We start from the raw sequence: 72,089 nt of genomic DNA on the forward strand, positions 1-72,089 counted from the left end.
TTCAGCAGGGTGGGGAAAGATAAACTTCAGAATCAGAAACTCTGTTCTTGTCAAATACCAATTTAGGAGAATTTACTAGATTTTTTTTTAATCCAAAAATATAGTTAGGTAACACTGTATATAAATTTAGAATAAGTATTTTGTTCTAAATATTTTGGTGCTGTCCAGATTCTATATGATCAGGGTGATAGAAAAGCTTCAAGATGTGCCTCTTTGAACCACAAACCAAATCCCTTGTTTGAAAATCAGTAAGGCTCATAGATTTTGAAACAAGAAGATGAAAGCACCCAGAACTTAAATTTGCGATACTGCTTGAAGTATGTCACAGACTCATAGAATGTTTTGGGTTGGAAGGGACCATAAAGATCATCTAGTTCCAACCCCCTGCCATGGGCAGGGACACCTTCCACTAGACCAGGCTGCTCAAAGCCCCATGAGCCTGGCCTTGAGCACTTCCAGGGATGGGGGAGCCACAGCTTCTCTGGGCAAACTGTTCCAGTGCCTCATAACCCTCATAGTGAACAATTTCTTCCTTACAGCTAATCTAAATCTACCCTTTTGCAGTTTAAAGCCATTACTTCTTGTCCTATCACTACATGCCCTTGCAAAAAGCCCCTCTCCAGCTTTCTTGTAGGCTTCCTTTAGGTACTGGAAGGCTGGCTGCAATAAGGTCCCCACAGAGCCTTCTCTTCTCCAGGCTGAACAACCCAAATACTGTCAAGCTGTATTCATAGGAGAGGTGTTCCATCCCTCTGATCATTTTGTGACCCACTGCTGGACTCTCTTCAACAGGTCCATGTCTTTTTTTATGTTGGGTGCTCCAGAACTCAATGCACTGCTGCAGCTGGGGTCTCATGAGAGCAGAGTACAGGGGGAGAATCAGCTCCCTTGACCTGCAGGTCACAAGTGTTTTGATGCAGCCCAGGATTCTGTTGGCTTTCTGGGCTGCAAGCACACGTTGCTGGGCCATGTTGAGCTTTTTGTACTCCGTAACCCCTAAGTCCTTCTCCTCAGGGCTGCTCTCAATCCATTCTCCACTCAGCCTGTATTGACACTGAGGGTTGCCCCATTCCAGGTGCAGGACCTTGCACTTGGCCTTGTAGTAATAAAATGTAGAAATTAATGTAGAAAGATTATCTTAATGTTGGGGGGGTTGTAGTTGGAAAATGAAAAGAAAGAAGTTGGGGGAAAAAAGATAATTCCTTACTCTTTGTAATATTTTCCCCCTTAAGGGAAAAACTGCAGTCAATTTGGGCAGAGTTGGGATTTCTACCTCTTCCAGATGCCCAGACACCCTGGTCCGGTGCAGCCACCAGAAGCCTCAAAGCACAAGGAGACCCATCCCAGGGTGCCAGATGCATACTGTACACTTATGAAGATTCACTTCACTAATAAATGTTCCAAAAATGAGAATTGCCATATAAAAAGTAGTGGGCTGTGATCAATACCTTCAGTATATGAGTCAATTTCCCCAGATTGCACTATTAGGTATTTTAGTACATGTGATAAGACAATTTGGTTGATACGTGCTAGCACAAATAAACGTTCTGTATCAAAATGCTGGCCACAGTAACTGCTCAGCACCAGAGAACTGTGTAGTCTGACTTTCAGTCTAATGCAGATGGGGCCAAGGAGTCATTTGAGAATTAGTTTAAATGAACTGAGCAATTTTGTGGCACTTCAAAAATAAAGCGCAGAAAACAAAACATGATTTATATTTCAAAGAGAAAGCACATGCAACCCTCCCACTGCCCCATGTTGCTTTAGGTATTGATCACAGACCACTACTTTTTGTATAGCAATTCTAATTTTTGAAACATTTATTAGTGAAGTGAATCTTCATAAGTAGACAGTATTCCTCTTTGGTGATGTTTAGATTTTCCATTAAAAGCAATTAGTTCATTGCAAATAGGTAAACAAGTACCCTCCAGTGACTACCTAACAAAACTGAAACTACTCTAAGATATTGTATTAGAAAAAAACTTCTGGTACAGAAGGTACATTTGCAGTCCGAAATGAAAATGGATGGGGTTGGATTAGATGTATTAAAAAAAGAAAGCTTCAAGGATAACTTTATGAATATTGATGCTCCTCCCACACTGAGCAATGCATCCCTACCTCTTTTAAATAAGCATGTCTACACGGAGCAAGCCACCAGATGACGCAACTGGTGGCTTCACGCGTCACAAGAACTGACTGATATAAGCACCAGATAAGGATTCAAATAGTCATATCTTTGTGTTCTTTATATATGTGTTGCTTCAGAGAGAAATCACCTGCAAACTTCTTGAATGGTAAGCGTAATATAGTTTTCCTGTAGCTCAGATTCTGTCGCTGAAATTTTTGTTGGGCCTATTTTTCTTTTGCTTTTAGGGAGATTTCTGTGTTAAAAATACAAGGTAGAATATTTGGAATTCATATCTAAATGTAAATTTGGCATTATTTCAGCTAATTGAATAACTGTATGATACATATCTTAGTGAATTTTAATAAAATCTACTTTTTTCAAGCAGGAAAATAGAAAGCAATATACAAATAATATGTCAACCTTCCATGTTCAGTATGACTTTACATTTCTTACAAACTAGTTTTTCTTTTGGCCACCAGACAACATTTATTTTCCCCAGCAGATCTATATATAAAAACATTTGAAGTATTGCACCTACCTTATTGGTAGATGTTAACTATATTTCTAAGTAATGTTTATAAAAATGAAATATTTGGTTATAAATGCTTAGACTAAAATGGACTGTTATTACTGAGGGTCTCATTCACAATTTTTTATCTCCTAAATATAAAATATAAAATATACTTCAAACAAATAACCTGTATCTGTGCCATTTAATAAGCATACAAAACTTAACCTTAGTCCATGAAACACAGTGTCTGAATGACTTTTATATGACCACCATCCTTCAGTTAGGACAGGAATGTCCAGGACTTGGGGAAATCAAGTCAAGAGTCAGTAAAAGACTAGCTAAAACATACTATACTGTGCTTAAAGTAATTCCATCACGATATTTTGGCCTTTTTCTTCTTTCCTGAATTATCTGTGTTTAAACTGACTAATTTAAAAATAAACTATATATTTCTGTATTTTATGAATTCAGGTATGTAGACACCATTTTTACTCAATTATATATGTAACCATTTCAACATAACGTTTTCTTTCATTTTAAATAAAATATATCTAGTTCATTTGCACTATAGAACATACATTTTAATAATTCTAATTTTGAATGTCTTTTTTTTTTTTTCCTAACCTGATAGAAACAGTTCAATATACTGAAATTTCTGCTTCACAATTCCAGTGCAATTGCATGGGCAATTCATTGAGAAGAAATAAAACTGATATAGACATCTTGCAAAATAAATTATTGATATTTGAAAGAAGTGTAAACCTGAGTTGTAATCTGACATAGACAAGAGGAACTGCATTCTATTTTGAAAAATTGACATTTTGTTGCAGTTATACCAGTCTGTGATGATCCATAGAAAGCATTTAATGAAGACTTCTGGTGTTGACCACTTCTGCAATATAGATTCAATTATTTATTCCCAGTTACTTATACAAGAGATTCAGGTTAACCTGAAAGGTAGGATCCATGTCTCTCTCTAGATGTCAGAAATTAAGGAAATGCTTGTACGTAGAAGAATTAGACGGTTAAGTGAATCCTCTGAGTTCAAGAAATGAAAGTATAGTCTGCATAAGCTAAAGAGAAGACAAATGTTGGCTGGATAATAAGTACAATAAGGAAATAACGTCAGGGAAAGAGAAGAAAGATAATTAAGCTGCCTTGAAATATAAACAGAGAAGCTAAGGGAGAAAAACAGGCATGAGAGGGGATAGTAGAAAGGCTAGAGATACAGTCATAAAAATAAGTTTGAAATGACGCTGTGAAGACAGTTGGAAATAATGCACACTATTATCTCCTCCACCCTTCATTTTCTGTGCTTGCAAACTGGTGACAGGGGAAACATCCATGTTCTTTTCCATCAGTGGTTCCCCAAAACAACTATGACAATGAAAAAGTTTGAGCACTGCTTTAGCAGTGAGATGCACATAGCACTCTGAGGAAAACAGTATCAGGTCCCCTCATGAAAATGCTGACATGCATTTTTTCACTATTTTACCTATTTTTGTGATATTAACATCTATTTCATTTTCCTCTGTTGATTTGGGTTCCCTGCACCACTCCCCCTCCAAGCCGAGACTTTTCTATTTCATTCTTATTTCAAGCACTTTCTGGCCCAAATCATCTTAGATATAAGAGTTATTTTCTGCAATCATGACTAAGTATGGGAAGATTCACACTCAGCTAGTAATTTGTAACATATCTCCATTGCTATCTTAATCCCTTAATGATGACATTTCTTTTGGGAAACATCTTTATATCTAGAAAAAGTATATCAGACATCCTACACAATAGGAAAACTCCAAGACAGTAAGCTCAAAATTTACTGTGTGTTTTCATTAGGAAATAATGGACGCATGGAAACATTCAACAGAATGATAAAGCAAGCAGTTAATGCAGTTGTAATAAGGAAGTATTCCTACTTATTTTGCTTTTCTGTTAACTGTATATGGTCAAGGCAATTATATTCCTAGAGTGTTATGAATTACTAGGACACATTCTGACATTTTCCTTCCTATGGTAATTTTTAAGACCTTCCACCTATAAAGACGTTTGCCAGTAACAGGTCAATATCAATAATCACCAGTGAGACAAGACTGTAACTCCAAAAGAACAAAAGCCATCAAAGGCTCTTTCCAGCTTTTCCGAGAAGAGAGTGTAGGAGTTGTGTGTCCAAGATGTCTTTACAGAGGACAAATTTTGCTGGATAGAATGTCCGGAAGAGAGAAGGGTTTCTAAGCAGGCAGACCAATGAATAAAAATTACTGTTGCAGTGAGGGTGCTGTTCCCTGACAGGCATGGCAGCATATAGACTGTGTAGGAGAAATCTGTGGATCCATGTTAGGACAGCAATGGCAATGTAGAATACACAGCTGATGAGGAAAGACCCAGTAGCGCTAAGAAATAATGCCTTCTGAACATATTACCAGTCAGCAAGAAAGTGCCTGAATTAGACTGCAGGTAGGATCTAGGAGTGTCTTGCTTAAAGCAAAATCTTGCCTAATTCTTACATGTATAAATATCCCAAGGCGCCTGTATCTTCAGCCTGGTCTAGCTGATTGCAAGGGGATTAGACTAAATGTCCTTTAAAGGTCCCTTCCAACCCAAACCATGCAATGGTTCTATGTATTTCATTACTAAGATTGTCCAGATTTTTAGAGTTGGTACAGCTGGAGGTATAACTTCACAATATCCAGAACTGAAATAAACTTGTCCATAATAAGCAGTGTAATGCATATATACTATGCCTCAGTCTGATTGGACTTTATGGACCAGAAAGTCTCTGAAGCCTGATAATTCAGCTTTTCCTAAATTCCGTAGTTACGGGAAGCCCAGGATTGAGGTGAGGTCCCTGCTTCACAGATGGTTGCTGGGTTTGGTCAGTGGTAGCTGATTGTAAAACCACAAAACCAGTCCTGGAGGCAGACACAAGAAGGTAAGTTTTCCAGTGTGGAAGGGAACCAGACTTCAGAACTTTGATCCTGACAGTCTCTGGCTGTACATTGGCACAGCTTCAACAGAAGGAGAGAGCATCACTACCAGAAAGCAAGCTGCCATTTGGTGGCCATGATTGCTTTTATTAAGAAGTAGACAGAGTATGTTTTAGCCTCTTTAATTTGAAGGCGGCATATAATGCCTGGCATGTAAGAGGCCCTCTGCTTGTTTAAAAGATAGTTGGCAAGACATGGTTTTGCTCCCAGATTCACAGAAGCACTACTGTCTGGAATGGGTACCTAAGTCACCCCTTCCCTGTACACACTCCACTCTGAAGCATCCAACTCTCACAGGGACAGGGATTGCATTCAGTTTTGCTACCATACACTTAAACCTTTTCTAGATCCAGTTTGTATACTTAAAACCTTTTGTTGGAGTTAACTTGAAGCCAATAGTCATTGCTGATAATTGCTGAGATGTACTGAGAACCTTGGGAAGTATCCTTACAAAGAGTGTTCTCATGGAGTGTCATCTCCCTGACTTATTACAATTGATATTAACCATAACATCAATTTAAAGTACTTTCAAAGCATAGCTTGTACTCTATGGGCATCTATTTAAATTTCTTCTTGTACAAAGCATTAAAAGTAGGACTCAAAATCTGTAAGATATTTCATATCTGATAATCATTAGAAAAAAACAGACTGCAGTGTAGTGGACTGAATTATTGTTAAGTACTCTTTTGTTTGGGTTTTTTTTAAATAAGGCATGTAATAAATCTGTCAATAACTTCAATCCTTCTGTTGAGCATAGCAGCATGTTCCTCGCTACAGCAAAATCTCAAGAAGAAAAAAAGCAATGAAAAATCCATTAGACATAAGGGTAAAATGCAAGTTAAATTCACTCTGCTGGTTTAAAAAGACAGTAGCATTTTTCTCCATGGCAAGTACAACATGTTTCTGAAAACTTGTAGGAGACACTACATGCTTGCTTGTTTAGGCAGCAGCTTGGATTAATTTTTGGATGACTGTAATCAATATCTGAAATAGTATGATGAATTCATTTGGCTTACTGTATTAAGCTGACAATACAAAATCCTCAGTATAACTTTACACATCATAATTTGTATAATACTTCCTAAATAAATCACTTCCAAACCAAAAAACACACAGTCCATCCTTTTCATTACTGGTATTTGCTTGAATTTACAGTTCCTAGGCCTTCAAAATTAACAAAATTGCAGTACTGTGTTACTAAGGCTGCAAGACAGGAATGGTGCATATTTATGGTATATACAATTTAATTATTAAACAAACATATTTTTAATGAAATGCTGCTTTATGATTACCTTTAGTGAATTTTGCTTGTACTAATGGATTCACTATTCTACCATTAGCAGGATCATGTTTGAAATAAAATGGTATAAACGTGTTTTAATCTACTCTTGGGGAAAACAGCTGCAAGAAAGGTTACACTCTGATTACTTATGTGAATTAGTTCCTTATGTCAAATCATTATGCAGAAATAAAAGCTGTGGTCAGCCCACTTAAAATTCCATTTGATTCCTCCTGGGAATGGAAAACCTTTGTATTATTTGTCATGTTCTGAACATTCTTCTGAACATTTAATAGAAGACTGAAAACTAAGAGTAATTTTAAAAGAAGGGGGCAGTATTATCTGATTGAAGAAAATAAGTAAAACCATGGCTGTTTGAGGATCATGACTTCTGTTGTTTCATAGCATTACTCTGACTGCAATTTAGGGGATGTTAAGAAAAAAATGGATGATAGATTTACTAGTGCTTACTAATGATTCAGCAATACCTCTATTTCCCAGTAATGATTCTTGCAGAAAATAACATTTATTTTCTTTATATGATATCTAGACTGTTATTTGTTGAGCTTAATTTCTCACAATGAATACTATGAGCAACAGAAAAGTTAAGGTCAGACAGAGAATTCAAAGGGACCTCACCATGGGAAGGTGAACAATCTCATTGAGGCTGCTCCTAGTCGAAGTACAAGGTAAAGGCTTTAGAAATACAGAGGGCTCCTCCTGTGACTTAATCCCAAATCACATAAATAGAATCTCTGCAGGCACTAATGACTATCTTGAGTGTAGCTTTCTTGCTATAGCATAAATGACCGTGTTTCTTTTGGTCACAATTAATGATGACATAACACTAAAATGTGCCTTAATGTACTGCTGTTGAATGTATGCAATATCTATGGGCTATGGCAGAATGTGGGCTGAAGAAACATTTTTTGTTCCATTTGTTAATGTTGCCTTATAAATAATAGGACCAAAGCTCTACATCACAAGCACTTAAAACCACCCAGTTAGTCTTAGGACTATTTAGTCTTATGATCTTAAGACTACTTAATTAAGGTTGTGTACCTTAAGCAACTTACTATAAATGATTCTGGAGTTAAAAGCTCCACGATCAAAACAACAAACACACCATTTGTAGAGAGAAGTCTGGTGTTACACATGCCAGTGAAACTCTGAAGGAATCGGCAAGTGTAAAGGTACAAATACCAGTGGTAAGTGCATTTAGGAAAGTTCTTCAACAAGGTCCTTCCTCAGTCTCTTAATGAAAATAAACTGTCTTAAGACAGGCGGGAAGGTTTTTCTGAATCTGGGTTAAGGGTTTAAAAAAAAAAATGGAATAGAAATAAACTTTCTCAGGGCAAGGACCCCTTAAAGCCAGTGTTGGGATCAACGGTGCAAAGACATTCTGGTGATATGGAAGGCATTATTGAATTTTTCAGAATGACCAAAAATGTAGATGGTTGTGGGAGATCCCACAAGGTTTGGTGATACAGTAATGAAATGTCAGATGAAATTAAATGCTGATAAATGCTAGGTGGGTACACGGAGGAAATATAACCCTAATTATCCTCATACCAGTGAGTATAGCACAAGTGCTATTTTTTTATACTATCTCCACTTAGAAAAGGGATTGTGGTGTTTCTCAGGGAACTTAGCTCTGTGGCATTCAAAAAAATCGAATGCCTTTGTGAGCACTTAGGTGAGGAATGAAGAAAAAATTGAATAAACAGTTGGTACTATTGCTCGAATATACCTTGACTTCAGCCTGTAGGTCTTGCCATCCCATTTCAAAAGGAACATGGAAATGATGCAGAGTAGCAGGATGAGGTTGTTCAGAGATACAAAATGGCATCCCTAAGAAGAAAAACCATACGAATGAAGCCTGATTAGTGAGCAAATAGCTGGAAGAAATTTGCGAAATCATGAGCATTAACAGGGATTTTAAAAAAATAGAGAACAACTCTCCATTTCTCAAAATAAAAACACTAGGGAGCACCAAGGGAAGCTAGTGGTAAAAGAAAGCATTTTTCACAAACACATAATGAAATTACGGCACTTAGTGCACAGAATGTTGTGGCACGGACAGCATAAAAGAGTTCAAAACGAATCCGTGGAGAGTTGCCGATGACGGCTGTGAACAGGCTGCGCTGGCCGGACACCTGGCTGCGGCACCCCCGAAGCTGCCGCTGCCATAAACCGTGGGGGCGCAGGCAGCCGCCACCCGTGAGCCCCCGCCGCTCCGCCCGAGCCCTGCCCGACCGCCGGTAGGGCTCGTCCTATCGCCTTAAGTAAACCGTTAGTTCTCCGAGATACACCTGTGGAATTCCGTTTGAGAAGAATGACTCAGTTAAAGTCGCTTTCGCAATTAACCCATCGAAACGCTTCGAGCTGCTCCCTTTCTGTACTCTTCCCATCGCTTTCCTGCGCTGCTCCAAACTCGCTGGTAAAAAAATCGTACAAGAAAATGTTGTGACTACAAAGGAAATACCGAAAAGCGAAGCGTAGGAAACTCGACTAACCGTGTTAAAGCCGGGAGGCGGGTGCAGGCCGTCCGCTCGGCCCCGCAGACGGCGGCAGCGGCGCTGCCCGGCCGCCCCGGCCCCTCTCCGCGCGGGCTGCGCCGAGAGCCCGGCTTCGCTCCTCCGGCTGCGCTCTGCGTTTATTTACTTTCATATTTGCACACTGTGCTCTCCGCCCTGCAGCTCTGCACGTACAGATGCGCGCACCTCCAGGGACCTCTGTCACTGCCACATACCCCCTAAAACCCAGCGGTAGCCGTTAACTCCGTCAGCGGTGGCCGCCGCGGCTCCCCACCCGGCTGCGGGGGCGGCCGCCCAGCGCCCACGCAGCGCGGGTCCAGGCGGCGGCCCCTGCGGGGGACCGCCCGGACCTGCCCGTCGGCGCGGCGGAGGGCAGCTCTGCCTGCCGGGGTCCGCGGCGGGAGCGCCCCCGCCCGCTTTCCCCGCCTCCTGCCGCCGCTTCGCGGGGTGGCCGGGCGCGGCCTCGGCACGGGCCGTCACTCTGTCTCTCGCCTCGCAGGTCTCCGGAGCGGGCGGGGCGGGCGCTGCTCGGAGCCGGGCGGGTGGGCGCCATGAAGCGCTCGCTGCTGCGGCTCTGCCAGGCGCGGGAGAAGGCGGCGGCCTCCAGCTCCTACCAGGGCGTCGTCTGCGAGGCGGATGCCGCCTCCGTCGCCTCGCAGGATGTCTTCAAGGTGCGTGCGGCGGGGCGCGGAGCGAGTGGCGGTCCCGGGAGCGGGGTGGCGGGTGTGAGTGAGGGGGCAGCCCAGCTGCCCGAAACACCGAGGCCGGCGTGGGACGAGACGTTGCCCAAGGCTGGGAGGGCGCTGGGACGCGGAGGGTGAAGGTGGAGGGTGCGGAGGGTGAAGGTGGAGGGTGCGGTGGGTGGGGGCGAAGTCAGGATTGGAGGCAGCTGTGCGGGCTTGGCACTGTTTGTGTCCCGGACACCCTTTGCTCCAGGAGACCCTTTCCCCTCACTCGTCAAGGGAGCCGTGAGGGAAGAGCCGAGGGGTGAGAGAGGGGCTGGGAGCCTCCCTGGCCATGGGGTGTGAAGGCACAGGACACTGCGGCGTTGTGTGGCCAAGTCCGAGCCGGGGCGAGTGGGGATGCGGGAGGGGAGCTGGCGAAGGAGGACGCAGGGTCGCAGGGGTGGGTGGCAGGCAGCTGCCGTGGGCTCACATCCCCCCCGGGCATGGCTCCCCAGAAAAGGTCCCACTCTTAGAGGGCGGTCCAGAAGTTACGATGGGAATCAGCAGACCGTCTAGCAAAAACGTCTGGAAGGTTTAGAAGCGCTGGGACTGTAATGAAGGCAAAGGGAACCAGCAGCACCAACCTACAAATGCGAAATTGCTGCCAGGAAGGATCTAACACCTTCTCTTTTGCACAGAGAACAGAACAAGAAGTTGTGCATGTATATTGCAGCTAGGGAGACCCAGACCAAGTGTCAGGGAAGCCTTTTCTAAGAGTTAAGACATATCAAGCAAAGGAAGAGGTTGCTTATAGGATGAATGACTTGGGTAACTTAGGAGATTTGTAAGAGCAGGCTAAAAGAATTTGACAAAGTATGTGAATGAGTTTAAAGACCTCTTGAGGTCATTTCCAGCCTTGTTTTCTGTGTGCTAGCTATAGTCCTGAGCAGCACCTCTTCAGCATAATACAGCTTGTCACTGTGGTGGGTGATCTGCCACCGGAGCTGTTCAGGTGAAGGGCAAAGCAGCTGCTGTTGTTTAAAATAACTTGCTTTGCTGTTTTGAACCAACCAACCAAAGTACTGAGAAGACCCAACTGATTTCTTCCTTTCCCATTTTATTAATGAAACACTGCATTATTGGCTGAAAAATCTTATTTTTGTTGACAGAAATTATCATCATGCCACATTTGGTCTTACTGATGAAAAATTCCAATGTAATGAGTGGTAAAATGTGGTCTAAATCAATAGAAAGATTTTAAATTCATTAAAATTAAAATAAGTTAGAATATTAGAAGGAATAGAAGATACTGGGCTTTGTAATAAGGTTTTCTTAAATAGCTTTTTGATGTGTATAAAATGTATAGATATTTGTGTATGTAATTGACCTCTTATTTTTGTGACAGTTGAAAGTTAAGTACCCTTTCCACAATGGAAATTATCTTTTTGTGATTGCACTTTTGAAGCAGATGTTACTCCTGTACTGGCCCCAGTCTTCTAAACCTTTAAACGCATTTGCAACGTTGTTGACAGAAGTAACCTCTTTGAGGTCAGTGTGGCTAAGCTGAAGTTAAGTTAAACACGTGCTTAAGAGTATGAATGGGCTGCCGGTAATGTGTATTTCCTTCTTGACAGCAACAATAGTTGAGTCGTTGTGGCTCAGGCGATCCTGGAGAGCAAAGTTTTCCTTTTCTTTTGCAGCTGAGAAGGAACAGTGATTTTAGAGGATTTGCATTTTTTTTACCCTTTGCTTGCTTACACATCATTGGGAAACTTTGCATTATTTTTGATATGCATTTTTCTTTCCTTTTTTTTTTTTTTAATGTTGTGGAATTGTTCTTATTCCCTGTTAACTTTTTAATAACTTGGTTTTAAATTATTGCCCCTTCTACTGCAATCATTTTTTTCTATCACTTTTCTTCGTATACAACTATGGATTTTGAAACACTCTTTAACAAAAATATTTGGAGAACATCATAAAGTATCAGCAATGTTGCCATAGTGGGCTTCAGTTGCAAAGCACAGTACCAGGAAGGTATCAAGGTATAAGTGGGCTGAGCTGTCAGAGGGGGTTTTATTGTACTGTGCTATGAAGATGCTGGGTTGTTTCAGGCTGAGATAGTAGCCTATGGGATGCTTTTAGGATACTGATGAAATTAAAGAATTTATCGGTTGCTCTGACATAACATCACAGAAACCCAACAGCTGAACTTGAGAGCATAGGGCATAATATCATTCTCTGTAGAAAGATCTAGAAAAGGCATTTGTCTAGATTATTATTTTTTCCTCTCTGTTGAATGTATCTGGCATGGCCAAAGCTGTAGAGAGTATAAAACAGTAAGTGATGAATTTGCTTTTTTGAGATTTTCCATGGTGGAGGGAGGATCTTGGATGTACAACAGAAGACAAAATAATGTATTCAAGATAATTTCCATTTTTGTTAATTCTGCACTGTTTCTCATCTGGGTCTGATTTTACAACCAATTAAATCGATCTGAGTTTGACTGTTAACTCAATTTGATCAGGATTTGTGTACTTCTGTATGCAACGAAACAGTTGGGGGAGAATTATTGAGTGGTAACATGCCCACAGTAACACATTATAGCATTGCTAACATTTTGCCTATTAAAAGAATGAGAAAATAAGAAAATTTGTGTCCAAAATAGGTGATTTCAGATGGAAGCGCCTGTAGGCTAAGGAGCTTCATTAAGAAGAATCGTTCTGGGCTTACCAAAGTGGATGAATTAAATGCCACCCCACTGCATCACGCTGCGGAAGGAGGTCAAATAGAATTAATGCAGCTGATCATAGACGATTCTTCCTGTGAAGGTAAGACACATTTTATGAAATATCTTATTTTATAGAATAAAAATGTTCAATAATCTAAATGTTTGTTACTCAACTGAAGCAGAACTGGTATTTGTTATCTACATTTACAGTTTTAAATAGAATTCAGACTGTCTGCCACAGTTTGCAGTGTCTCAGGTGTGGTTTGGGTTGCCCTTTTTGTTAGGACTGTTTTCTCTCTAATGCAGTGAATCAATATATCTTATTTTGTTGGGACTCAGGTTTACAGTCCTCAGAAATAAAAAAGAAAACTTCAGTGAAGTACAAGTAGGCTGACTTTTTGTCTTCCTTATTTATGTTATGTGTCTTTTGTTACATTTCTAATACAGGAAATTTAAAAGAGAATTAATTTGGCTTCTTATGCTTGTCATTGAAGTTGTCATTGTAACAATGTATAACTTAATTAGTAGCGGGGAAGAGTAAACATTTGATGAGATAGGCCATCTAAAAAAGTTTAGGGAAGAAGTGGTACATAGGAGAATATGGGGGCCTTCAATGATGGAAAAACTTTCTGTGTAAAAAGTGTCGTTTAGTAGCTATTAGTAAGCGTTGTGAACTACATAGTACTCCACTGACAGACTGTGAGCTACTGAGCAAACATGCAATAGCCCTGAAAAGCTCATTTTTTCACCCAGTGATGGCCAATCTAATTTTAGACTACTCTGGCTGAAATTTATTTTTCTTTTCAGTATATAACTTTTGTCTTGATTTTTTAGAATATTTGTTTAAGTTTATTTGAAATTTTGAATCTCAGAATATATGTGTACAATAGACCATTTTTATCACTGGGCATGAATGGATTGACTTCTGTGTTCTCAAGTGAATCAGAATAGATAGGGTCTTTGATCTTACAATTTACAAGCACTTATTCAGTATCTCTTATTTTAGTTATTCACATACACTTGTTTTGTGCATCCTCTAAAGCAATAGCTGCAAAGTTGAGTAAGATAGGAAAGAGAAGAGACAAGGAAAGAGAAATCAAGTAACCCTTGGTGGGAGAAAAATAATGTGCAAGAAACAGATGTTTCACTCCTCCCATCTCTCTAACTAATACTGCGTATTCAGCACAATATTTAATCAAGATAACACAATGCACTGTGTGACATGGAATCTTTCCTTTTTTTTCTTCAAAGAAATGCAGTAGCACAGACCTAAACCTCCATTGAGGACACTTTTTTTTTTTTTTTTTTCCAGTACAATCAGAACATGTGATGATTTTGCTTTGGTTTTGTTTTTGTTTTCTCTCTTTTGGCCTAGTACTAAATGTGATGGATTCTTCTGGAAATACCCCACTGCACTGGGCCACAAAGAAAAACCAGGTTGAAAGTGTTAGTTTGCTTCTTAGCAGGGGAGCCAATCCAAACATTCTGAACTCCAATATGATGGCACCTTTGCACATGGCAGTGCAGTCCCTGCATAATGAAATTGTTAAGGTAAGTCTAAAGTCCTCATAAATCTACAGACTTAATAAGTAGCTCAACAGCAGCTGCGTGCAGAATGCCAAGACCTTGTTTATACATGCTGTATCTCCCCTGTGTGCTTTGTTTAGAGAGTAGGTTGTGTAACATAGGATGCTTATAGAAATGTTTGTGTCTTCTTAGCACAGCAAGTCAAAAATAACCTACTGATTTATATAAATACTGATATTTATGTAATGATAGTAGTTGTTACATTTCATGGAGAATTCTTTTAGTTTCTGAATTTTAAAAGTTCAGAAAGTTCTTTTTCAAAAGAAAAAAAGGTTCTTTTTAACACTAAAATTTCATGTAGGCACGTGTCATTTCAAATGTTTATGTTCTGATTTTATTTTTTTTTAAATTGTATAGGGAGTCATAGAAGTATCAACATTTTCTAGTTTCATATTGCATTTTTTTAATGAAAACCAGATTAAAATTAGTCAGAAAACACAGTTCTTAAAACCAAGATTTTAATAATAATTTTTAATAATAGCAGAACTAAAGCTGCAATTAAAAATCACAAAAATATATTGTGAAGAAATTACTAAGGTGTCCATTTTGAACCTTGTAAAATAGCAACAGCATGGAGATTTTAAGCACCATAATTTTTTCATCATTTGTCCAAGTGCAATGAGAATGTTTTCTTCATATGCAGCATTTGGATAGAATTTTAGAATTTGTAAAGGTTTTGAATTTACAAGGTGAATGCAATCTTAAAACTGTATCACTTGCTTCTCCCTTTAAAGTTGTCTTTTTTATTACTTCATCAAAAAAAAACCCAAAAGAAAACCATATTCCTCTGTTCAAGACTTAAAATCCTTTAGAAATTTTCAATGATGAAATATTTCACTGTCCTCACGTCTTTTACAAAATCTGATTTTATTATGAATTAAGAACAGAAAAATCTGAAATACAGTGGGGTTTTTTAAATGGCCTTTGTGTCAAGTTCTGGGTTTGAGTTATTTTACAGCTCTGCTCTTGACTAAATGCGTGCTCTCATTCCCCCTCCTACCCCCCTCCCATTGTGTATTCAAGCTAATTCTCCTTTTGGTTTCTATTGTCAAATTGCCTGAGAGTGATTGAAGTGTGCCAGTCCCTCCAGTACAGTAAAATTCTTTGGAATTACTGAATGACAATTAAATAAATATGTAGGTAGAGGAATAAATATGGGGTGCAGTACAATCATGATCATTTCTAGATCCTTCGCTTCTCAAAAAATGCTGGAAGCAGTCATAGAGGTACTTGGTGATACTGATAGCTCAGTGTTAACTGTTAACATAGGGACTGAAGCAGGAGTTCAGGATTGGAAGGGTCCCTGTTTCAATTTTCTTGTTTCCCTTGGTATTTTATATCTGTCCAATAGATGCCTAATCGAGCAGGATCTACAACATTGCCACTTTCCAGGGAATACAGAACATTACAAGACATTATAACAAACTTTGGTTAAAAATCCCCATCTGCACTTTGCTACAGAAAAGGTTTTTGTCCCAGTATTGGGAAAATTGTTAAATAAAACTTTCAGCTCCTGTGCAGCTATATACAGTGTTTAATCTAGTTACCCAGCTGTCTGCTGTAAAGAATTTTACTTTGCTTTTCTGTTCTTACCTGCATTTTTCTACATTCTCCCGCTCCTCTGCCTGTGTGTTGCGGGCTGTTGGCATGTGAAAAGAGCAAGTTGCAAGAGTGCTATGGGTGATAAACAACAAAAGTAACGGAATAGGCCTTCATTGTTGTGTTTGGCTTATGGCTGACTGAATGTTTTCTTAACCATTTAGATTTTAGTACAGCATAGCAGTACAGATGTTAATTTGGAAGGTGAAGCAGGGAACACACCTATAATTGTTGCATGTTACAAGGATAATCCTGAAGCACTGACACTTCTGGTAGGTATAATTATCCATCAATTTTTAATGTAATTTGTTTACCTTGATGCAGTGTTATTCTGTTCCTGTGTTCTGTCTTTGTTCAATGGAGGACGGTTAGTCATGGATCTGGTATTCAAGTTGCTTTGCATAGATTACTAAGAAACAACCTTTTAGGAGCATATATTAATATATCGGAGCAGCAAACTTACAAAAAAATTTAAACTGATTTTGAAAGTCATGAGAACACAAGATGAAGCACATGTATTTATAGATGTATGGATATAACATGTAAAAGATGTTTGTGTATAAACTTCACAATGCATATACAGCATTTTAAAAAAAGGAGACTGGTACCCAGGAGACTGTGTCTGCTGCTCAGAGAGGCTGTGGAGTCTCTTTCTCTGGAGACATTCAAAACCCGCCTGGACGTGATCCCGTGCAACCTCTCTAGGTGAACATGTTTAGCAGGGGGTTGGCCTAGACCAGGGGTCCTCAAACTTTTTAACCAGGGGGCCGGCACGCGGATGCAGTGGCAGGCAGTCATCTGCGGCTGCTTGGTTTCCCCCTCCAGCCCCCGGCGGGGGGGGGGGGGGGGGGATTCTGTAAATACCGGGGGCCGGATGGAGGACCCTGGGGGCCCATATCCAGCCCGCGGGCTGTAGTTTGAGGACCCCTGGCCTAGATGATCTCCAGAGGTCCCTTCCAACCCTGACCATTCTGTGATTCTGTGTAATAGCATGTTCATTATTCAGAATTTTCTGTATGTCATTAAGCTATATCCAGATATTTTCCAGATTGAAAACGGAGGGAAAATATGTAAACCAAACAAAACAGGATGTATGCCTATCCATGCAGCTGCCTTTTCAGGTGCAAAGACGTGTATGGAAATTCTTTTAAAAAAAGGTAAATACATTGTTCCCAAACACTCAGTAGGATTTATTGTTTATAATAACATTATCTATTTTCTGCTTTAATTCTCAAAGAACTGTGAAAACAAGGACTTATAACTGTGATTGTACTTACAAGAAGTTAATGCAATTATTCCTATGGGTAATTCATGCTCATAACTTTTGTATGATTGCAGCCTAACTGCTTTCCTAAATGCGTGTCCACCCATTGTTTAATGATAGATGTGAAAGGTTTGTATTTTGAGGAAGGAGAATATTATTCCACAGTTAATATATAATTGTTTTGAAAGCCTTTGTATCTTCTGTTATCTCATTCTCACTTTAAAAAAATCCATTTATTTTCATGTCTTAGGTGAAGAATTGGGTCACTCTGCTAAAACCCACATCAATTTTACCAATAATGGAAAGTGCAGTCCACTTCATTTGGCGGTTCAAAGTGGAGACCTTGAAATGATTAAAATGTGCATTGAATTCGGAGCCCAAATTGATCTAAAACAGGTAAAACTCAGAGTGGAGCAAAATGTAATTTTGGTAAAACCGAGGTATTTCTAAATCTCTGAACGGTATGAAAAAAAAGTTGAACAGATAATCAGTGCTCATGGTCTCTTCCAATGCAAAACCAAGGGAGCAGCAAATGAAAAAAAAAGTCTCATGTTCAAATCAGGCAAAATGCCAGGTTTCTTTACACAACTTACATAGGGTGTTGTGGATATGAAAATACATTTCAAATTTTTATTTGAATTCAAATTAATTCAAAATAAATTTCAAAGTACATTTGGGCAGATCTATAGAGGAAAAATTGGTTCTCAACTACTACATACAATGATACCCCCTCTGGCTGAGGAAGTCCTTGAGTCATAAACAGAGCCTGGGAGAGCACTCTGCAGAATGGTGCGGCCTTCTTTAGAAACCCTTTACTATGCAACTGCTATCGTCTCTTCCGAGAAGTGGAATCTTCAATCTGACCCTTTCTCATCATTCTTGTTTATCCCTAGCCTTGCCTTGGCCTTTATAGTATCTTCTTTGTAAGCAAGCACAAATTCATACTACTGCTGCTACTGTGATACTGTTGGTGTAAGGGCCTGTGCCCAGCTTCATGATGAATAAACATTTCTGCAGATATCTGTCATTAATCAAATTGTTTGCAAGGCTGAAATCAACTCATGAGAGCAAAGATAAACATGGTTTAGCCTTCTTTTATTGGTTTGATTCTTTGAACACGCAGCTTTTGAATGAGATGATTTATGCTGCTGATTTTGTGATGGGTAAGACTCTCCTTTTGAGAATGCTTATGGCATTGTGGAAAAGCCCATTCCAACGCATTCACTGAAATGTTCCTGTTCTAAAAAGGAGAAAGTCAAAAGCCTCAGGCATGTATCAAAGTTAGTTTGTCCCATCTAGCTAAATCATGTTCTGGCACATATTGTTCTAATACTTTATTGCTTAGTAATTTTATGACTGTCTAGCTTATAATAGTTTAATAACATATTAAAACAAGTTATTTTTAACCTGCAGAAAATTTTATTGAAGAATTACTTCTAAGGAAGATCCCTTTCAAGGAAGTCAAAAACATTTTAGAATAATACATTTTCTGTATTATAAGGGCACATTTGTTTGCTATTCATTTGTATTGATCTATGTATGGTTTTCTGTAGTTTTCCTTTGCTTCATCTCTTGTATTAAAGGGTGCTCTCTGTGTCTGTTTATTAATTCAACTACAAAGATTGCTAAGACTGTCATTATCTCATATCTTAGAGACTTGGTGTAAAACAATAAGAAGCTTTGTAGTAATCCTTTAAAACTATCTCTGTAGTCTTTTCTGGTTTTTAAGATCTCTTTAGAGTTCCACTATAGTTAAAGACTAAAGTTTCATTACTTACATAGAAATGAAGGCATTTAAGAATCATGAATCCCGGCTAGTTCACTAGTATGTTTACGAGGTTGGAGGTTAGGTTGTTGGGGTTTAAATATTTAAATGTTGTTTCATTTTCCCATTTACAGAATGAAAAGTGCACAGCACTTCATTTTGCTGCCACTCAAGGAGCAACTGAGATTGTGAAATTAATGATGTCATCCTACGCTGGTGAGGAATCCATTATTGATGCTGTAGATGGGAATAAGGAAACATTGCTTCACAGGTAGGAGGCTGCTCTGCCAGATTTCACTGTAAATTATGTGAGCTATGATAGTCTCAGTTATTGTCAGCACCAAATTATACTTTATATAGTATACTTTGGAACACCCATATGGGTTGAAACAACTTCATGGGATGGGGGATGGTTTTAGTGATAGAGTCAGTAATTTGGTCAGAATGCTAAACGTTTTTGTGCTGCACCCAAAATCAAGAGTTCCAGTTATCTTGGAACCATGCCAAGGGATGCTCACTAACAGTATTGAAAATTCCCTCCAGCATAGTAGGTGAACAAGTTCATGGATTGTTAACAGACTCTGAGGTTGTGGAACAAATGCCCTCATCTAATAGGATTATGTTCTCCAGAAATGAGTGAAAAATATAAATTCTTTAAAAATGTTTTCTTTTTTCCTCAAAAAATTACCTTATACTTACCAACAAATAGATGTTGGTACACTTCTTTATGACTACAAAATTGTAGATGGTGTTTGTGTATGTAATAATCCTCTAGGCTTCTCTAGTCTTTCACACTCCGTTTGAAACCAGAGTACTAGACTGTGGAGAAGTTTCCTCAGTCTTCTGTGGCAGAAAGACACTTAGATGTGCTGGCTACCAGCTCCATGGAAGATAGTATATTTCCCCATCTATACATTTTTGCAAGAAAGATGTGTCTCACTGCATTTAAGTGTATTACAATATAAAATAATTAGTAGAAAGTCAGAGGCAGGGGAGATGATTCAAAGATAATTGAAGAAATTACAAGGGGACTGTATTGTAAACTTAAGATAAGGTTTGGGTATACATGGAAATGCTACCATGATAGAACACGATTGAAGACAAAGCGATGACAGAATGCCAAAGAAAATTGTGCAGACACAACATACTACTTAATAGATGACTGGCTGTCATATGCATGAAAAAGATTGCCCTTGGAAAAAGCTTGGTAAAAAGAATGACACTTTTAATACCTGTGTTTGTGAAACAGGAAAGAAAATATTATCAAGAACCATCAGAGAGGTCGAAAATGACCCAGATCTCTCAGAACATAAATAAACTGAATAGTGACATCAACTTGTTGAGAAGTGAAGGAGCAGTGAAGCATAGGCAGGACTTGATCCTTTCACATTCCTACTGTCATGTTTCCATCTAAATGTTTTATAAAATGACTTCACTTTCTCCTCAGCCACCTTGGAATTTATTTTGAGCGTGTGTGAAGCATTCAATATTTGTGCCTGGCTGGAGGGGTCTACTGTAGATAATGGAGGTATCTTTAATTATTTGGAACCATGACATGATTTTTAAAACATGTCTTTTGAGTAATCAGTTCTAATTATAGTACTCCCAGTGTTATTACCTCTTATAATGCTAAGGGAACTGTTATCTTTGAGATACAGTGCAACCTTGGAACTGTCCTTCTGTGTTGGTCATTGAGTCAAAATATTTAACAGAGGTCTGACTTCTGAAAACATTTAGACTGCGTGTATTAGCTATATATGTTATATAGTTTTGCTGTGCTTGCTGCTTTCACAATTTTTTCCTGTATTTCAGTGTCTTAATGTAGAATAAACCCTGATAATTTTTCATGTGTATAGACAGATGTAAAATATTTTTAGTAAATTAATAAATGTCACCACAATTTTGATCAGTGTATTATATTTTTTCAAGTAGAATTGCCTGCCACAGTCAGAATACACGTTTAGACATTGTCATTTAAACCCCACTTTAGCATTATTACACAAAATATATAGGAAGTTATTTTTTTAATATCAAATTAGTGAAATGTTTTTGAGACATTAGGTTTGCCTGGAACAAACTGAGTTTGAAGTTTATGGAATTCTATATTGACCTTGTGTGATACAGCAAAAGATCTGAAATATGAAATGACTGATTCTGTTAAAAATCAGTGGTAAAATGCCTGTTGACCTACCAGTAAGGTCTTTGCTTCCTGCAGTGAGTTTTCAATGTATTAATTGAACTGAACTTAGTTTAAAAAGAAAATTCCATGACAAAAATCAAAACCATTTATTAAAATAAATTATGTAATAAAGGTATCTTTCTGTCTTTTTATATTAAGTATTTATTGGAAAATATTAGAAAATGCAGCTAATGGAGGAGAATGCTACCCTTTGGCTTGAAACTTCATTGTCCTTTCTAACGTTACTGTATTTTTTGCATTTTTCCCCACAGGACAGCATTGTTTGATCATTATGAACTGGCAGAGTATTTGATTTCAATGGTAAATATTTAATCAAGCAACATGTTTATAAAGAATATTGCTATCTATTATTACAGGTCTGCATAGAGTTATTAATAAAGGAGAATGTGTTCTCAGGTATACATTATTTAGATAGATTTATATACATTTCATAATGCATTATTGACAGTTACAGTGCAACAGTAGTTATGGCTCCATGATGGTGTTCCACAGTTACAGAGGATGAAAACTTGCAATTTATTTCCATTTTGCTTACTCAGAAAAGTTTCATAAACATCTTTTACCAAATATAGTGAACTGGTTTAGTCATCCTCACTTTTAGGATATGAAATAAGAAATAAATGCTAAACATGCATTGAATTTGATCTGATTTTTTTTTTTAAAAAAATCCTTTCTTTAAAGTATGTACGCATGATTGTTCTGGGGTCACATAGACATATGAAGTTTGTGCATGATCTAGAAATATTTTTTACTGTATGTAGTTTGGTTATATTTCTTCACTGAATAATTAAAAGGGAGAAAGAGAAGAAATGTAACCAGGAATGCTACTGGCTATGATCCAAGTGTCCATTTATACCAATTAAACAAGGCTCAAATACTCATTATATGCTGCATTTGGTTGAGGAAATTTTCAGAAGTCATCAGACTTCTTTTTCATTTTATATATGTTTAGGTTTTTTACTTTATTTCATGATAATTATATCAAGAAAAATTCTCTTTTACATACAGTTTTGCTTCTCTCAGAAACTCTGTTATGGGGACTGAATTTAGTCAAAACTAGATGTTGTCCTTATTTTTAATTCATATGTGCAACGGTGAGGTTTGACTGCTTAAACTTGTCTAACAAAACAACTTGTTTTGTTAGAAATAACAGGCACAAGTTTTTGCATGTGGAGGCTTGTGTGCACAAAATATTAGAAGAAATGTCTTTTAACACTGCATTTTCTAAGTACGAACTTGTATTCCTTGAGTGCCATTTTGACTATTTTGGCCTCTTCCACAGAACCTATGCTGAGGGTTTGTTTAGCTTTCCATATAGAGTATGTCAGTTTTTAAGCTTTAGGACTTTTTCATTTGCCCTGTCTGGGAATGGACCAAAATATGCCAGCTGGGGTTAATGAGATGTGGCACATACGACCTGCACTGCGTGCTCTCTTGGACTCACTAGGTATCGCCTATGCTGTGGTGTACACAAGAGTGAAAAAGAAAAGGTGGAGCAATGCTACTGCTCAAAAGGAACAGCAAATTCCAGTTCAGGATGGGTTTCTGCTTTTAACAAAGAACATTTATTTATTTTATACATTAAATATCCACATTTCATGCACATTAACTTACAATGATTACTTCCGTTATCTTATTTTTGGTACTTTTTGTGTCTGCAAATGAAAGCCATTGTAAATAGATCTAGTGTTGCATCTAGCTCTTCTAGACAGAAAAAGTAAGATGATCTGTGCTAAGCAGAATTCTCCAGGAACACTATGTATACTATTTAAATTTAAATTACACCAATTTTTTGTGAGTTGTAGGTCAATGTGCTACACAAAAAAACAGAAGCAAAATCTACATATGTTTCTTGCAGAGGTTTTCATAATTTTGCATTTGGTCTCAACATAACATGGCAATGAGTACATGCTCTTTTTTTGGTGAGATGTACAGCTATGACTTGCCGTAACTGAAGACTGACGTCTTAAGAAAAGGGAGAAGACAGAAACCTAGATCAATATACGTAAATTCTAAACATTACAAAACTTTCTAGCTTCGAAGAAATACTACTTACAAACTGGTTTGCAAAGTAAGCATTTTAAGCACAATGACTTTAAGAATAATATTAAAGTGGCCATTTATAATTAGGTGCACAGTATTTGGTTTGTGCATGCAAATGGTGTAATTGTATTTACAAGTTATGTAGACAACTATAAAGGAAAATAAAGACATGAAAATCAGGAGGTTCTCATAGTTTAGCTCGTGTGTTAGCATTTTCCCTGCATATCTTAGTGTTTGGGGTTTTTTTCTTGTGTACTGGACAATTTAGCATTGAAGCGTCTGATGCTTCCGGAGTTTACTTCATTAATTTTATTGAAATGTGCATATCAAAAGTAAATAAGCAGTTATTTTACACATTTTCTTGCTTCCTTTTTTTGGACTTCGTGTTTCCTCTTTTTCTTCTTTTGTCTTCACTAAAAAGAAAAATGAAGGACTAAACTGGTATAAATTCTAATTGATATTTACAAAAATTGCATATTTATTTTTATATTTTTCCTATGTAACAGCATTGGTTTTATATTAATATATGTTTTATTCATATATATTAATGTACTAATGTATAAATTGAAAAGTAAACACAGGTCAGAAACTAGATTTACAAACTCTTAATTCAGCTGGATTGTGAATGTGGTAAATATATGTGACAATATATAAGTTACTCCTGGTTGTGAGAACTAATGGTGAATGCAGCTGAATTAATTTTGCTGAAGGCTGAACAATGATGTTAACTGGAGGAAAGGCAATTAAAGATTGTGTTATTAACTGGAAATTGCTGCCCTGCGCTCACTGAAATGAATGAGCCACTTGGATAAAAAAGGTCTCTGTTTCTCTGATGAATAAGAGCATTTTTAAGAGGTTGTCTTACCTCGTAGAAAGGTAATTGGGGAAAAGGTCCTGCATGTGTTACATTTCATCAGCACACATTGGAAGCTTCCTGTTCTCTGTGGTAAAGTAATCATCGTACATTTATTAAATGTTTCTTATTACTACATTACAGGTTTTACCATCCTAGAAAGTAAATATTGCTCATGATGATGATTAATTCTCTCTTGAATTAGGACTGGACCCAAAGACAATTCAAGTTAATGGAAAAACTCCTATTGATTTTATTATTTTTTTTCAATGATCTTTGGATATTACCTGAAATAAAATAGATTTTTGTGTGTACTGTGTTCCTTACCCAGATTTGCAACTAAATATCTAGAAAAATTATACCTAAACCATCATAAAAATACATACACCTCATTGGTTCATTTATTTGTATTTTCATACTGCCTTGTTGGCAGGATTTTTTAGATAAATGTGTTTATGCTCATAGCATTTTGCTGATATTATCATAGTGATACTGTGACCATAGTGACCATACTGTCCTGGCAATATGCATCTCGTGCAAAAACAGACAAAACAGCAAAACTGGGCTTTTGCCAGAATAACTTAGTCCAGTCCTTGTGCTTCCCCTAAGGAGAAAGGTCGTACCAAAAACCTAGAGTTTGAAGAATAAAAATGTGTCCACTGTTGACAGACTTACTTTGGAGTCAAAATTAACTTGGCTTATATAGCTTATGGTGAAGAATAGAAAATGTAAATAAATCAAGCTATACAGATCGAACTATACTAATCTTTGGATGCCTTCTTGAACAGTGTTCATATACCACAGAGATTCAGAAGGGTCTTGTTTTAGTTATTTTTGATAGATAAGACCCCATCATTCCGAAGGGCTTCAATTTTTGTATTTATTCAGAACTTCAATCCCAGTATTTTTAAGTTAGAATTCTATATTTCAGTATTTAAATGCATGGAAAGGTACCCTAACAAAGATCATGAGTCGTGAGTTCAGTATACTTAGAACTAGGCCACTAATTTATAATCTAAATTTATATATATAGATGACTGGGCTGTGGCTGATGGTTTTAAAACATAGTATTTTTATATACAGATGTAATGTGTTTATTTGATTTACTTATCTGGAGCATCTGTAGTTACTAAGAATGCCTGTAATTCTGCTATGCCTATAAAGGGCAGCATTATTTTTAAATTTCATTTATTCATTATTTACGATAAACTTGAAATTCTTCATTCCAGGGTGCTAATATTGATAGTGTTGACATAGAAGGTCGATCCCCGCTTTTGTTGGCCACTTCCTGTGCATCATGGAAAATTGTGAATTTACTGCTTTCAAAAGGTAAAAAGGAATTACACATATGATATACTTCCTTTAGGCAAGGTTCATACATGTTAAAACTCTGTGTCTCACTTTCCTCTCATTTTCAATTCATTACTTCAACATGCAGTCCAGGAGCAGCTGAACTAAACAGCTGCACAGTGCTGGTATCCCCTGAGATAAAGGAGGAATTAGTGTGATGATTTCACCCTTTTTAACACAGAATGAGCAGGCTGTAGAAAAATGTGTATGCCATCTTGTCATGCTTGTCAAGGTAGAGGTGGCCCTGGCACACCATCCCTGCATTCCTTGGCAGTTCACAAAGTAGCAGAACTGTGGAATAAATATACCATTTATACAGAGTCATGTTTTGTACCAGCAGTCAACTTTTAACTGTTAAAGCCCATATTTCAAACATTACCTGTGGTTTTGTATAATCACACTCCCCTTGAAAATGTTTTGAGCTGTATTTTTCAATCGCTACGCTTTTGATGCAAGCTACTTATTGTTATGATATTACCTCTTGTTGGTAGTAATATAACTGATTGTGTTAATAAGCCCTTTAATAAGTTTCAAAGCTGTAAAAAGATTACAACTTTTAAACAGTAGAAGAAGTAATCATCTGCATATATATAAATTACCTCTCGATTTGTGGGTGCTCAGTATGTCTGAATATAAGGGCCACCCATAAATCTTAGTGCTGCATTGAAATACAAAATGCATACACACATGAGATAACGATGAAATCTGAGTGTCAGTAGAGGACTTTTTGTAAGTAAAATTGTATATTATAATGTTGACTTGAAATGATATTTGTTATTTTATAGATTTATAAACACATTTGTTCCTTTGTCTTGAACATCATCAGTTAGTGTCAGGGGCCAGCAGTTTTGAAGTTGCTGGTGTTTATTTCCATATTTATCTAGGAGCAAATGTGTCATTAAAAGATCATCTTGGTCGGAATTTCTTGCATTTGACGGTGTTGCAACCTGGAGGATTACAGCATCTGAATGAGAAATTTCTGCAGGTACAGTAAGCATTGATTTATGTCTTTCTGTTATCCTTACTAGAAAATGTAAAGAAAAAAACAGCTAACCATTTTACTTTGGAGTGTTTGTAAAGTTTGTGGTACTTGTTAAGGTGCCCCATGTCACAGATAATAGTTTGAAGAGGTACATATCTCTCATTAAAACATTTCAAAGCCAATAATACAGTTTTCTTATTGCCAGGCAAAGGAATAACATAATCCCATAAATTATTTTGCTGTTGGGGGATTGAATAGCTCAAGAGGTAGGCAATAAAATATAGAACTTTTCACTTCTATTTTCCTAGCTTGCATGCAGTAAAGCTGGGGAATGTGCTCATACACAGTCAAGCTCTAGGACTTAAAGAGCTTACAGCATATTCTGCAGGAGTTTCTTGTGGACAGTAGTGAAGTCTTGGATTTAGTTTTAAAAAGGATTTCAAACATGGATTTGTATTTGGCTATGCTAAGGTGAAGCACTCATACTGCTAGAGACGAAGCTCGCTTGAAAGCATTAAATTTGCTGGCCTCCAGAAACAACCTTTTAAATGTGAATCAAGTATAACTTATCTTACATCTGCTGAAATCTGTAAACAACTTTGATTAGTAATGCAGAACAGGTTTAACCTCTCTTTTCAGCAGATGTAGAGAATCAGTTTTAAACCAGAGTGATAAACCTCAGTTGTCTGCATTGACTTTCTAATTATTAATCATGCTCATAATTCAGACAAAGGAGTGGAGTAGACCGGGGAGGAGATTTTAAGTTGCTTTAAGAAAGGCTATACATAGGATAGTGTTAGACAAGGTGCAGATGAAAAACAGAGAAATGAAGATTAGAAAGAGAAATGGGGGAAATAAAATTACACTGTAAGCCAGTGAACCAATGATTTTTGACAGCCAGAAGTTTTGCTACGGAGTACAGACTATAGACGACCCTTATGTTCTGTACAAACCTTCTGCTGACAGCAATCAGTATTACGGTTGAATGGCAGCAAAGAAGAATCTCCTGTATTATACTTTTACTGTGGTTGGATTGCAGCAAGGGTGCAGACTGGCAAACTGCTGTGTTTTTCAAAGAGTAGTTATTTTCAAAATCGGTCACCCACAAATCAGCAGACGTTAAATTTTCATTGTTGCTAAATTTACTTTTCCTAAACTTTATTTCTTATTATTAGATACCACTTTAAAGTATTAATGCTATTGTTACAACCTATTAGAAGCTGTGGATCATTAGTGATACAAATGTAATTCTGTGCTTTTGGGGTTTTTTGGGGGGTAACAGATGGAACATATTAAAAATCTTGTTGTGGATGAAGATAATGAAGGATGCACTCCACTGCATTATGCATGCAGACAAGGTGTGGCTCTGTCTGTAAATAATTTACTCAGCCTCAACGTTTCCATCTATTCTAAGAGCAGGGACAAGAAGTCACCATTACACTTTGCTGCCAGGTTAGTAGTGTAGTTGAGACAATGGAATCAATGCCATTTTTTCCATCTGTTTTGTTTTGGGTTTTTTTACATTAATTTCTATGTTTATCTTTCACAGCTATGGGCGTATCAATACCTGTCAACGACTTATAAGAGATATGAAAGACACAAGACTTTTGAATGAAGGTGACAAGAAGGGAATGACTCCCCTTCATTTGGCAGCCCAAAATGGTCATGAGAAGGTAGTTCAGTTTCTTCTGAAAAGAGGGGCCCTTTTTCTGTGGTAAGTACACAGATTTCCATTCATTAAGGCAAAAAAGAATTACCACCCTACATTTTATGTCCATCTGATGGGAAGTTAATATGATATATGAAAATATTGAATATATTAATATATACAAATAGAAATACACAATATAAGATTGTATTGAAAAATATTTGTAAAACTACGCTGATTGTACATTGCTTCAACCTGACAACATAGAATCATGCCTAGCTGTAAAGCAAGGCTTCTAATGCTGGGGAAACTGAGGTTTCTTTAAATTCAACTAAGAATACTGAACTTTTTGATGGAAAAGATAGTGTTTTGGAAATATTATAATCATTTCAGCTTCACTGACAGGCTTGGATAGGGGTTCTTGGGATTGGTGGTTCACAGGCAACTTGCATGGCATTCTAAGTCCTGCTTTCAGGTCAAAGATTCTCAGATCATTGGCAGCTCCGCAAAAGCTTCCAGGCTCACACTAGTAACACCAGAAGCCAAAGCTAGCAAAAGTTGACAGTCCTGTCTCCAAGGTACAGTCTGGAACTTTAACTTTCAAGTCCTGTGCTTCCAAGTCCACTGCAGCTACACCTTGGAGCTAGAGGCATAAGCATTCCAAGGAGATCCTTTAGCAAGACCTGTCATATGTTCGTTATTTGTGACTGTGGAGGACCCACTAAATGGACTGTCAAATCCTTTATTTCCAGTGTCCTTAGCTGGACTAGTACACCTAGCAAGGCTAGAGAGAATAATATACATACAGATATATATAAAAGTATATATATATGAGTACACAAGCATATGTGCATGTATTTAGGCTTAATTTAGACTGAAAACAGACATGTTTTAAAGAAATATCCTGGTAGGTTCTATGTGATAAAAGACTTACTGAGTTTCATTATACTAAGATGAAGTAATATTTATAGGAATAGATTTGTGTGTTAATAATATTTTGTATATTCACTGTCTTTAAATGCAAAAATCTGTAATATGGCCATGATCTCTTCCACATCTGTTGCCAAGTATTAGTGACAGACTATTACAAGCAATTGTGTTATTTTCAAGGAACATATAAGAAAATGGGTTCAATCCAGATATATACAGAAATAGAAGAAAAGAGAGGGGGACCCAAGTACTGTTGTTGAGTTGAACCTTTTACTTCCAAATAATGCATTGATAATCACATAAATGTTGACAGAAGGCATGGACATCTCTGCAGTAGTCATGCCAAAGAAAAAGAGGTTTTAATCAAATGAGAAGGCATTTACATTTACTTTAAATTTACAAAAATGTTTCCATTTATAATTACTAATTTTATGCTGCTACATGCAAGTGATTATAAAGGCTGGACAGCCCTGCACCATGCTGCCTTCGGAGGATACACTCGCACAATGCAGATCATTCTGGATACTAATGTGAAGTGTACTGACAGAGTGGATGAAGAAGGGGTATGTGTTCACATAGCATTATTTGTTTCTTGCCTGTTATTACTTCTAGACCAAACGTCGATGGTATGCTATTAGTAGTTTTCCACTGTGCATTACTTATGTAATATTTCATTTCTTGTGGCAGATTTAAAGTCTTTATGTTTCACCACTGTTAAAGCTTATTGCTTAGATTAATATATGATTACTGAAATTGTTATCCAATTCTTATAAGTGGGAGACCAAAAAAAAAAAATAGCCTAATAGAAAACATAAAATACCGAGTATGTTAGACATGTCCCTCTTGCCTCCTTTACAATACAAGAGTATTTTAACAATGTAGTACAAACATTGTTAATTTAAATTTAAGGAGCTTATACAGATTTTAAAAAACCCAGTATCAACTATAGCTCATTAACATATTGTTTGAAATCCATCCGTTCTGCACAGTGATGTCCAACAGACAGAGCTCCTCTCTTGCTCTGAAGTTTGGACAAATGCAGTGTCTGTTGGGTCAAGACAGAATCTTGTTTCTTGGATTGGAGACCTCTTGCATGAACCTGCCTAACAGTTCCACATCAGAAAACATAGAGGTGGTCATTCTGAAGAACTATTCAGTTTGCAACACAGAACGTGTTGCTAAGTTCTCTGAGAACTGATGTTGAAAAAATTTAGAATTATTAGATTAGGAACAAATCTTGCCTGGAATTAATGAGAAACCAATGCTTAGTTCTTAATTTCCCTCAGAAAAATCTGGGTGAGTTGGGAAGGCTTTCAAAAGTCAGTTTCAGTGTGACTTGATTCCTAAACCACTCATTGCCTTACCTTTATGAAATTACTGTGCCTGCAAATTTTCTTGCAGATTTGTTTGTATGAGCACATCTGGATATAATTGGATGCTTCTTTTCCTGTATATCAAACAACGCAGGTGTTCTGTATCTGTAGATACTATCATTTTTACCTATTTGTGACTTGCAGTTTGTTAGTCACAAAACTAAAATGTATTAATGAATTGTCTTTTCTTGCCTGCAGCTGACTTTCCTCTTCAGAATTAGCACTACTGTAGCTGTAGGCATAGGATAAAGAACTTGTCTATAATCTCTATCAGAAACTCTGTGACAATATTCTACTTTTTAACATTGCTAGCAAAAGTATTCAGGACTTGCAACTGAGAATAATGTGACTTTTCAATGTGGGAAATATGTGTATATATTTATTTATATATACATACACATATGCTGAAATATGTTGTACTTTTTTTTAAATTATTTTTATGGATGCATTGTGTATTACTTTCTTTGCAGAACACAGCTTTACACCTGGCTGCAAGAGAAGGACATGCAAAAGCAGTAAGGTTACTTCTTGACTATGGTGCAAAAATTCTGTTCAACAAAGCAGTAGCTTCTTTTTTCCATGAAGCAATACACAACAGGAGAAAAGACGTAGTGTCTGCTGTCATATTGCACAAAAGGTACAGTACATAAAATATGCTTTTTGAATTTATTTTCCATTGTGTTTTGGTTTGTTTTTGAACTGAGATCAAGTTCTTAAAACTTGTAGTTTAATAAGTAAGACTGCGTGCATATTTTAAAATTCCAGAGATTTTGTTGTGTTCTAGTGAAAGCAAATAGAAAAAAATGGCATAATTGTAATGGACATATATGGCATTTTGTTTTCAATATTAGATTGAGTATTCAGATTCTGTTAAAAAAAACATGTAGAAGCCATTAGAAATAAGTAATCCTTCTCATGTCTTCTCTCTTCTTACATACATCATTTTGGCCTTCTACATAATGCTTCAGTACCTACAGAATTTTAATCAAAATGTGAATACATCTGATACCATTCAAGAGATTTAATTTAAAGTTGTTGGTATAAATGTTGCAAATATTTAAAAATGTGGCAGTTCAACTGCAATTTGGAATATTTTTAATAACAATATATTGAAGGCCTACTTCAGGAATAAAACTGTTGCACCATCGCCCAATGATCACATTTCTTGGTAAGAGTTGCAAGAACATTGCCAATATTCTACTGTATTTATTATTACTCACCTAATCTTATAACCCAAGATTCCAGATTTAGTTGAATTTCATATTTTTTTAGGTCTTAGCATAGTTGAAATATCACTGTTTAATTTATAACAGAATTAAACATGAATCGTTCTATAGAGAAGCATCCAGAATGTTACTCAATTACTCCCCAAACAGCTGATTTTCCAATTAACGTATGTAAAGTTGTTACATACTGCAATGTGCAAGATAATATCTTTAATAAATTTCAAATAATCTAAAAGTAGTTAATTTAAAAGAGAAGCAACTAATTCATCTTCCATTATCTTAACTCATTTTTGCAGGTGGGAAGAAGCTGTTGTGACATTCTCTCACTATTCTAGTGCTAATAAGTGTCCTTTGCTGGAAATGGTTGAGTATCTTCCTGATTCATTTAAAGTAAGTTTTCTGCACGTCTTAAAGAAATGACTGCACAAAAAAACCCTTAGTTATGTTGTATCATTTGCCATTGTTTTCCCAACGTTTTCCTCACTAATATGTATTATTATAAACTAGAAACATTATACATTCACAAATTGATTTAACTGTATTTTAGTGATAGTTTCGGTATGGGTGGTTTGATTCAGTGTTACTATAAAAGTTCTTAGCTTCCCGAGGTCAATGGAACTATGAGTATAAAAAGGAGTAGAAAAGTAATGAAAGTCAGAAGACAATTGGGTTCAAAACTGTCTGAGATATTTTCACCTTCTGGGCTAACTGTCAAATGATGGTACAGAAATGCTTTTTATTAAACCAGCAAGTGACTTGGTATGTATATTTTCATAAGCACTTCATGTTTTGTGCTTGTGAACTAGCCTTGTAAACTACAGTTTCATTATTTACCTCCTACATGTAAACTCTAGAGTTTTATGTCTTCAAAGCATGCACCATAAAATCTGACTGAATCATCACTTCTGTTAGAAGACTGCTGTATTTGAAGGTCATTTTCTTCAGGTACAAACGTATTCTTTTGATAAATGCTATGTATATCTCCTTAATTCACTTTTCTGTTCCATCTGCAAAGCTGGTTTTGGACAACTGCATAATTGAGTCTTCAGAGGAAAAGACAAGTCGAGACTTCTATGTAAGTGGATGAAAAATTTACATTTTACAGTCTTAGGATGGAATATTTCACAATATGCCTGGCTATAAGTTAGCAGTGGTACATTATTTGCATAATAATTAACGTAGAAAATCATCAGTTTGGCTTACAGGTACTAATAGTGGGCTAAATTCCAATACCTCTTAAAAATTTTCTATAGTTGCAATTATAGTTCTATAGCTGGTAAATTGAAATCAGCCAATATTTGAACTTGATTTTATTAATAATTCAGTAGTTATTCACCAATAACTGTATTTGAATCTATGCTTTTAATATATATTTGGCAAGAAACTCCTCGGTATTAAGATGACTTTTAAAAATCACTGCATCAGATAGGTACTAGCAATCTTCAATTATTAGTCTCTTTTTTTTTTCTTCTCAGCAAAGCTACTGATTTAATTCTCTTTATTGCCTCTGTGACACTGAAGTGAACACATTTTTGACTTGAAAGTTTGGGAAGTACACAATATGTATACTTTAATGTATACATCAAGTTCATATGGATAAGATACACTTGTAGATGAATATCAGCTCTTAACAGAAAACACAGGTGACCGATCTTATTTTATCCTTTGGGCTGTAAACAGCTGTGAAGTTCAGTTTCTGTAATCTTCATGTTTATGCATTTTAAAAAGTGTAACATTAAACTTGAGCAATCTATAGATTTATCTTTGCTGTGCTAATTCCTGCATTCAAGCTGGGTATCAGATATGGATATTTTAAAATAACAGTGTTAGAAGATGTATCTATTTATGCATTAAAAAACACGTTTTTATTGTCATCAATAATTCAGAGTCCAACATGTTTCCTTTTTGTAAATTCTTGTCCCAAATCTCAGGCAGTAGATTGCTTTCATAATGCTAAGGAGGCAGGCATGAATGTTCTACAGTTATGTTACCTTTGTTTTCAGTATGATTTCAACCTGATCAGTTCTTACATTGGATTGTGTCTATATCATTAACAGAAAAATTGCAAATTTTCTGCTACTGTACCTTTTCTTTATATTGTGTTATCAAAGCCACATAACTTTTAAATACAAGCTTTTCTTCAGTTAACATTAAAACAAATTACAGTTACGAGAATGACCTTTTTAAACTCTACTATTTGAAGAAGAAATGTGTACTTTTTATTTTACAATTCAAAATGACTATTTATTTAATCATCTTACAGTCACAAATGTGTATCTTGATGGCATTATGTTCACTGGCAGAGTAACCAACAACCAGTATACATCAATGTTCTAATTACTTTGACACAATATGCTTTTTTGTCTCTAAAGGATAACTTTTTAAAAATTAAGAACATTATCTCAGTTTTAGATTACCTGTCTCATCACATTTAAATGCTGGTGTATGTTTATTATTCAGATTGAATATAACTTCAGGTATCTTCAGTGTCCCCTGACACTTAACAAGAAACTAAAGGAAGGTGAAGACATTTTCTATGAACCACTTACCACTTTAAATGTGAGTTCTTCATTTCACTCTGACATCATTCCATGCTGTCTTGCTTTAGATAAAATCAAAAGTTTGAATTTTTCATCATAGTATTTCTTCTCCAAAGCCCATAACTCTGCATATTTAAAGTATATTGGAATGAAATATGAACCAAAGTTCTTGTAGTGTAAGCAATAAATAACGTTTCTTTTAGGTTTAGGTAAAAATTCCTAGTTTATTTAAAAAACTATGAATATTTCAAGAGAAAATGTTGTATGTGCAGGTAATACAGCAAAGCAAACCATACTCCAGTCATTGTAGTGACCTTGCACTGGAATGTAAAACATTGAAAAACCTGGCAAAACAAAAAAAAATTTGTGTGCTAATTGCAAGATACGTTCTGGACCTAAAACAAAGTTTGCTTTCTTTCACATTGCCAGTCTGTTCCCTCAGTCTTTGTCAGAAAATGTTTACAGAAAATACTTTCTGGCTTTATTTGATTACTTTTTGGGCTTCCTGTTGTCAATTAGACTTGGTATACTGTCTAATAATTAATAAATATTTTCTTGTTAAATGTAACTAGAAAAACTCGGTCATCTTATAGATATAGTTGGAATAGTCGTATAATTTTTTAAAGCTTAAAATAGACTAACAGAGCAGCAGAAGGGAAGCTGAATGCCTCAGCAGGCAGGGAAGGCAAGATAATAATAGCTTTGGGCCAGAGTGCATGAACAGAACTTTTCAGTATCTTACATTTTACTTTTCATTACACTAATATTCAATTAAACAAGGTGGCCTAGCCAGTTTTGTAAGCACTTTACTTCCCTACATGAGATAAGTTTTGTTGTTCTGCTTTCTTGTTTCATAGGCCATGGTACGCCACAATCGTATGGAGCTACTCAGTCATCCCGTGTGTAAAGAATATTTGCTTATGAAATGGTAGGTGTATTTTAATATACATAAAATATAATATTGCATGTCAGAATGAAGTCTGTTGTGCCTGAGAGTTGTTCACTAAGATGTACATATGTATAGTTTTGACTGAAGCAAATGTCTTTTCCATACAACCTCTCATAAGCATGTTTAGAATATGCTGATTATCATATAAAATGTAGCTTAGCATTTAGTAAAGATTCTTTGATATTTACAGGAAAGACAACCACTATCTTTGTTTCTGCTTTATTGCAAAAATATATAATAGGATTGCCAAGTTAAAAAGAGAAGGAACAGTATTTCAGAAGGGCCGATACACTTTTGTCCACATAAAGCTCGATGAACACATTCATCACAAAAGGACATTTTAAGAAATGTTTATCTCCTCATCTTGAAAACATTGTTGGCTGTTACATTTGAATGCATGCTTTCTGCATTTGTACAGTGTTGTAACTTTAACGTTCTCGCTTTCAAGGATGGCCTATGGATTTCGAGCACATCTAATGAATTTAGGCATATATTCTCTCGGTCTCATCCCACTGACTCTTCTGGTCACTCACATACAGCCAGGAAGACCTTTGAATGGAACAGAGATCTATGAAGCAAGACCACTAGAATATGAGGTACTGAGTTTTCTTACTACTTACAATACATACAGATTTTTTATAGCAGAGATGTATGGTTATTTGAATAATTTATAGAATTATTTATGATTTAGCAACTCTAAGGAATAGAATTGAATTATATGCTTTTAAACATTCAGCAGCAACTTCTGTAGATAATTTTCAGTTCTTATTTCTTATTTTTAGTCTTTTCTGAAACTTTTACATCTGGGACATGGTTACTTCAATTTCTCCTCTGAAGTGAATATTTCTTTAATGTTGAAGAAAAAAGGATTAACATGTATTTAATTATGAGAAGACAGAAAACAGTAGATTCTTTAGCTTTTTGTGTCCTTTTACTTTGCAACCAAAATAAATGATCTTGCACATACAAAATTTGGCATAGAAAGAGTAGTCAATAAAGTGATTTTGGGTATTCAAATATATCTTTCTTTGCCCATATTAGGTATTACTTTCCCTTGCAGGCCCAGTATTTCTTTACTAAGCTCATGGACTATGATGCTAAGACAGAACAATTTTTGTCAGTCTATATATAGGTACCTCATGTACAACAGTAGTGAAAAATGTAGCAGCAGAATTCACTCATATATAGATGGAAAACTCTGTGAAGAGGTTTTAAGCATATTTGGTGTTTCCTATAATACCTGTTTATAAACTTAAAAGAAAAATAATACATAAAATTGTGTTGTGCTAAGATGTGAATGATACATCCCCATTTTGGAATTACGTCTCCAAATGGAAATCTTGATTAGGTAGCAAAGTATATATGCATCATAGTGACTTTTGAATATTTGTCTCTTAGATACAGCTGTGATAAGTGTGGGGCTACTCTAGTAATTTGAGTAATGATCTCTCATGATATGCGTTGAATGGAAATAATGCTTTAGTTGGGGCCGTAAGGAAAGCAAGCAGGGATGAACCCTGTCTCAAGGTAAAGCTGTCCTCCATAGATACTTTGGGGCTGTTAAGAGACAAAGCTCAAACTTTTTTTCAAAAGCTGAAACTGGAATAATTAGGATACCAAGGTGAACCAAAGAAATTAGACTTGCCGGGTCCACTGCTACAGGACAATGAGGCTTTAGAAAAGAAACACTGGTGTGACTGATTGACGTCCTTTTTGTAAGTGTTTCCTTCCCATAGTTAACACTGAGCAGTATTCTGTCTTTGGTTGTCCCTAAGTTGAACATTGTACTAGACTTCCAGAGAGGGAACTGCAGGTTCTGCTGTGTATTGAACCTGTGAGTACAGCTCATGCATAGTGTTACACTCCTGTGCCTGTGTGAAGGGCAGGAGAGTCACAGAGCTCTGTCTCCATGACATGAAGTCATATATTCTGAGAAGATACACCTGTGTCATTAGCCCTGAAACGGTAACATAATGGAGACAAGATTCTGTTGTGTGGCGAATTTTTCAAATGATCCATTTCTAATAAGTGATTTTATTACTAAACCCAAAGATTTTCGCAATAAAAAAAAAAAAGAGGCAAAAAAAATTTTTACAGTTCTTTTGGGAGAGAAAAAACATGAAATTGAAATAGGAACTCAAAAAGGATATGCTAGTAGAACTATGAAATAAAATAAACTCAAGGGATATAAAAGGTGTGTGAGGATATCCGGACATCTGAAAAGATCTGGATAATGGCATACCCAGCCCAGCCCGGTACATGTGGGATCCTCAAAACATGCAGAAGCCAGAACAGCTAGCAGAACTGGAAGAATTTATGCTCCACTAACTCACATATCTTCTTGGTGGAAGACAGGAGAATGACAGGAGCTGCATGTAGCAGACAGGGGAATAACTCAGACTGACCCAGGTCCTTGAATCATCAGAAACTGGCTGGAAGAAGCATAGCTGGAAGAGGGAGTCCTGTCTTCCAGTGAGGAATGATGCCAGCTGGTAGAGCAGCAGTGCACCGAACAGGAGCTGTGAAGGTGCTGCCTGAGAGACTAGAGTAACAGCAGTGCCTGTGATGACGTGCACTGGAGGAAACTGTGTCCTGATGACCCAGTAATGGGAATGGATGGGGAATGCCAGCTCTGTAGGGAGCACAGTGTTACAGAACGTGGTGCTATACTCTTAACCCAGGTGAAAGAGGGACATTGCAATAGGCAGATGTTGATGTGTATGGCAGTACCACTGAAAACTGAGTGCCATGAATTTGCCTATGGCCTGCCTATGAGTTAATGAACACCTCAGGTGGGGAATGAGCTCAACAAATCATTTATTAAAGATCAAATTCACTATTTCTATCTGTGCCAATAGCAGGCTTTTCACAACAAAGTTGTCTAGCTATATTGATTGTAAAGGGAGGCATCAAAAGGAGCACCCACATAAGGATGCCAGGACTTCCAGTTTTTCCAAAGACCTCTGTTTCCATTCCAGTTACTGCGATACAATGGTGAAGTTATGGACAACAGAATTTGTCTTTATGTTCATCCAGTGACAAAACATACTGAAAATGTGGCATAGATACTGCATTTCAGTTCCCAGACTTGAAATAGTAGTAGTAAGGAAGCTGCACAGCAACTGTTTATCATGGGAATGCTCATCCTTTCATAGTTTGTTTGAATTATGTGAGCACAATATACATGACATGAATTTCACAATAAATATTAGTAAAACAATTTAGATAGTGGTAAGATTATATGAAGCAAGCTAACAGATTTTCTTGGCAATATAATGTGTATGTAGTAGGTAGAGCTGAAATAAACATTCATTCAATAATTTCTAATTTGTTTTGTGCTCTGATTTTTGTTTCAGAACTCATACTTCACAAGGGTGTGTATGTGTTTAGTTTTAATTATGAGTTTACTGGGAATCTGCAAAGAAATATTTCAGCTGATTCAGCAGGTAAATACAGAGAAATGACATTATTCAGACAGTGTGCTTGCATAGCAGCTTGTGTGATATTGAAATAAATCTGATTTTCCCTAATTAAAAGGGAAATAGCAATTTATACAAGATTGAAAGTGAGAGGAAAATTTAAATAGTGTATTCAATTCAGTCCTTTAATGATGCATAACTTGTAAATACGTATCTGTCTCTCTTAAATCCTAGAAACTGAAATACTTGTTGGATTACTCCAATCTACTGGACTGGACAATTTATACTACAAGCATAATTTTTGTGTCTTCTTTATTTATTAATACACCAGCTCATTTGCAGTGGGAATGTGGAGCAATTGCTGTATACTTGTCTTGGATGAACTTCTTGCTTTACCTTCAACGGTAAAAGTTATTTACATGCTTCACACTAAAATACTTATAATATTTTCAGATATTATATATATTTTAAACTCTGACTGATCAAGTGTGACAGCCCTATTTTTTATTTTTATTTTGTTCAAGTTATAGAATTTTCCAGGTTTGGATTTTTTTGGACCATATGGATTTTTTAACCTAATGAACTGTAAAGTAGTTTTCAGTGTTTTTCATGTAGAGAATCACAACATATTTTATGACAAATAAAGAAATAACAAGATTTTATTTAATGTTAACTAAGCGAAGACACCACATACCTCTTTTTAAAATGTATTTCATTATACTGTATAGGTTTTCACTTTAAAAAAAAGGTCATGAATTACAAGAGGCAAAGGGAAATCTATTTTTATAAGTAATACCTGGGAGAAGGTAAATTTATTATTTTATAGATTAAATGGCACACCCCACTTTTCTACACCATAGTGTCCTGTAAAAAGAATTACAATGGATGAAATTATTTCTATAGTTGACATTAGGTCTATTTATTGCCATTAATGAGCTTAATGCTGTCACTGATACAATAGCGTCCAAGAGTTATGGACCGCAGGAGAGCTGGGTGAAGTAAAAATAGTGTGGGTGTAGTACTTTAATAAAAAAACCATTTTTGCCTGAGCAGGACGGCCTTGGACAAAGATGAGGTGTGGCAGATCAGCAAAAAAGGTGATGATTTGGAGCTGTTCAGAAAAAAAGGATGACAGTATGTGATAACACTACATACAAACTCTTTTGATTCTTCTTGTATATATGCATTAATCACCCCCATGAGGTCTCGCAGACAAACAAATGTGGCATTTGCTGATTAATTTCAGGGTCATTTTACTGTAGTTGGGATGTTTAAGGACCAAGTTTTGTAAACGGAGTTAATGTCAGAGTATCTTTATGGTACTGCCTGCTGGCAAGCCTTGTCCTACATGCGTCTGACCTCAGATGACTAATGAAGGGGTGTGTCCTCTCTGCTGTGTGCTGTGGCCAAAATGGGGGTTGAACCAAAACAGTAACAAGTAAATCCATGATTGCCCAACCTTCCTTATTCTGCTAGATGAAATGCTTCCCTGGCCTCAATATTTTTCCTTTGTATAGCAGCAGAACTCTACACATCATTTTCCTAACTCATTCAGGTTGTCTCTTCTCAAAGCAACTTGTAGCTCTATTGACTTCAATAAAGTTTTGCCTAATGCATGCCTAGTAAGGAGAAGATCAGGTTTGCTCTGCTTCCAGTTTGATCTTTTTAGCTTTGCACATAATATTTCAGGAGGAAAATCCTTTTAAGGGATTTTCTTAGTTGCTACTGTTGTAGCACAGAACAGTCATGTGGTCCATGAACCTGGCAGAGGACATAAATTTCCAAGTTCCAGGTTTCTTCAAGTAGCTTAATCTGCTTTATTACATCTCATGTTCTAAGATCTAGTTTTTGTGTAAGCCAAGAACGGGAGAGGCTTGCCACATGACAGACTGTTGCTGGAAACACAGATGTCTTAAAATGCTGCTCCTCTTCCTAAAAAGCGTGTTCCTTTTTGTTTGCTTCTTTTCCATGCTTTGTAGTGTCATAAAAAGCAAAATATTTTTAAATCAAGCAGGTGGCTGCTAGGTGGATCATGGTGCCAGTTTTCCTTTTTTCTGGTTGCTAATTTGCTTCAAAAAGTAGGGAAAAAATGGGATAATTTCCTGATGTTGTTATTCCCAGTGCAACAGTTGTACAGTATTGTACTGTCTGTGGCTACAGCAAGGGTAAAAGTCGTCCATGACAAATAATATCTTGAAGAAGTACTTCTCTGGTGCATTAAAATATAAGATTATGTAGTTTAGGCTTGCTGTAAATAAGACCACTTGCATTATTTTGGATCTGAAAATACAACATGTTTGTACCATCTCAGAATGTCTCAGAGAGGCAAAATATCTATTCACACATGAAAATTACAATTATTTATTGGCTTACATAAATACTTTAAGGGACTCTAACCAGTATTTAATGGTTTAGTGGTGGACTTGGCAGTGCTAGGTTAGCGGCTGGAGTCACTGATCTTAAAGGTTTTTTCCAACCTAAACAATTCTATATCTTTTTTGTTTACTTATTGCCTAGATTTGAAAACTATGGCATCTATGTTGTGATGTTCTGGGAAATTTTGAGAACTTTGATTCGGATTGCTGTCGTTTTCTTTTTCCTGATACTGGCCTTTGGACTGAGTTTCTTTGTCCTTTTGGGTTCACAGGTTAGTTGAATGGCATAGTTAATTTTTTATCATTATAAATAATATTTTTGACTAAAGAATCTCAAGAGGTTATTTGCAAGTTTAATCAGGTTTTTTTTTCTTGATTTTGGTATTTCTTGTTTTTGCAGCAAACATATAGTACACCTCTGCTTTCTGTAATGAAGACCTTTGCAATGATGCTGGGAGACATTAATTACCATGATGCATTCCTTGACCCCTTACTAAGCAGTGAATTGCCATATCCATTCCTGAGTTACACTGTTCTCATTATATTTACCTTGCTTATTCCAATCCTTCTTATGAACTTGCTAGTAAGTAAACTACTTATTAATACACAAAAATTGTTAAGCACAGGTCTATACAATTTTAGCATATAGAATTACTTCAGTGGTGATTCGTGACATTCCTTTGTTATTTAACAAATTGGTGTTTTCAGTAACATACGAAAAATATGCCTTTCCCTGGATTCATTTTCCCTCTAGTTTACTGTTCTGAGTATTTTCCCAGAGTTAACTCTTGTAGCATTATCTTGCATATGTTTGGGTAGTAACTGTGATGGAATTTGAATTGGAGCTTCAGTGTATTATTATGAGGTCTTGATAAAGAAAATTGGGGAACAATGATTTTTGTTCAACCCTTTTCTGTCATAACCTAGCACTAACAACATTTTTTTTGAAGAAAAAGCCAAAGCCTAGATCTTCATTGTGTGCAAAATAGCAATCAACAACTAACAGCATTAAAACTAATGAGCCTGACCTGAACAGAAAGAATCAGAAAAGGGGGAAAATGTGTAATACATCTTCAGCCATATTACGTTGAACATCAATTTTTTTTAGGAAATCAAATTTTTATATGAGCTGAGCGATAAAAAATAATCAATTCAGGTTCTTAAAGTTATTTATTGCTACCATGATCATACATAATCAAGAGGTCAAATTTTTTAATGTAACATCAGCAATGAAGAATCAAAAAGAAGGGACGTTATTCTTGACAGGTCTTTGAAGTAGCTCTTTGGTGCCTTACTGGTTTACAGATAGTTGGCATTAAAAAAGCTTACTACATTTCTTGGTATGGCTTTTCCAAATATGCACAAAAGGGGTATGTTTTCAAAGTGAAACAAAATAAATTTAACTTCAGAGTAATTTTGGATTTAAATGTGAATAAGAAATACAATTGAAATTACAGACTACAAAAAAATAATGTTTTCCTGGTATTTTTAGATTGGTTTGGCTGTTGGAGACATAGCTGAAGTACAAAAATATGCTGCACTCAAAAGGATTGCAATGCAGGTAAGTAACATGCCGTAGAAGCACCAACTATAGGAAGTAGGTATCGTTGTTATAACACCATTTCGATAATTATCTGATTTATCATCAACATCCCTAAATAATATCTTAGCCTCTCTGTAAAGCAAACTGGTGAACATGGGCATCCTATTCTGAATCTCATTTTCAGTCATGTGAGTCATTGTAAAGGAAACGTATAAGCAAATGCATTTTTAAGGAACTTCTGAACAGTCGGTTCAACGAATTCTGAGTTATTCCAACAACAGAATCTCAAAATGAGTAAATGCAGCATTCAAAATTGGATAGTTGTCTTTTAAGGAGAGAATTGATGCAAGCAGTTGAAAGGTTAAGGTACACAGAAATCAAAAGGACACCAAATTCATTGCAGTATACTGAAGGCTTATGCTGGTCTGTGTGCTGAGGAGATGCTATGCAATACCAGGTATAACTAAGAAACTTAATGTCATATTTCTAAATGAGCCTACCTGGTGACTGGTCATAAAGAGGTGTGCACAGACAGAATAACCAAGCACAAGAACACCTCAGAAATAACTTCTGGTAGTCACATAACTTTAAATTGTGTGCTATACTTGCATAGTTCAAGTGTATTTGAAATATTTTCTTTTAGAGTAACATTTCCTCCGAAGAGGTATTTCTTTTCCTAAAGGTAAAAATGACTAAAGCAGAGGTATAAGGGCAGTTCTTGTAGCAATTAATGCCTTCCACCTGTTTAGGTATTTCTTTGCCAACAGAAAGCTCAGGAAGGATGTTGACTTGCAGCTTCAGACAGTACTATGCGATCTTTATTAAGCATGTAAAATTCTGTATGTTTGGCAGGATTATGGTTGTCTGCAATAGGCTTATACTGCACATTCTGGTTTTTTTGATACATATGCTCAGTATTTCTGTAGCAATTTGAGAATGACTGGAAAGTTAGCATCACCTGAAAAGGCATTCATATATAACATATTTGTTTCTACCCAAGGAAAAACTTTTCTCCCCAGGCATTCCACTGGCAGCTTAATCTATACTAGACTCTGTCTAATAAAAGGATATAGCACAATTAAAGAGCAAAAGATCACTCTGCCATTATTATTTGGTCTGAAAACCCGTGGCTATGATAAGTATTCTGTCTTTTGAATATTTCTGCCCTGTAATTCTGTACCGCAACCTACAGTGTACTAAGGACATATTCAAGCCATTACACAAGAGCTAATTCATTTTGGAACCATTTTAGTTATGAAAATACATCTATGTAAAGTAACTAATTTTGCTAAGATACTCAGTGCTACTATGACTAGATGGTTTTAGTGTCTGTCTGGCTTCAAATATTATACCATTGTTTGCAGCGTAGATATCCTCTTAAGACTTGACATCTAGCAATAGTGATTTGAATATAATGACATGATAGTTATTTTCACAAGATAATGTGTCTTTATCTTCAGATAATCTCTGTTATTCTAAATGTAAAACTATGTTTAGGTAAATCTTCACACCAATTTAGAGAAGAAGCTACCATTTTGGTTCTTAAGTCGGGTGGACCAGGAATCAATCACTGTATATCCCAACAGGCCAAGATACTGTGGGTTTATGGTAAGATGGTGAATCAGACTGAAGAATTCTTACTAAAATGTGATACGATCAACTTACTTTGTGCGGAGATTGCTAGGAACATTGCATTAATAAGACTCAATCATTAAACTGAAATCAGTGGAATTGTGATTAGACCTTGACTGTCTTAAGTGAAAATGATAAATCAGTTGGAGCACAGCCTAACTTATTCAGATGTAATTAGTGTTTGAATTCTTGTAGCTCTTAGTGATCTGTGACTTTATTGAGTGAGACAAGCTACAAAAGTTATTCAGACAGAAAGAATTATTCCCTTTTGGCATTTCTTCTTTGGTTTGTTTACTTTTCATTTCAGCTGGTTTTGGTAGACTGAATTTTCTGATTAAACAAATTTTGCAAAACAAATATTTATTATACAAAAAATAACTTCATAACAGAAACCATTTTCAACTTTAACACTGTGTGGATACTGTTATCATTCACTTATTTGGTATTTTTAATTTATTGTCAGACTACAATATCTGATTTCAGTTGGTTCCATGTGTTTTTTAGAGCGTGTTCCAGTATTGTTTTGGGTGTGAGGACTCTACCACAGATGCACAGAGCACTGATACAACATTAGAACTGGAAGTTCTGAAGCAGAAATACAGGTATTTGTTGTGTTATTTTACTGCTATAAAAATAAGTAGAACCAATATTACAAATATACTTCTGTAGCTCCATACTGTACCTAAAAAGTAAAATTCAATATATCTAGGGTCCTTCAGTAAGCTCCCTCACTATGGTAACAATATTTTATATTCTGTAACGTATTTACCTTCAAAATACTTGTGAGGTAGAGAAATATTTTTATATTTCCCATAGCAAAGAGGACAGGCTTGTTTGCTTATTAAAGCAAACTGAAGTAATGGGGAAAAGGTGTTTTCATTTCAGAATTAGAGATTTGTGTTTGGAAGTTTTCAAGGGTTGTTTCAAACTCACAGTTGATGTAATTCTAATTGGTTTGCAAATGCACACAATCTGTAACTGCCTTTCCTCTTGTCCAATGGTAAATCTGCTTCAGATTGTTTCCCTAAAAATGATTTGGTGTCCTGGTTCTCCCTTGAACAAATAATCTGTTTCCCAAAGCCTTGGAAGTATTTTTCTTATTCATCTTACCAATAGATCTGTAAGAATGGTTTCAGGAAAGCCTTCTGTAAATGTAGGGCTAGGAAAATCTCTTCTTTCTCATTCTGTCTCACTGTCCTCTGCTCTTTCTATTTTTTTTTCTTTCTCCTTTTTTTTTTTTTTGAGTCGACGAAATTTTTGTTTCCCTTCACAGATTCTGATTAAGTACTTTTTTGCATGAAGGACTCAGCAAGAGTTGAAGGGGGATGAGAATACACCCTACAGATGTAGGCAAACAGTGGAATTTAACAAGTCTTTCTTCAAATCCATACTACAGCATATATCAGGAACCAGCATAGAACATACTCTTTTTTTTTTTTTTAAATTATTTTTTTTTTCCCCCCATACAGAGAGGGAAGAAAACCGTCATAATAAAATTGCTTGGAATAGAATAACTTATGGCTGTTTCACTATGGGAAGTTACATTTACTGCTCTGAAAATACTGGCTGACAACTTTGTTTTACTTGTTGCCAGAACATTTTTATTGTCACAGTTCAAAACAGCACTCAGTTCCTACTGAAGCCTAGTGGAAGTCAGTGATGAGTGTATATGGTTATGGTTTTGGTTTTTTAATTTGGGGTGGGATGTTTTCTTTTTTTTTTTTTGGCTTTTAATTGCTGCACACTTAATTCTTGTGTTTTCCATCTATTTTAAGGCTTATTTACATTTTTCTACAAAAAAAAAGGGGGGGGGGGGAGCAACTACATCTAATGCAACCCCAAACTGTTCTTTACAGAGAACCTTTTCAGTCACAATGTGTATTTCATGCTATAGTTTTCTGAGTCTAGACATTCTTAAAAGTAGATTTTCAAAAAGCCTGTTTGATAGTTTTGTCAAGAGAGTTTTTAGACACATTTCCTGTTTCTTTCATTGTTTCTTAAAAGATAACAGATAATTGTGTTCTGTGTGCATGCTGCTGTTAACTCTTTACGTATCAATTGCACTTTGGATAGCACGTTAAAGGAGATCAGTAAGTGCCTCATCAGTATCTCTCATATGCGGTTAAAGTAGTTGTGAAGTTCACAAAGTGTTTGTGGATGCTTAATTGACATTGCAAATTTGGCCCTTTTTCTTTGCCAGACTACTTCAGTCAATAGGAAAACCTTTTGACAGAACTGTTCAGAATTTTATTTTGAGAGTAAAGTTGCTCTGACCTTAAGTATATAATAAGTTACTTTTCTCAAGAACCAATAATCTGTTCTTTAATCCTGTTTCCTGAAACCTGGAGAAGTACAGCACCTTGAAAAATGAAATGTACTCCAGATAATATTCTTTGTTAGCAGAAGGCTGAAGTTGGGGACTGTCAGGTCTTTTGCATCTATGATTTTAATGACTAACATGTCTTTTGAAACCAAATGACAAAGCCTGCTGTATGCATGTTTTTTTCTTTTTTGTTTTTTTTTTTAGGCTCAAAGATATATCAACACTGTTGGAAAAGCAACATGACCTCATTAAACTGATTATCCAGAAAATGGAGATAGTGTCAGAGGCTGAGGATGAAGACAGCAATGATTTATTTCAGCACAAGTTTAGGAAAAGGCAGTTGGAGCACAAGAATAGTAAATGGGATACAGTGTTAAAAGCTGTTAAAACAAATGTGCCTAACTCAAGCACAGAAAAGAACAATAGCTTATTCTAGACATGCCTATGATATCATGTTATGCTATCATTTTGTTTTACTTTAGAGCCACTTCTGTTATTGTCTGTGCATAATGTTAATGTGATACATCATGTATTCAAGTATGAAAAAAGGCCAGATCCAAAAAGAGGATGCAGGTGCTCAAAAGATTATATAAGGAGACTGAAGATGTCTACATCCAAAACTACGATCCTAAAAGTGGCTGGCTAATCAGGAAAGTGCCTAACTCACCAGATGCCAACCCTGCTGTCCTGAGAGTTCCAAAGGCTTCTGCCTAGATCTGTTCCTGGATTTGACCCTAATGCACTTAGGTCTGTACTTAATCACATTATTTTCTGTTATGAATATTTTTAGAATTTCTGCATTTTTAGAAGTCCAAACTCTAATCGTTTAGCATTCAGATGTTTTGAGAGAGCCAATGGGCTTCATGTAGCTTAAAGAAAAAGTAAGAAACTTACCTGACAGATTGAGTTGGAAGTTTTGCTGAGTAAGGACTGCAGGATCAGGCCTGAAAGGTAAGGAATGAGAAGATCATGAAATTGTAATGTAAGGAAAGGACTGTTTTCTTTTGTAGATAACTATATATATTCTCAGAGGGGTCATTTGTATTAGCATGCATATAGCAACGATAGAACGACATGTTAAATATTAGTCATTTGCAGCTTGCTATTCTTACACTGCTACTGTGATTTTGGCCTTCCTGATAATCTAAACCTGACCTTGCTACTTTAATCTGCACTTTGGTTTTATTGTTTATTTACTGGATATTCAGTGCATTATGTAATATACAGTAACATATCAAGTGTAGAAATAAACGTTAATTAAACTGTGTTTAAGTACCTGAGTATATTTGTTTCAAAACCAGTGCTAATAAACTAGTTATGACTATATGTGATTGTAACACTTTTTGATCTGCTTTTGAATTCAGACGTTTTCTTTAAGAACTTTATATTCATTAATTCTTCATGTAAAGAACAATTATGATTCCTGTTTATTTAAAAGTTAGCCACCAGAAGGTAATTCACCCTATGCAGAACTTCTCCAATCTTCAGAAAACATAGGAAGAGACACCGTAAATTAGTGACTTGTGCCTTAAAATTGCCATGGATGACAGACACACTGTTCACTGGGGAAAATGCTTTCTCACCCACTGCTTTATCCCAGCTTTGAGACTTTAAATCCTTGCCTGGTAAAATACAGAAGGGAGGAGGTTATCCCTGGCATTGCCTCTTCTACCACGCTTACTAAGGTGAACAGTTGCTCCCTATCAAATGGTGGATTTGGAGTTTGTTTCTCTTTGCTAGCAAGATTCACTGATTCCTTTGAATCCTGTGGCATAAATCCACACTAGTTGTAACTGAAGATGTTTGCTGTTAAAACACAAGCTCTGTTCCAGGTTTGCCTCCCAGAATATGCATAGGCATTTTTTATTTAAGTGTGACTGTAATCGTTTAGTTAAGTCATAGTTTGAGACAGAAAATAAGTACTTGGCCACTCCATTCAAACAGCAAACTGTGGGCATGGGTATATGCACTGCTGTGTGACTGTGTCCACAAATGTGCTTCTGGGTGCTCCAGTCTGCCTTTGGATCACGTCCCAGCTGTGCTGTGGGATTTGGTGTGGACCATCACTCTCAGTACCCAGATGGAAAGAAATGCATTGCGTAGAGTGCAGTATAACAGTGCACCCAGATTTCTCTTGATGAGGAGGGGGTGAGGAGCCTGTGCTGCGAAGCATGCTGTACCTGCCCTGCAGGCTGCAGCAGGAGCAGCCGTGGGTTCTGCTGCAGGGCCAAGCCTGGTGTGACACAGTGAAACAGGGAGGGAACCAGTAAGCAGAGTCAGAATCAGGAAAGTAAAATTGAAGGTAGTTGTAGTCGTTGAAATTGCAGTGTGGCCTCTAAACTCAGGTCTATTCCTGTGAATAAACTCTCTGGGTTTTCTGAGCCACTGTGCATCTGCAGCTCCCTCTGTCAGTGGACACAGGAATGTCCAGCTTCTCAGGATGAGGCCAAACACAAAAAAACATAGATTTTCTTTTTAATTCTTAAAGGCAGAAAATTTTAAATTCCTGACAATCTGTACCATTAACACTAGATGGCAGTGAGTGATAGCATTTTTGAATACGTAATTTGGGCCTATATTGGGCTTCAGTTTTAAGCTAAGAGGACCAGTTGTACAGTTACGGCAGAAGCAAAGTAGTCAACGTTTCGTTTAAAGTTTGAGCCTTTCAAGCCTCTTTAAACTGAAGTCTGAGACATTCACACACAGCAGCCTTTCAGCTTTTCTGAGCATTTAACTTACAGTTTGAGAAATATTTTCCTTCCCCTCCCCCCCCCACCGGCTTTGCTTCTTTCATGCACTTAGCAGCTGTCATTATGGTAGAAGATATGGATGACTACATCCACCTTTCCCACATACACATCCAAAGCAAACCCTAATGCCATTGCATAGTTTGCCTGCATGGTTTGGTTTTATTTTATTTTCTGTGACTTAGCCGTAGAAAGTTCACAGCCTATTAGAATTCTTAAAAACTGCTCTTCCACAAATTATTGTGACTGGACAGTTTGGACATCCAATGTGGGTCTAAATCCAGTATTGGCACATGATTAAGAAGCCAGTGCACATCAGCACATACAGAATTGAATTTGGCAATGCAAATGCTTGTAACAAACTCCACGGTGTGTCATAATACCATTTATAAAGGTAAACACATTTAAGGATTTAACAAAAAAAAAAAAAAAGCCAAATATGCATTGTTTGCTGGGTAGTTTGCACTCAAATAGGTGGTTGAATAGATACCGGTTTCTATCAATACATTGTTTTAGGTAGTTGCTCCTGGGTTTGGCACGCATTCTCAGGCTACCATGGCCACAGGGACAGATTGGCAGAGAAGTGGCCATTTCCATTGTGATGACAGTAGGACTATACAAGGGTAGGAGAAAAGTTTATGGTGGTTGGGATATGAAGAGCACCTGTTAATTCAGCCATCCTTGGGTGCCTGCAGAGCAGGACTCTCACGGTGCTGCACAGAACTAAAATTGGTTGATTCCTAGAACAAAACACAGAAATTTTAAAAAGGTGTTTGCTGCAGTTTAAGGTCAAGATGCAAAGTTAGAACTTGGCTTTTCAGCTTCACGAAGGAGCAGTTCTCAGCAGATACAGAAATAACAGTGGATAGAAAACAAACCACCTGTATGTTAATTAATATACAAAGAAAACCTGATTTTGGTCAACAATTTGTATGTGGAAAGACAGAGAAGGTATTTTATAACTAGTTAATATTACAACATTGAATTAGTTGTTTAACTTCCTATGGAAATCAATAGACTAAGGATATTTAATTGCCATGTGATAGAGATATCTAATAGCATCTAAGTACAAGAAGTATAGCGCTTAATAAAGCTAATATATATAGTACCAATTGGAACACAAATTGCAGTTATGTTTGAAAAGAATTATGTAGACTGAAGTGAAGATACAGGGCCATTTCAGCAATCTCTACAAGCAGTCCTGTTAGATACAGCCATGCACATTAACTGAAAGTGTCATCCTGTGAATTTTAAAATTCACACATAGGAGTTAACATGGATAAATGCAACTGAAAGTGATTCTTGGGTGGTGAATATAGTATCTTCAAACTGTAATGAGTGTATGTATGTATCCAGCCCTCATCACCCACTTCCCTTTAATCTGTATGGAAATACCACCTGGTCTTCATTCAGGGTATGGACAGTTCTGTAGGCATACGTGGTCACCATTTCTCTCTCTCAAGACTGTATATCAAATATTTCTGATAGCAAGTATAAATATTCCAGCTCATTTCCTGCTGCTCAGCAGCTCTGGCCATGTTTTCTCCTCAAAGCAAACAGCAGCATGGGTCAGGCAACAGCACCATCTCCTTCCACCAGAACCAAGGCATCCCCAAGAGTTCTTGCTGCAGGGGTTGATTTGTGCCTCACCTGTGTGACACACAGGAAGGTCACAATTTGGGATGAGAAATGCCATTACTGTATGATTTGGCAGTCTGAAACAAGTTGGCAATCCTTTGCTGAAACAAAACTTCCAGGTCCCTGGCTTTGTAGTGAATGCATCAGACTCTTGTTGAGAATGACTGACTAGCACAATACTTTGCCTAAGTGAATTAAATCAGCTTGAGCAATAAAATGCAGACTTAGGAGAAAACCTGGAGTGTCCAAATTTGAAGTGGACTTGAGTTAGACTATTTTAGGGATAGAAAACCCAGTAGGTAGAAAATAATTTGCTTCAAGCTGTCTAGTGTGCACATTTCTGTTCTTTATATGATCTTATGCTGCTGGAACAAAGCCAAAGCCACCCTGTAAGTAAGCCTCCATGATTTTTTTTACTCACATTTTGTCTCCGAAACCCCCGCCTTGCATTCTCCTTACTTTGGTGTATAATACCATTTTCTTATCTATAATACATTTTCTTATGTAATGTACTGAAAATGTGGCTTTGAAAAATGTTTCACACCAAAAAGTCCCTTCAGATGTCCAGACAGTACCTGCTGCATGGAAAGTTGGATTATAGAGGATGGGTAGAGGAGAAATTCCCTGCCAAAACCAACAGGAAGGATTTATAATCCTTGGAGGGGCTGCATGTATTGAGAAAGAAGAGAAATCTGTATGAATGAAGTGGTGGACTTCCTAACTGCTTAGGGTTTTGTTTTTACAAGATGAAATGCCCATAAGCAGAGTGTGTAGTGAGGAGAAGAAAAGGAGGTGAGAAAACACCTTTAATCCATATTGGAGGACCCAAAAGAAGAAACCAGACCCAGATTTTCCCTTAGGTTACTCTCTTTCACCCCACCCGGTCAGTGTAAGTAATCATTTAGGCTGCAACACAGTACACACCAGCTGTAAGGTATCTTTGTGCTGGCTGTCCCATAGAAGGGGTCTCACTGTGGGCAGGAATTAGGCCCATGTTATCAATAATGAGCGGACAAAGTATAGGAGTGTAGCAAACCTTGTCCTAGACTTTTGGACAGCAGAAGTTTTGGGAGCTTTCCTTTTGAAATTATTTGAGGAGCTGTAAAGGATGGCACAGGATTTGAGAAAACCTCTGATACCAAAAGCAAAAGTACTGCTTAAAAGCAGTGTTTTCTGAGCAGTAAAAAGATACTGGATGGTGCCAAGGTGTGAATCAGTACTGGCACATGAAGTGCAAGAGAGCTCCATGTGAGCTTGTCCATGAGTTAGTCTGTGCACAGGCCACTCAAGCATATCTAAAGCTGTTAGGTAATGATATTGGCATCCTTATAGAAACGCAACAGGGCAGCGTCACAGGAATCATGAGAAGATGCTTCAGACACTTGAAGAAGTAGGTCAGGCAGGGAGAAGTCTCAGCCATGGTAACACTTGGTTTAGAAATCTAAGTGGGAACTAATGCAAGTGATGAGAAGCAACGCATTTTCTGTTGTTTCATGATTGGGAATCACAGCTTAGAAAGCAGAGCAAACTTTAAAGCTATTAATTTCAGAAATGAGTAATGATGTTGTTAATATTTATTTATCCAGAGATGTGACTGCGGTCTAAAATCAATCAGCAACAGGAAACGGGACTGAGAAAATTTAGGCACACCAGTAACTTGGAGAAAAATGAAAGGACAGAAACTGGGAGTAACCAGGTTAGTGTGATCACACTAAAAAGAACCGAAAGCCCCAAGACAGAACTGCCCCAGCCTGTGTACAACAGTGGTGCTCACAGGAATGTCAAATTCAGATGCATTCAGCCATGTGAGATCTTGGACAGGGAAAGTTAAGATCATATAAACTTTTAAAACCAGGAAGCATGCTTCTCAACTTAGTCGTGACGATAACCCCTGGAGCTGGCAGTGTCCATGGGAATGACTCAGCAAGGCACCATGGAAGTGATGCAGTGACGGGTAGCCATAATGGGCTTCAGAATCATTTCTCATCACTTCAGCTGGCTCACTTCCCATTAATTCGACTTTTAACATTTATTGGCATATTTTTTTAGTCTGTGCTATAACTACAGCTGCATTAAATGGCTGAAGGTAATCATGGTTAAAAGTTACCACTGACACCATTACTGTGTTGTGAGGAAAAGAGCGTGTGTATTTCAAAGGATGTGGTCTGCCTCATTTGGTTTGAAGGTGGTGCCCATGTCTTGCATGCAAGGAGAACTGAGGTATGATAGCTAACAAGGGGAAGGGATTCTCGAGGCAAGGGCAGCTGCACTTCCCTAGGCTGAAATAGTTTGCATAAAAAGTGGATCGGGCATTTGAGACTCAGAGACACCAGTTTGCATTAGCACCCATCAGCCTCCAAACCCAGCTTGAACACAACAGTAGGGCTCCTTCAGAAGCACTCATTGCTCTGAGCCCGGCAGCATGTGTTAAGCCTCTTCCCCCACTGCATCTGCTGCCACTTCCAGCTGTCTTCAGTGCACACCAGGCTTCTGCAAAGCTACAAGAACAAAAATTCTAAGCACAGCTGGGTAAGTCCTTCAAGTACCCAATCTGAAAAAAAATGAAGCAAGCAAGGATTACCAACAACAAAGTCATCAGAAATGAAGGAATTCAAAGATAGAGGGGAAAAGACAGAGTTGGATTAATGTGTTCAGCTTGATTAGAGCAGTCAATGAAGGCACCACCACCTTTATTTTGTTGTCCTGAGAGCAAGGTGTCTGTAGGTAACAGTTTTAAACATATATATATATATATATATATATAAAAATTGTATTTGAGATAAAAGCTGGGAAGCAGTACTTACCATCTAGAACCCCCGTTTTCTCCAATGGGATCCTGTTTCCACGTTTCCATGGTGTGACAGGAATATAGGTATTTCAGATCCTTACTATGACCGTGCCACTGTAGTAACAGGAGCAGGAGGGAAACAACTTTGCTTCTGGGAAATGTCAGCATCTCCTCTGGTCTACGTCAGTGCTGAAGTACAGCATCCAGGGTGCTACAGGTAGAATCTACGTGCAAAAATCCTTCTGTAAAAATAAATAACTTCAAGATAAATGCTGTGTTTGCATGTTCAAGACAGATCTTCTTGGGAGTGTGATGAAGAGGAACCAAAGAAGTATTTGTTCAAGTCAAAAAACAGCATGCTTATAGCTCAGCTTAGGCTTATTTTTCACATTTATTAAGGCACATGGGACGTGTATCACTTAGAGAAGAAAAAGATCAAATGTGAGAACGATGTTCCTTCATCCTGCTATTGGCCCAAAGCTGGGCTCTTTACCATCGTGGTCAGCCTCTACCAAAAGCAGAGCAGTAATAACCTGCATCCATTGCGCTCCAGCACATGGACTTGTAATAGAGTTGCTAATTGTTGATAGGAAATTTAACTTTTAGTGTAGAAATAGAAATGTACTGAGGTTTGCCTGTGGCCTTGACAGTCTTCAGAAGTGTTTTATGCACTGTGAGCCCTCATTTTGTTTATTGTCAAGTTAAGGACTATGCTGGTGCTTTTGTCTGATGTCTGGCCAGGAGATGGCTTTGTCAGTCCTTGCCCACAGAACATCAGTGTTTCTAAAATGCTCTTGGACAAAATGGATAGCTAAAAGCAAATTTGTCCTCAGAGCGATACTGCTCTATTCAGCAGAGGCAACACATTGACAGAGTTGCCTAAGGGCTGGATCTTTGCTCTGACACTGCACAAGCTCGCAGCTTTTAAGAAGTTGCCTCTCTGCTTCATGCAGATGAAAGCAAACTAGCTCACTGTCTGGAGGAAACGAAGGCAACTTCTTCAGGATAAACAAAAATGTAGGCTGTTGTATGCATACGTTTTTATCTGACCATCTGACGGTAATAATACTCCACATGCTTATAATGAAACAGTCTTTATTTTTACCCCACATATATAAATATTACATACATATTTTATTTAGTATATGTATCATATATACAATATATGGTTATGGATATTGTATATAAAAAGTAGATGGCAGGTTATTTCCCATTTGTGAGAGGGGCAATCAGTGCACGGCTGTGGTACGCCCACTATCCCCAGGCAGAGGAGGGGCACGTCTGCCCGGAGCTGTGCAGGACAGGCTGGGCTCTGGCACTCAAACGGCCCACCTGGGAAAGATGCTTCCTCATGTAAGGATGTAGCTGGGTACTGGTCAATAAGCAGCAAAAGAAAAAATGACAGCTCAAATCTCAGATGACTCTAGTACATTTGTAGGATGCCTTGAGCGTGCTTATCTCATTTGGCTTTGAGGAGACCTAGGATTAGCGTTTCAAAGCCATACCTGGTGTAAGTGTGTGCACTGGCTGTTCTCCCTTAAGCTAGCTGGTAGTCTTCTAAAACATGTACTGCTTTGTGAACGAGTTTCACACACAAAGGAAAATCTAGGGAGTTCTGCATTACTTCAGCCTTTAACTTCAACCCAAACTTCCATGATTAATAGAGCTGGGCTAATTTCATTTCATTATAATTTTTTCCCTTGCTAGTTACAGTAAGACTTTTTTTCCAAGCATGTAAAAAACCCCTCAGTTATTTCATGTTTCTTTATTGATATATATAAAACTGACCAAAAGATTTCACAATTCTCTTCATCCCTACATCTGACTCAAATAAGTGATACTTTGCTTTGAAAAGGTCTCTGTTATGCCGTAACATAAGCAAATAAGTATGGGGGGTGGGGGTGTGAAAATACATGTTACAGTTACATCAGATGAAACAGATGACCACAACCAGAAGCCTGAACTTTCAGCCTTCTGTCCACCAGGCAGGCAGGTTCTTACAGAAGGACTGAGGACAATCCAAAAGTCAGGCTGCTACAACCAAGGAAAAACAGCTGGAGAAGCAAAAGAAAGTGTTTCCCATAAAAACTTGTTACAGGAAGATAAGGCAGAAATATACATTGCTAAGCACTATAAAAGGATCCTTAGAAGTGAAGGTGACTGCCGGAATATACCTCTGCTGCCTCCAAGCCACAGCATCAGCTGTGGGCTCAAGTTGGGAAGCCTCCTATGACCTGGTGGTTCCCAGTGCCTATTCCTACCTTATACCAAACCAAATCATTGCTTTCCCATCTGCCTTCACAGCAGCTGAGATGGATCTATGATGTCTTCTTTGCCTGAGATCAGTTGTACGATGGATGTCACCACAAGGAGAAGTCAGGCATATGGTGGTACATAGACTGCCACCCCCGATTATCCCTTCCTGCCCAAAACACAAAAACTGCAAAACTGCAAAAGCTACTTCCCCTGAGGTACACAAGCTGGGTTTCTCTGGAAAGTTTGAGCAAGTGAACATTCACTGTTAAAGTAACTATTTTCTTACCTGTATAATCCATAGACATGAACTAAGAGGCTAAGAAGATCAGTGTGGAACAATGAGTGCAAGCTGAGGAGGAGGAGGTGCAAATATAAAGCATATCTGACCCAACCTGGGGGCTGTAAGCAATTATGGCCGAACTTAAGAGGAGGGGAGACAACTTGAAAGGTGCTATAGAGAAGTTAGCTTAGAGAGCATTTGTGTTCTCTGAGTCTGGGGCAGCGAAGCTATCCATGCTGTAGAGCTGCTTAAATTTGACTGGTGAAAGAAAATCCAAGGGATGCTGGAGGAATTAAGGGTGGAGCCAATAGTCTACAGCAAGGACTGCGAGTCACTGGGGAGCTTTGTCTGTTTTCCAGCAGAGTCATAAAAGCATCATCCACTTATCTGAATAAACACAACAATGCACAAGTTATTCCTGAGGAACTCATAAAACATGTATTAAGGACTCTAGAGTTAAACAACAGAATCCTAGCTCCAGCATACATCTTTTCTGATGTAAAAGTCTGCTTTTTAATGCCTAAAGTCCTATTTTACAAAATAGCCTTTAAAAAAAGATGCAATGATTACTAAAGTAAGCTCTTTAGTAATTATGAAATCAATTATGAATCAATCCAATTATGAAATCAAGTAATAACATATTTCTAGGCCTATGGATTTCTTTCCTCTTAGGCCTTCAAAACAGTTAAAACCTCTACCTAGAGAGAAATAAGAGAGGTTCAAGAAAATAAAAATAAACATGACTTAAGCTTTGGTTTATTTTATAGTTTATCTAAATAAGGTTACAAGAGGTGAAATGCTTCAGTGAGACTAAAGCAAAATGAAAGCAGCGTTGGTCATTCTTAGATTCAGCACCTGCAACCCTTTTGTGTCATTCTGTTGCAGCACAATCAAACTATCAGGCTGCAACAAGGTCTATTTTACCATCTCATATCAACTACTCCCCATACCAGTCCCTCTGCTGCCTTACCCAGGACACGTGTTCCCTCTTCTCTCTACTTCTTCCTCGGCTGCTCCCTCTTCATTGGCTCTCAACCACTTAACAGAACCAGCCACACCTGCCCCTTATCTACATCGGCCAACCCGCAGCCCCTGAAGCCAGCCTGCAGCTGTATATTATCAATGATAATTAGCCCAGCTTCATTCCTTTACATCAGGGGTCCTCAAACTACAGCCTGTGGGCTGGATACACCCCCCCAGGGTCCTCAATCTGGCCCCCGGTATTTACAGAACCCCCCTGCCTTCCCCCCCCCAACTTGGGGGGAAACCAAGCAGCCGCAGATGACTGCCTGCCACTGCATCCGCGTGCCGGCCCCCTGGATAAAAAGTTTGAGGACCCCTGCTCTACATCATTCAAACTCCTGGTCTGCCTCAATGTACGCATTTAAACAGCGTGGCATTAGACAGCAGCAGATAAAAAGGACGAATGGATACTTCTGGTTATTGTGGCCCCAGTGATAAATCCGCTATTGGTTTCCATGAGATCTCAATTCCTCTGAGGTGATCATTCCTTCAGGAATCTCACCTGCAGAAGGTAATTCTTTTTCATTCGCACTGAATGCCACACTGCTGTGACGGGACCCAAGCCCTTACCCAGCCCAGGCAACCTGCTCCGAGCCCTGTCCCATGCTCTCCAGGTCCAGCTGTTCACCTGCATCCCCACAGAGCAGGATATACTGCTGCTCTACTGTTCTAATCAAATGGAATGAGATAGCTGTAGGGCAGTTTATTTCAGATACTCCATTTTTCAGTTATTAGGGGTGGGTTTTGCAATGAGTTTTCCCTATTTTCCTGTCACATCTACCCTTCGCATTGCCTAGGAGATTAGAACGTGCTTGAAGAGCATACTGACTGCGGGTGGCGATCCTGGTCCCTATATGAGGACACACATGGGTGGTTGCACCTTAGTTCAGGTATGGCATTCCCAGCCTGATAAAATTTTGGAAATGCTTGAGAAGTTCGTACAAACCTGCCAGTAAACTATGCCAGATTTCAGAGCATGTGTGGGATGTCTGAACACGTCCAGAGGAGAACTGCCAGTGATGTTTTGCCCTGTGCTACACAATCCCCCACCAAACACATTCTTAGATAAAGGATCAGTAAACCTGTATGTACCTCTTTCAAAGCAAGAGTAGAGTATATGGTCCCTTGCTGTTCAAAATACAGCAAATTTCTGCTTACTGCCAGGACCTCCATGCTAGCACAGCACTTGTTTCTTGGTTTCTATCAGCAAGATCATTATCCCAGGGAAGCAAGATACAAAGCAACCTAAGTTGTGGCAGCATTAGTGTTGTCATTAGTGGCATCCATCTTATGTTAACACCCTGCTATTCATAATTTAAGTGGGTTGGGCTCCTTCTGGGGGAGGCTGGGAGATTTTCTCATTTTTTGTCAGTGGTGACACGGCACAAGATATTCCCAGGACACCTGCAGTGGCACATGGGCATTGCTGACCACCCTGAGCACTCTCTGGTGTGCAGCAGCAGCGAGCGGGTTGTCCAGCATGAACAGAAGACACAGGGCTGTGAAGCACAACCAGTGCTGCAGAGGACACCCCCCTGACTTTCCCGGCTCCATTCGTGGGGTGTACTTGGCAGAGCAGCAGCCAGGAAAACCAAACAACAGGTGCTGCAGCATGAGTTATATATTTCAGAACAAAAATAACCTCCAGAAGTGGTGTTGGCCCAAGCGGCTGCCCTGATCCGCTGGGAAACTTCTAACCTGCTGCAGAAACTGAACTTTTACCAACAGTTTGGCTTTCACTGGTTCAGTGGCCTGTGCTCTTCCTGCAATAAGCCCTCGGGATGATTATAAGGAGAAGAAAATGTATTACTGCGGTATTGTTATCAAAATAAGATTTTTTCAAGATCACCTTCTACACCAGAACCAGCAAAGCAAAACAAAGAAGTGACTGGCAAGAAACATGTAGCAGGTGGCACAAGTAACGTGTGTGGTCTTTCCCAAATCGGAGCCATATGATGTTTCCTGAGAGGCTTTCAGAGTTGCAGAGCCTTGCGAATGCCCTTTCTGTAATGCTGCGTGTTGGCACTGGGCAGCACTTGCAGCACAGCTCACACACATGGGAGCGGAGCAACAGCATAGCTGCCCTCAAACATGCCAGTGATTCTTCATCCCCCCTCACATTTTACAGTTAGGCTAATTAATAACTGCATAGAAGTGACAGCATTGTAATGACCATGGCAGCAAGTCCCACAGATCATTGACAGCAAAGGAAAGCTCCATTTTTACTTCAGAGAGCTTGAAGTCAGCTTCCAGGTGTGGCTCAGCGTAGGCAGCAACCTGAAGACGATTCAGGCACAGTCAATAGGATGGGCGCACTAAAGGAAAGCAAGTCCCAGTCCAGAAGGATGGAAGGACAGAAAACAGTAGCCTGTTCTTAACTCCTGAATCAATTCCGTTATCAATGCTGACTAAGATTCCCCTAAATTCCTTTTTCTGATATTCTGACCCTCCCTAAAGCTCCAGGCTGCTGCCTCTGCAGCCTCGGAGCAGTGATATCCAGCACAGAGCCTCCCTGTGCTTGCAGAGACCCTCAGGCATCTATGTTCATCTGCAGAAAGTTAAAGGAGGCTCCAGGGAAGCCAGTTTACCCTCCTGTGGGCACAGCAGGGCAGGGTAAGCAGCCAGGTGACCATGGATGCCGAGTTAGTGACACTGCCAGCTCTTCTCCCAGCCCTGTAGCATCAGCCTGTAACATGCCAGAGGGCCTTTGCTAGCTGTGGAAACTGACCCTTAATAAATTTCCCTCTCTTTCATAAATTTATGCTAATTTGGCTGCTGAGGTGGTGCCTGACTGGGCAAAGCCTGAACTGCCCATCGCCAGCTTCCCCACCCACACCGCTTTGGTGTGGAAATTGCCAGGAGCAGATAAAACCAACTGGAACATTCCTCTGTTGCTGTGGCTCACAACCATGGCTATTTTTTATTTCCTAGCAGCGACAGTCTTTTGGATTACTATGTTTCTCCTTTTCCCATTCAAAAAAAGAAGTTTTCTCTCTTTATATACGGATTTCACCAAATAGGATAAAAGACCCTTCTACTACAACACATGTAAGACAATACCACTGACCCGGGGATGCTCTTTTCCCCATCTCAGCATTCAGTAGAAACGTAAATTGGATATCTGCTAGAGAAGACAGTAGAAATAGACTCTTACTTCCTAGTACAAAAAATAAAAATCTAGATTTCAATTGATAGGAGATATATGGTGTGCTTAATTATAACAGGTAACAATTTAGCAGCCTGAATGAAGGTTTTAGATAGCAATCATCATTCTTCTGGTTTTTTTCTTAAAAGAAATAATGCTTAAAAAAATAGTTTTCCATTTCTTTAGCACCCAAGAAGCAGACAGCTTTGTAGACACTGCTTCATGGAATCTTCAGGAGGCCATTGCTTCTAATTGCTTGGTACAAGCTAGGAAACATCAGCCCATGCTCCTTAGATTATTTAAAATATTTTTTTACAGAAAGAGGTTTTTCATCAGAAAACACTGAATCATCAAGATATAAATCACTCACAAGATAATCAGCATTTCAAAAATATTGATAAATTGTGAAAACATCTTGGGTTTTATTTGTTTGTTTGAAGTCAGAAGGGGCTAACCATTAAGTTTGATTTATTTTAATTTTGAAATGTGAGGGTTTTGTAAAAAAAGAATACAAGACAAATACTGAAAATATATCAATGATTTAGATTAGGTATCAAAATTAAATACAACACTGGTTTAGTTATACAGTTTTTAATCATCAGCTTAATGGGTTTTATTTTGGATTGAGATTTTTAATTTATTGTCTTGATCTGCCCTGTGAAATATATTTTTAAAACCTGCACTATGTCATAGGGAGGTGTATCGTGCCCACCCAGCTCTAGCTGCAGGTTTATCTGGGTGCCCCTAAGTTGTCCATCCACATGGGTGACCATGTCTCAGACCCCTGAAAACCCAAATGTCACCACAGCTCCACGAGGCAGAGCTGTGCTTGCCTCTCTGGGCAGCCTGGGGAAGGTGAAGTTGCTCAGTTTGTACTCTCCTGCTCAAACAAATGACTGGAGATCTGAAGATAGAGCAGAAGCCTCTGGAGTGCCATCTTCAGCTTTTTCTCCTCCAGCCAATGTTTTAGCATGATTGTATCAGGGAAACCAGATAGAGAAAACTCTGTTTTGTTGTTCCTGCCAGCTCTCAACCTCTGAGCCCTTTGGATTAGTAATGCAGTGAAGATGTGTGCCTTGTACATTGCTTGCTGACTTCCAAGTTGCTCTGTAATGCTCCTTTCTGGGAAAGGGAGCAGTGAGGACTGACTTTAGGGAAATCGCAGTTTGATGGATGTGGGAGGTTTCCATGTTTGGAAAGAAGTGTTCCAGTTTCTTTCTGATTACTTTTTTGTACACATGCCCAGAGATGTGGCTATGGTCCCACTTAAAGCTAATTAATAAATACATTTGAGGCTTTGGGTGCTTTTAAGGCAAATTTAACCCACTCGATCACCCACTACAGAGGCTGTAGAGCCAAGAAGCTCACTAGTCACACACTTTTTTTGTAGAAAAGGCAAGATGGAGGGGATAGAGCTCTCCTCCTTCATTACCAGCTCCAAGCCCTGTCCTTGACATTAATGTTAGATTCAGAGGACAGTGCCAGCGTTGGCAAACCCACTCTCAGGAGCCCATCGGTGGCTGTGCCTTACATGCCTTCCTGGCCACCCCCCAGGGCTTCTGACTGCTCCAGCCACGCTCCCAGGCTCACTCACCACTGGACATAGGCCCTGCTTTTTCCTCCCCCCAGCCCTGCAGGCAACTGTCCCGAGGTGTGACACCCTGCCCTCTCCTGCCTTCACTAGAAATCCCAGGGAGCTATTAAAACGCTGTTATAAATCATAGTTATTAACCAAGTGACTCATCTTACAGCACTGAGAAGGAATCTCCGATCTCCCGAGCGCTTGGTGTCTCGCACAGAGCGCGCTGGGGTGTTGATGAGCCTTTATGGTAACCTTATCTTGCATTTCCAACAGCAAAACCCAACCTGTGTTTTACTCCTGCTGTTTATATATCTAATCAAAGTGGGTCAGGAAATGTGGAAGACAGCACCAGGGCTGCCTGAGAAACATAATATTTGTCAGAGAGCATTAACTCAGCCTCTCTCTTTCAGGGAATGATAGATGAAGTGTGCCTGAAACTCTGTTTAGATTATGTGAAGTAATGCACTGGTGGTTACATTCATCCTAAGCAAATAATTTTCACTCACTTGAGCTGCCTTACAAAATTTTCCAATAACACTTTAAGCAGCCTAAACCAAAATGAAGTCTTCATGGGTCACTCACGTGGGCGTTCCCCTTGGAGCCCGCTTGCACACAGACAGGTTCAGAGGGCTCTGTCCCTCAAACAGAGGTGGGCCCCAGGATAAAGCCAGGATCAGCATCAGGACCTAAGTCTGGGAGCTGCCAGGGCTGGTGCCCCTGTCCACTGTGTAGTATTTAAGCTGGTTCAAGCGACAGAGAGTCTGATGCCAAAGAGACAACATCAGCCCTTTATGAAATGGTCAGATGACCTTCACAGTGGCTCTGAGAACCTTCGTTGTCCCCATGGCCACCCAGGCAAGGGCAGCTGCCCGCTTTCTGCTGGGGGAAGCAGAGAACACCTCTGATCCCACTGGGAGCTGCTCCTCGCCCGGCTAGCATCATCCCTGGGCAACGGTCCCATCTCCTGGGCCCCTCAATTTGACAACCATGAGGGTTGTGTCCCTGCCCCAGCTCCAGGAGCTCTCGAGAAAGAAGAATAAGTTAACACACCGAGCCTTTTCTTTCCCAGGAGAGTGCAGCTCAGCAATAGCACAGGCAGCCTGTGCCAGCGAAACAGGCTCTGGAGCGACCCGAGCCAGCCTTGAGACTCGTTCCTGCTGCCCCATGAGGTGTAAGTGCAAGGGCTGCTCTAACAGAGAAGGCTTCAGCTTCAGCATATCTCTACTGAAGCCTGGAGAATCTTACTAGAGATAATTATGCCTTGCTCAATTTAATAATTGCACAAGGATGTATTTCATCTGCACTCAGTGCCAATTCTAAGCTGAAGTGAATGTATTTGCCTAAGTTTAATATTATTTAGGGAGGAGTGCTATAATTTTCAGGGGAGGAATGCAATTAGATGAAGCCTAACAATGTTTCTGCTAGACAGCATATTTTTAAAGAGTTTTGCCTTTATCCTTTTTTTAAAAGGAGCCCTTGTTGACAACAGCTCCTGCTTGCACATGTGGTGTGGCCCCAGCAATTAGGAGTTCTGAGGATTAAGTAAAAAGTCCCATTTAAAACTTTTCAGAAAATACTTTGAACAAGAGGGGGAAACCACTTAAGTCAGCTGCTTCTGTGCATGTCTGTGCTATGAAATATGACTTCAAAGAAAACCATTCTGTTTCCATTTCAAGGTCTTTTTGTAAGGCAAGGAAGATAGGCAACCGGCACTGGAATGCTGCTGCTGGGAGATTTATTAGAAGTCTTGAAGGATTTGGTAGACCGGGAAGGTAATTTTTGTATCCTACTGCACTCAAGACTGATTTAATTTTGTGTCAGTTCTGGAACTGCAACCAGAATATGAGCTGTGAGTTTATAAATTGCTCCTCTGAGTTCCTGACCTTGCAGGGGAGGGGAATCTAGAAGGAGTTTGAAGATAAAGAGATTTTGCACAGGCGATCAAATGCATTTCACTGGGCTAGTGGACCTCTCACTTGTTCTTCATTTCACCCTCAAGCATCCTGGCTTTGACAGGATGCCAATCTCCTTGCCAGTCTCCATGCTGCAAGGGTGCCACTGTTCATCAGGGTATGTCTGAAATTTGGATCACATTTTTTTGAATGGAGGACACAACTATTACAATAACCTATGTATATAACAATTATTATAAGGAATATTTTTTGGTTTGTTACTATAATGTATATAAATCTTGAACTGAAGTGGGATTTCAAAGAAAATATTTAAGGGCAGCAAATTTTGTTCAAATAGCAGGAAAAATGTATTAATCGGTTGATTAGATTTGGGAATATTCTCTGACGGATAATGCCAGGAGTCCCATAATATGAGTCACTTAAAAATATATTAGACATAGCCCTTGGGAATGCATTTCAATAAGCAGTTTTATTTTGGCAATAATTAAAGAGAAAATGAGCTAATAGCACTGTAGGATTTTTCATTGTTCAGTTCCAGCTCAAAAATCTATGGTTCAAGTCCTGAAATATGTGTAGTCTATGAAGTCCCATTAGAATCTAAGTTTCATTTCCAAAGAAAATTTGATTAGAATAAATTACACTTCCTTGACATTAAATCATTGCTATATGTAAGATATGAAGTAAGGAGTGACTGCCTTTAAAAATCATTTCAAATACCTGAGATTAATATCAATGCTACACTGTAGCTGCAACAAGTTTCAGGTTTTCTACAACTGATATCTGCAACAAGCACAGACAATTTACATAACATCACACACATTGAAATAGCATTGCCTAATTGCAGAGGCGATTACCACCACCATGCAGCAAATCCTCCACATGGTGGATGTATAATACAGGACAGGGACCATCCGGTGGCAGCCCCTGAGCTGTGGCAGGCTAACTGGTCACATGCTGCTGAATCCTACCCTGGTTTCCATCTGAAATTTTTGCTTTTAGCAAAAAAGCTAGCTCATACTACAAATGTTACCCAAATATCAACTTACCATGTAAGCACTCATTGCTGCACCAGGAGTGCTGTGCAAACAGTAATGGAAAGCCAAGTGATCCGTGAACTATGCCAGTAAGATAGAAAAACTGAAATCCCCCTGTTACATACCAAATCAACAAAGCCTTACTGTATTATATACAGCTCATTAATAAATGTCAAGTGTGATTAGCATTGGTGGAGCTGTTAAAGGAAATACATTTTATGCATTTATATTTGCTGCATTGTCTATTTCAGTGGCCAATTCATAATTTTATATTTTGGAGGAGTTATCTCAGGACCAGGTGGGAGATAGACCATGTACTACCTCCTGATTCCCCTTTATCTGGTTCATTCACCACTGCAAGCCAGAGGCATGGTAGGACTGGCACAGGCTTTTCCAGGGAGAGTCCACGTATCATGACACATGCTGTGAAAAATCTCTGAAACAGTGGTTGTTTGACTTCAGCTGGAACTAGCAGTGGAAATCTCAAATGGAAATTACACATTGTTTTACCTCAAAATGGGACTGGGTGCCCTGCTTGCTCATATTAATGCTGCGATCATACTCTGCACTTGATTGTGGTGGCATTTTTTATTTCATATTCAGTTGACTATGGAAGACAGTACAAATCAAGAGGCCAGGCTTTATTCCCCTTTAAATGGGAACCCAATCTTTCAAGTGCTCGGCAGGACTAACTGAACCCTTAATTGAAAAACAAACAAACAAACCAACAAATAATGTTAGCAAGAAGCCATAAGGAAAGTTTCTGTTATGTGCATGTCTGTGTTGCCTGAACATACCTATGCTAACTGGGAACTGCAAAGATGCAGGCTTCTGAAAACTCTGGAAGAGCTAGTCTAAAGGAGATGACACAAAGCCTGAAGCCATATTGTTACAGTTGAATTGTGAGCACAACTTAGCTTGACTGGAGACAAGTTTCCTTCCTGACAGACAAGCTAAACAAAGCTGGTCACCTCCCCGTAGAGGACTGAGACCCAGTCCCATCTGAGACCCAGGCTTCTGTTTTCACAATGAGTATTTAATTCCAGGTGCTGATTTTGCAAGTGAATTTTCATTTGAGAGGGTTGAGCTGTCAGGCTATAAACCGAGGAATTGTAATTCCAGAAGGAACATCAGAGAGAGAAACAAGGCATCACCCAGTGCACATTTAGCATTTCCCTCCCATACTCCATCCCGTTTTCCACCATCCAGAAAGGATCAAGAGGTGGAAAGCAGCTCTGAAATCCACATCTGTCCAGGCAGGGGATACCTCCATCATGGCACTTCAGAAGACAGTTGTAAGTCACCTTCAGAGGACACCACGGGCGTGGGCTGTGAGCACACTTGATTCTGGTGGGATGCAACTACACTTCTAGGGCTTCAGGTGCTGGTAGTGCTTGCTGAGAAACCCCCAAACCCCAGCGTCCTGTGTCTATGCAAGAAAGCCGAGGGGCAGAGAGGAGGAAGAAATACTGTCAAGCTCATCCTCCCTCTCAACGGGGTTTATCAGGACATGAGAAAATAGCCAAGCCGATTTTGAAGTTGTTGCATTGCAACAGCTGCTTTAAGGACTTTTTTGATGATGCTGGGTGTTGGGATACTTCCTTTTGGACATGTCTTAAATGAAAGCATCAGGCATAACTTTAGCTTGGAAAAATGTTGTCTTTGCTAGATATGCAGAACCCTTAAGTACTGCAGAAAAGTCTCTGCAGTCGGCAGCCAAATAAAATCTCCAGGTTGTCTCTGCAGTGGCTGTCAGTCCATGACACCAATGGCTCCTTTCTGCCTGCCCATACATGGACTCGTTCCACAAGACTGAGATATTTTTTAACTGTCTACCTACAGTGTCTGCTACTGGCACATTAACAAAGTAGTAGCTGCTGCGTACCCAGCTCTGAAAATATGTGTCACTACTGAAAAAGTCTGTTTCATCTGCAATATTAGCAGAACTATCCACATGACAGCTGAAAATGCAAGAGCTTTGGACATGTCCATTCAAACCAGCACTGTGTGACTGCATTATGGAGTTGTCATTTTTGGTTTTGTTACTCTAGAATAACTTCCATGCTTGGAGACACAGCAGCTGAGGTGTTATTTCTAATAATTTTACTGTTGTGCCTTAACATTTGAATTAATACTTCCATTAGTATTTAGACCTGTCATACTCTGGAGAACATGCTGAGCTAACATGCTTTCATGTGTAGCAAGATTAAAAATCGTGGTGTTTAAACCAAGATATAGCTTAGAGTTAACCAAATGTCATCTCCTTCCACATTTCTTTGGCTGAGGCAGTCTTTGGAAGGTCAGCAAACAGAAGACCTTTAGTAGAAGTGGCTCTGATGGGTATCATTAAGCATCGGCTGGCACTGATTTTACTCAATTTGCATATGTGCTTTTTCTTTTCAGATACGTTTGCACAAGATGTATACCTTTTTAGTGCATTGTGTGTTTATAATCAGTAGCTGCACTGAGGACTGATGTATGCACTGAAAGATCACTGAAGCTTATGTGGAGCTAAATACACTAAAATAAAAACATCTTCTTACTAACATAAAAGCATTTTATGAAAGAACCACCCAACCTGATCTGTTGTCATTACAGATTTCCCAATTCGCCAGGTGCTTAGCATTTTCTTTCTGCCGACCCCCACCCCCCATCTCCTTTCTCAGATGAAATAACCTGTAAAAAAGTAACCTGGGGTGTTTGCCTATAAAAGTTTGTTCTGGCAAAAAAAACCAAAACACATTCTACAAAGTCCTTGAAAAATCTTTCATTTGGTTCTGTGGTATTAGTATTTCAGTATTCACATATATATTTTTCTTCCTAAAATGAGCAAAAATGCTACATGACATTCTGGTCGGTTTTCCATCTTGGCAGTGCTGCTTATTACAAGGAACTTTCCCAAGTGGTTCTGATAAGTATTAAGTATTTTCATTAAAATTAATCATGTCAGCTACCTAAAGCACAAAAAAGCAAACTTAAATAAATATTTTGGGTGAAGGAGGGCAAACATTTTGAAAATCCTCTGTGTATTTTCCTGGGATGTGATCTTTTATGATTTGTCTGTGAGCAAGCTGAAAGACTTTTAACTGTTCCTAACTGGATCCTGTTTTGCTTTACTGCTCTTCCCTGCTGGTCATTCAAAACTGTGAGGGATCCTTGGATATTTTGCTATACTATTTTTCAGTCAGAGGATGAAAAGTCTGAGGAATGCCAAGGGATTATTATAACAGTATAATTAGCTTGCAGACAGCTCTCTTCTCAACAGCTTTCAAAAGCTCTTCTATCCATCTCAGTTACCCAAGTAATTAATTAAACACAGCTGCAGACTAGAACAACTGTTGCAAAAAAATGTGTTTGCCCTTTGCTTTTCCTGCTCATTTCTAGGCAGCAGAAGAGGAGGAAGTCACATAGGAGCAGTTAGGACAGCTAAGGACCGTCTGCTTCACCCCATGGCCTGAAATCCTATTAAGTAGGAGAGAGGGGCAAAAGCATCTGTGAAGCATGGCACTTGCTGCAGCCAATTCATGCCCGCAGCAGGGGTCAATCTTTTAAAATCATTGCTAGTCTCATGTGACTACGTCCTGGAAATGACCTAAGGAGGAAAAGCCCTGAGGATCCTTGCCAAAACTCCTGCGCCATGTCTTTTTTACACAGTGTTAGAAATAAAGTACATAAGTGGGAAAAATGGAATAACTGAAGCAGTCTGAGTTTGGAAGAAAACTGGCAGAAAACTGGAACAGGTGACTTTAATACTTTCAAATGTTCCTGGAAGCAAATGGTGCTTAAAAAAACATGCTGGAAATGGTACCGTCTTCTCAACTGCTAGATGTGGCCAGCTCAAAGGTGCAGGGGACTTACAATAAATTCCTTTGGGACAAGTAAAGGGAAAGCAAACTAACTGTGTGGTGAAATCACTCCAGTCATACAAGGCTATCATGATCCATGGAAGACAGTGGCTTTGGAAAGGTGTATTTTCTGTCCAAGAAGCCAGATATCAGGCCAGACGATTGAACATTATATGGCAGAGTTATACAACAACGGTATCGTTAAATGTGAACAATTAATGCGTGGGCAAGCTAAGCAATACTCGGCAGCCATGTTATTCTTTCCTTTTAATGGCCTTTATCAGCCAAATATAGCAAAGAGCACGAAGTGAAAGTAACTGTACCACTAGCCACAGACACTGTTACTTGGGGCCTTAGGAGCACAAAGTAGCTATGGAGGTCAAAACCTAAAGATTGAATCATATCACGTCTTTATTGTCTTTTCACAGATCAGCCACTTTCCCAGCAGAAAATGTAGAGAAGCATGAGAAGCAAGAGTTAGTCTTTTCCAAGGGTGTCTGGGGATGCACGTGTGTTGTCACAGCCTTCCCCATTGCACAGTTACAAACGACTTGCTACAGTACAAGATATTTTATGACCTGTGTGATTGCTTTTCCACAAAATGACAGCACTGTCAAGGAGTAAGGAAGCCCTGTACCCAGGGTCTGAGGGTTATTTTTGCAATGTGTTCAATGGCAGCAATTCTGGTTTAAAATGAAAAAGGGATTTGTCCTGGAAGGGAAACCATTTATCCTCGCAAGGCACAGGTTGGGTAGTGTGTGGAATGTCATCGCTCATGTCCCATCCAGCTTTCTTCACCTTCTACGTGATGATGGAGGTCCTGCCTGCTTGCCCTGAATGAGTCAGGAACCGTAATGAGGTTTCCAGGAGGCACAACTGGAGCCTATAGCTCTTTCCAGACACTTCCAAAGATATTTTAAGGGCACTCTAGACACACATACTTGTCATGAGCTCCTGTGCAGACTTGAGGATGAAAGATACAATTTTAAAGGTCAATGTTTGAGAGCAGATGTATAGACTGTAAATAAGTACTTGAAAGGCCTTTGTAAATTTGCTTTGTGTACATGGGGTGATACGCGTTGAAGGCTTGCCTCTTGACTCCTAGCTGGCAAGCAGGACCATGAGAAAGCATGGTGTTGTTCACCAGTGAACTAAAGATACTGTAAGTAAGATGTCTGGGAGGTAAAGCCAAGTAAAGGACTCTGGCTGCCCACATGTTGCATATATCATCTATTACTGATGGCACTGAGATGGTACAGGAGACACTCAGCAAACACAGAATTAACTAATAAAGAGAAGGATAAAAAGGCACAAACAGGCATTCTTCAGATGATGTAATCTCAGTAGGTAGCTGGTATTCAAATTATGAAGTTCTGGATTTTGCTAGGTATCGCACAGGCAGCAGGAGGGAAGAGCGCCAGCCGCAGCAAACCACCACCTCACAGCTTTCCCGAGGTCCTGCAGTGCTGTAGCACGATGCTCTACTCCTCCCAGCCCCTGACATACAATGAGCTCCGGCTAAAATCGAGGTAAAGCAGTTTCCATATTCTTCAGAGCACATATCCTGCATTTTTTTCAGGCCTTTCTTTAGTGAGTGTTGACGGTTTATGCTATTTCTCCTTGCTGTAAGTTAAAAAGCAGGCTATATCTGATCTTGGGCAATTTCCAAGATTATATGTTATATATATATAACATATATATAACACTGTTATAATGTCATTGGTGGGCTCTCTATAGATTGTAATGTGCACAGCGACTTCCTTACAGGATGTGGTAATACAGTCCCAGCTATCTTTTTCCAGTGTTTCTCTTCATGCTAGTTAATAAAGTCATACCCTGGAGGCTTAGGATACTAATTCCACTCTCTTTGGTTAGCATCCCTCATGTTCCACCTTCATTTGTATTAAACTGCATCATATTTTAAATGAAGGACCCTAGTCATTCTGTTTCTTTTCTCAAAGTCTTTTAAGTTTGATCAGTAGCCATTTTCCACAATTTATTTTCCAGGCTCTCACACGCACTGCTTGTTTGACAGTGCCTCTTCCAGATATTTTTATTGCACTTCCACGATGCTCCAGCAGCTTGCTGACCATAACCTTCATTATGATTCTCACCAGCTGACGGGGAAAGCTTAATTCCCACCACAGGCTGGGCCGCATTGGTCTCCTACTCTCATGTTTTGTCCTGGGTCAGGCTGAGTAGGATGATGGACAATTATCAGTAATGACAATGCATAGCTGTGGCAGCCACTTTGGGAGAAACTGCTCCTGGATCTGCTATGGAGGAAGCCTAGAGAGCACACGCTGCCTGTCATCTCCTCCTGCTTAAGCCTCTCTGCTGCAGGCCTGCCTGCTGGTCCGGAGTTTCATTAAAAGGCTTCTCTGAACAACAATAGATCATTTAGACGTAAATGTAATTAAATCCTTTCTAGGCTCCAAATATTGTAGTGTTAAGCAAACTTCATTGGTGTTTATGTTTTTATATTAAATTATGACTATAGGAAGATCTGCTATGGCAAAAACTGTAATTCTTACTAAAATACTTCTCTGAAAGGCTTTAAAGAGAGAAACCCCAAGGACTGAAATCCTAATATTTACTTAGCAAATGGATATGCCAGCATGAGTGCAAGGTCCTGTTGGGGCTGATTTAACCATATTTCCCACTGTAGACCTTCAAAGATCTCACTGATACTGCAGCATCCTGAGAGTGGGCACGTTCTGGATTTGAGCTGCCTACTGAGGCTGGCAGCTAGAACAGAGGTTACAGCAGGTTCTCTGAGCTGAAAGGTGTCTCTGATCACCCACCTTGCCCATGAAGGCTGCAAAACAGCTCTAGCTCCTGACAGCTCCCAGCTTGGATTCACCCAAAAATCAAAGAAAGGAAATATCTTAAGCCTGGTACCAGTACTGCGGGATGACTGCTTTCATTTCAAACACATTCAGAAAAGAAGAATTCAGTGAAATTTTCTTAAAAATGAAAAAGAGAAAAATAAAACCAAGTATAAATGTATCACAGCTATTAGCTCTGTACTTAGTTTGTGCCACTTTCTGCTTGCAGTCAAGGTGAAAAGAGAAAATCTTGGGGTGGATCCTCATTGTCTGAGTCATCCCATTCTGAATGAAGCTCTGTGAGGACTGGCCCTTTTCTGCTATGCACCCAAGAAATATTTGCTTAGTTGCAAATATTTCTTAGATTTCAGCTTTTGCTCTCCACCGGAATGTGGAGAGGCATATTAAAAATATGGACAGCACAGTCTTGTTAGAAAGTTTTGATCCACATTTGTTAGCCCAGGCTGCATTCTCTTAAACATTCCCCTAACGTTTTTTTACTTTATCAGTATATTTAAGATTTTATTTGCTCTTCAGGAAGACCTTGAGGTCTCAGTAGGTTGCATTAACTATG

General features: G+C 38.5%; 1 protein-coding gene across 1 annotated transcript; it reads left to right on the plus strand.

Annotated features, from left to right (window-relative positions):
* Positions 1–9,932: 9,932 nt before the first annotated feature.
* Positions 9,933–47,762, plus strand: TRPA1 (transient receptor potential cation channel subfamily A member 1). Its single transcript, XM_055705245.1, has 27 exons — positions 9,933–10,113; positions 12,773–12,935; positions 14,211–14,386; positions 16,186–16,293; positions 17,070–17,178; positions 17,536–17,681; positions 19,185–19,321; positions 21,502–21,550; positions 25,376–25,475; positions 26,381–26,481; positions 27,761–27,930; positions 28,028–28,192; positions 29,505–29,619; positions 30,900–31,066; positions 31,952–32,045; positions 32,671–32,730; positions 34,116–34,214; positions 35,053–35,123; positions 35,593–35,740; positions 38,501–38,590; positions 38,798–38,967; positions 41,081–41,210; positions 41,339–41,521; positions 42,431–42,499; positions 43,979–44,089; positions 44,618–44,715; positions 46,641–47,762. The coding sequence occupies exons 1-27, from the start codon at positions 9,994–9,996 to the stop codon at positions 46,870–46,872; spliced, it is 3,381 nt and encodes a 1,126-aa protein (XP_055561220.1). The 5' UTR covers positions 9,933–9,993; the 3' UTR covers positions 46,873–47,762.
* Positions 47,763–72,089: the final 24,327 nt, after the last annotated feature.

This window comes from Falco cherrug, chromosome 3 (assembly GCF_023634085.1).
Source record: "Falco cherrug isolate bFalChe1 chromosome 3, bFalChe1.pri, whole genome shotgun sequence".
Taxonomy (NCBI): domain Eukaryota; kingdom Metazoa; phylum Chordata; class Aves; order Falconiformes; family Falconidae; genus Falco; species Falco cherrug.

Excerpts from the sequence above, each read along its gene's own strand:
- TRPA1 (XM_055705245.1), top strand. The coding sequence starts at position 9,994 with ATGAAGCGCTCGCTGCTGCGGCTCTGCCAGGCGCGGGAGAAGGCGGCG. Across the intron at positions 32,731-34,115 it reads AGACAAGTCGAGACTTCTAT|ATTGAATATAACTTCAGGTA; the intron begins GTAAGTGGATGA and ends TTTATTATTCAG. Across the intron at positions 35,124-35,592 it reads GAATATTTGCTTATGAAATG|GATGGCCTATGGATTTCGAG; the intron begins GTAGGTGTATTT and ends CTCGCTTTCAAG.